Below are 63,009 nucleotides of genomic sequence, written 5' to 3' on the forward strand. Positions count from 1 at the left end.
TATCTTTTCTGTGTTTCATTCTGTATTTCAAAACAACAAATACTACAATAGGCTATAGTCATCAGTGTTCCTAAGCACCACAGATGGCTAGAATGAAGATATTCAAAGAGGCGCAAGATATTGCTGTATTAGTGGAAGATAGACTACAAACCATCTTGCTTGATCAACATAGATAGATTATGCAAAAAAGTTGCCTTTTTTTCCAAGTAGATCTGGTATAATGTTTTTATCAGGTCATGGTCCAGTCTAAATATTTTTCCACAGACGAGAAGGGAGCGTCATATCTAAAAAAAAAAAAAAAAAAAAAAAAAAAAAAATATATATATATATATATATATATATATATATATATATATATATATATATATATATATATATATATAAAAAAAACTTTATATATATATATATATGTGTGTGTGTGTGTGTGTGTGTGTGTGTGTATATGTCTATGGTTAAGGACTCCGGTCTGAAAACGTACAGTTTGAATGTTTCTGTATCCCTTGTCCCTTGTCACGTGACGAGGGCCACCACGGCCTCTCAGAGACCGGAAGTGCGGGTTGTGTTGTTGCACCAGAGTAGTTGTCATGTGATGGCTCGCCCGAGAAGCTGCTGTTGACAGTAGCTCTATAGCTGTAGATGCGGCTGAAATAACACCAAGAAGGAAATACGTTTTTATGTGTTTAAGAGAAGAGAGACACGGCTCGTTTGTGACGGAGAGCAGGGAAGTTTGGCCCCTCGGACGCTGCCATGGGTTGCTGTTACAGCAGCGAGAACGAGACCTCCAGTCAGGTAAAGTTAGCTGCTAGCTGGCTAAAAACGCTAAATACATCTGTGTTTTTTTCCCAGGAGTGAGGCAGGCTGTATTTATTAAGAAGGGATGGGGAACCGCGAATCTATTTGTGGCATGTTTGACACCGCCAGTGGTTGGTCGTTTTCCCCATTTAATAATCTGAAACTTTGAAACAGTGTTAGCCTTCTAGCCTCTGAGGCAGGCCTGGTAAAGTCAACACAAACAACCAGAACACCACACTCAACAGGAGCTGCACACATGTAAAGGCAGAATAGGCTATTTGTGCTGCCACGTTATCAGCCAGCAACAATAAGTGTAACTTTGTATCTCGCGCATTTAAAGGGAGGAAAGTATAGAAGCACAATCTGGAAAAAGAGAAGGCAAACGATACTCTGCAAAGTTGGTACAGTGAGGAAATGGTTGTCTTTTGTCTTGTGATCTACAAAGTCTTAACAAGAGTGAATCTTCTCGGGAAGGTTTCTTCAGGTGGCAAATTTAGGTTTTAACTTTTGAATACTCAAAAGAGACCGACTTAAAGTTACAGGTCGAAGTCTTTGCTATATCGTCGGCCATGCTTTACCCATGTGTGATTCATTTTATTTTATTTTTGTTCAGTCTTAAAGTCAATTTTGAAATGACAAAGTAAAGTGAGATACAACTTGAGTTATGTCGATTATCTGTACACTTGTAAATGTGTCATGTTTTGTTGACATGCTATCCATAAAAGATCTAATAAATCCCCCAAAGTATCGACAGATAAATCAGTAACTGTTCGGTTGTCTGTTGCAACTCTTCCAAAACAAAAGTGCCTCATCGTCTTGACAATATGGTGATGTGTTTTGTCCTGACTCCTCTAAGATTTCTATTTAAGGAACTTGTTCTTCCTCCTTGATGAGTATAGTTCCTCCTCCACTTCGTCTTAGCTTGACTCAAGGTCTTTCTTTGTAATGCTCCTAGTTTACAATGTTATCTTGTTTTGTCATTGTAGTTGAAACAGTGCTGCTGCACTCCTCACAACATTGTTACATAATCTGTTCAACTGATCATGTCCATGTGCTGAAAACATTGTTATATATTTGTATTCACTTGTCTGCCACAGGACCCTGATGAGATTAAGCCTCTGATCCCCCACCCCAACCCTGCCAGCAAACCCCCAAATGGGACTGATTGGATCACACCCAATGTACCCTCAGCACGCACAGACGAACAAGCCCTTCTCACATCCATCCTCACAAAGACAGCACAGTAAGACGCGCCTTCGTACAATCATAGACATATTTATCAGATTCCACATCCAGACAGTAAAGCTTCAATTAATATAGAATATAAATATTTTAGTAATCCCAGAGGAAAATGTCTTTCCGAAAACGATTTTTTTTTTTTTTCTCCTGTCTTTCTCAGGAACATCATTGATGTGTCGGCAGCTGACTCGGTCATGATGGAGCAGCATGAATATATGGACAAAGCTCGGCAATACAGGTATGCGGCTGAACAGTTGAGTGACATTTGTTGAGGAAAGGAGACTGTTTTTTTTTTTTTTTTTTTGTATTTGTATGATGACAGTCACTGTTTGGATAAGAGCTGGCTTTTTAAACAACTTTGCATATCCCCATTTTGAAGAGTATTGATGAGCAGAATCATGATAGTATAGGGAAAAAAAATTATGCTTTTATTTTCCTGGAGGTTTTTTTATAGCTTCAAATTGCTAAGGCTGAAACACAAAGATGGTGGATTGCCATGTTGAAAAGTTTTGGCTTAAACCAATAAAATTAAAATATACTAAATATATTCATAATCCTGCCATATATTTTCAGGTGTGATCTATTTTGCTGTTTAAATGATGGTCGTACATTTTGTACCAAGCAATTTCTTCACAATGCAAATTGTTGAAATATTGAGTGAACTGGTTTTAGCTAAGAACACGGCACCAATCTTTCTCTGTTTTAGTTTCGTGTGACGTTCACTCGTGAAATTGGAAGATGAGCCACTCATCCAAAGTGTGATTTGACCTTTGACTTGCGAAACAGCTGATTACAAGGGCAGAGTAACACTAATAAGCTTCTGATGTATTTTCTCATTCCAGTACCAAGCTTGCTGTGTTGAGCACCAGTGTGCCCCAAAAGAAACCCCTCGCTCTCCCCTCCCTCACCAGCCAACCCCACCAAGTGCTAGCAAGCGACCTGGTGCCATACTCAGACGTCCAACAGGTAAACATCAGCTTCCACAGATGGGACTATATGTCTCTATGTGTGACCTGCACCTCCAGTTTTCATGTTGTGTGTTAGTTAATTTAGTCAGTCAGTGGAATACACTTTTGTGTATCCCTCTGGTGTTTCATGGCATGTAGCCTTGGGCTGTGTGGTATTTCAGCTTGTGGCTAAAAATAGATTGGAGTGCCACCCAATGCTTTCCTGTTGTTACTGATTTGGACAGCCTAATGAAGAGATTGTCTTGGTTTTATACTTTAAAACAGTTTTGTATTTGTCAGCGCCATTATGATCTTGCCCTCTTTATTTTTGCATAATATGTTAAAATCCTTTTTTTTTTTCTTTGTGTTGCAGGTGTCCAAAATAGCAGCTTATGCTTACAGTGCAATCTCTCAAATCAAAGTGGATGCAAAAGAAGAACTAGTGGTCCAGTTTGCCATTCCCTGATTCTGCAAATCTGGCCTACGTATTTCTCCTCCCATCCCACCCTGTCTGCGTCACTCCTGCACCCTCAACCTCCAACTCGCCCTCTATTCAAGCATTTTGATCTATTTACATCATAGCTGTACTTCTAACTGCTACAAAGACCGTTTTGATGGAGGTGTCAACCCCATTGGCCTGTCCTTTAGTGTAATTAATTATGGGACAGTGACGGTGTCAGTTGTCTGATGGGCAATAGAAAATAGCTTACTGGAGATGGGTGTGATCTTATACTTATAACAAAGCCACCTCTGTCTGTAATGCATGGACTGCCATCTTTTTCACAACTGGCTTGGGGGGGGGGGAGTCTTTGGACATTTTTGATGAAATCTAAAGTTCATAAAGCTTTTTCCAGATTATCTCACTGTATTGACTTTGTTAAAATCCCTTGCTTATTTGCGAGCTATTTTAACTCTGGCAGGCTAAGTTAGTGTTGCTGCTTGTTGATATACAAAATAATAGATGAGTGTGTAGTGTTATCAATTGGTCCACAGTTTTATTCGACGAGGATTGGGTCTGTTTTGGTCTAATTTTCTGTGGAACAGGAAAAACGAGAACACCTTTGCAGTGGAATAATGAAAACTACCACACCGTCGTATGTTACAGTGCAATGGTTGAGTATTTTATCCATAAAATAGTCAAGCAAAATGTTTCCATGTTTTCATTTCACATTGTTTTATTCTCTGCGATCATATAATGACACTGCCAATTTTGTTAGCCTCCCTTGCTAAAAAGCAAAGAATATGTTGATTTGGACCTAATGGTTGAGAGATTTTTGTTTTAATTGGCTCTAATGTCGTAATATCAAAATGTGGCCCTATTAAGGTGGCACTCAGCTCTCAGAACCGTAAACCATCATATCGGTCTGGCTGAAGTCAATAAAATAGACGTCAAGTCATGGGTGACCCGTCCATGTCTGGTGTTGTCTGGCGGGTGAGGATGCAAACACAAGTTGCGGTGGGTTCGGGGGGGGGTTGCTAGATAGGCTTACAGATGGCACTAGGTGTGGGAAAGGACAGTGCTCTTTAGTTTTACCAATGACCTCTGCTTTTTTGCAGTACTTAAGGACGAGCTTCACGTTTTCAAATGCAGTCGAGGGTGTTGGCGTGTGTAGGACGTGAGGAACGACCACGCATTCTTGCTTTTGTACAGAATTTCTGATCAAATATAAACAGAGATGGTGGATTGTATGACGTTCGTCTTTTCTTTCAAGGACTTCATTGGTCCGATTTGTGGTGACACATTTTTTTTTTCTTCTGACACCCGAAAACCCTTTTACGCCTACGTTTGTTAGCTTTTAAACAGACCTTTTGTGCTGCAGATTGTAATACAATTGCGTTCACATTAATCAGAAACTAACCCTTGTAGCAGTGTTGGAGGTCCCAATGCAGACAAAGTGATTCAAGACTTTTTGTGATTATTTATTTTTAAGTGTAAATTTGCTCTTATTTGGTCAAGAGCGCGTGACAATGCGTGAGCAGTTGAGCACGGTGAGCTGCTCCTGAATCTCTAAAGGGATGATCTGCGAGACTGTGATTATTTAAACCACGCATCTGATTTGAGCTTCTTGCAATGGGTTCTTGGCATTGTTTGTTTCTGTTTTGTTTGTTACTCCAATATGTAATACTACCTGAAACATGTTTGTAATATCTTAGGCTAGTACCAAAAAGTTTCAGTTTGTCTTTCTTTTTTCTTTTTTTGGGGGGTTTGATTTAATTCATTAAAGACTTTCAACAAAACAACCATGTCTTATTGAATAAATATGGATGTTCATAATCTCAGTAATGGTCATGGTACTGAAGTCTGTTGATCTCAGCCAAGGTACAAAGAACAATCACAAGATTCCTGGACACACAAAAGGAGACACACTGATTTTTTTTTTTTTTATGTATCTATGAAGGGGGAAAAAAGGGATTGTTCTTAACAAGCGTTTTTAGTCATGTAATGGAAACTTACTGATTACTAATTGATGACAAATCAATTCACAATCAACAATGGGACTGAAATCAGCAATGTGTGTCCCCATTTGTATCCCCGTAATTCATTTAAAATCCCATTTTAGAATTGTGACGAATAAATGGAAATTATGAGAAGGAAAATATTTCAAAAATGTTCTTGAGCCACAGTGATAAGTCAATTATAAGTTTATGCATACATATACCAAAAGAAAAATATATTTTTATGTCCATTCCACTTACAATAGTTATTACATAATAAAAGATTAATAGTTTTTAAACTCTTCCTGTTGTGGTTTATTATTGCAACCTCACACTTCACCGTACCATTTCCCCTTTGATTCAGTTTAGTGTTTTCAAATGATTGATTATATTGTTTTGGTCGATTGAAAAAAAATATGTTGCTGCGAAAATGCAAGGTCGTATCATGTTCCATTGCTAAATGATAGACTGCACTGGAATGCATGTGACAACAAACCTGAATTTGAAAAACACTCCATACAGATAAGTGGCATAAGATTAATAACTCCCTCTTTAACGATACTCTGCCTTTATTTTCTGCTCAACCTCCAAGTTTATGATTCTCCAATAAAATGTAGATGAAATTATGGTGTGGCATTAAAATAAAAATGATAAGGGATAGAGATCAACATTTATTTTTCAGTTCAATAAAGAGTGAAAACATGATCAAAAGAGACAAAAACACAATTTGAACTGGCATTGTTTGTTTATTCAACCTTGGGTGTCAGTATTCAAACTTCACAGATGCAATGGATTCGCACACAGGTGTTAGACCCCCCCAAAAGTGGAGAAATTCGTATGCGTTGTTGTGTAAACGGAAAGAGACCATTTACAGCACATTAGGTTTCCTCTTAATTAAGCTTTTCTCCAAATACAGTAAAATGGCTCATGTTGATTTTGAAATGGGTGGGGGTTTTTTTTTCAGCTTGTAATAATTGAAGTACATAATATGCTGTTTGACAAAAAATATAAAATGAAAAAAATGGAGATGGAAAAGAAAAACCTAAAAAAACTGGAAAAAAAACTGTAAACAAAAGATGGAAAAGAAACAACAAAACAGAAACATAAATATATAAATAATATTGAAAACCAGATGGAAGAGAAACCACCCCCATGGAAAAAGAAAAAAAGGCAAGACAAGACGTAGAAAAGTTGGAGAGAAAAACAAAGTCCGTCCAAACAAGAGGTTCTTTTAAAACACTGCGTCATGACGTCAAAGATTTTTGAAACTCTCGTCGGACCAATCAGCTTCGCCTGTTCACAGACGCGTCGATACGTGAAAGCCGATTGGTTAGTCTGACTTTACTTCCTTGATTTGAAATCGGTTAATTTCACAGAACTGTTAGCTACTGTGGATATCAGCTTGGTGAGTGCTGACAGGACGTGGACTGTAGTTTTTCCCAGGAGAACGAATACATTATACCACGAGGAAAAGTGGCTGGAGTCGGTTTTGGACGGTAAGGTTATTCGCTGAAGTCACGCTTTCCTGCAAATGGCAATTCTGGCTAAACGACGAACACGAGCGTAGAGAAAATGTTTTCGCTGTAAAGTTCATTCAAGACCTTGACCCCACAAGCTGTCGTAAACTGAAGTAAACTGATTTGGATTTCAGGTTAAATCCCCTTTAACACCTAAAGTGTCATCCAAGATGACCACCAACTTGAGTGTTAAAGCCCTTCTCGAGTGGGTGAGTGGATCGTAGTGTCATTTGTTCAGTGTAAACATTTACACTAACCTTGGTCAGCTTGGCAGTTGTATGTACCTTACATTTTTATTAATATATATATTTTTTTTTTTTTGCAGGTCAACAATATAAATCTGTCCGACCGAGATATAAACATAAACGACTTGCAAGATGGGACAATTTTACAGAAACTTGTTTGTATGCTGTAAGTAGTAGCAATATGTTGACTTTTCTGTTTGTTTACAATAAGCAAATCCAAGGTTGGTGGCCTGTAACTGGGTATTGGGTTTTTACTGAAAGTCAATTTTCTTAACAATCACTGTTTGTGTTTTATTTTTTAGGAAAAAGGAACCCATTTCTTGCTTGAATAATTCCACTGATGATCGATATTTGCTTGTTGCAAACTTTATTGAAAGTAGGTATCTCTGGCTTATCGAATCATTCTGACAATATGTGATACGTTCTCCATCTGTATTTTAGATTGGACTTATTTGCCATTTTTAGAAATGTCCTGCACTTTGATCTCAGTTTTGTAACTAAAATGTCGTTTTGTTTGACATTTTCCTTGTATTTAAACTATGCTGACTAAATTGTCATCTGAATGTGTTCAGAACACCAAAATGCTATGTGTCCCTGAGGTTGTCAGTTTCTTTAAGTTTTTTTCCTTTTGATAACTTTCCAATTTGTTTCCCAATCATCAACCACACCCTGGATCAATCTTGGGTGCAGTTCATGAATGTGCTCTGTGTCCATTTTTATGCCAGGCACTGAATGCGATTTACTAACACACTTTCAGAACCACTTTTCCTCATGACTGTTAAAAATATCTTCCAGTCAGATGTTGAATATATAACCAAGTAATGGTTAACTTGTTCTTGTTTGGATTCCTCCTCTATCAGGGGACTGCAGATTCAGCGCAGCCAATGGCACATCCATATCTTGGAACGACATCAGAGATGGCAATAAACTATCGGTAGAGATTGCAAAGGTACAAAGCAACAGGAAAAGATAATGCAAAAACATTTAAATTCACATTGACTGAGTGCAATAATTGTGTAAAACTACCAGGTACTGTTGCTGCTCCTCTATTATGACATGATGAATGACCGCTGCACGCTGAAGACACTGGATTGCAATGTCGAGGTAAGCAGAGAGCTTATGGTCTATCTTAGTGTGGTACTTGTATTGCGCTGTCGTTGAATTCAATGCCCATGTGTCTTCTCATTCTCTTAGAAAGAACTCGCACATCTCACAAGCTCGTTTCTGATGGAGAATGAAGACTGTGTTTATCTCGGCAATGGACTCGATGCCTACTTGGCAAAGAAATGTAAGTTGTATTTGTTTAATTTAAACTTTATATAAAATATAAAGTGATTATTTACTGTACATATATAGAGCTACACGAATACAACGTTGGTTTTATAGTTTGGATTCAACATACAAACGGTATATTCCCTCTTAGATATTCCATGCTCCCGAGATGTATTTGAGCAAACAGAAACCAGCTCTTGCTCAAGTGTGTCGACTGTCTCCTCACTCTGGGAAGATTCTCCCGTTTTCCACCGGTCACAAAGAGTCACCTTTCTGGAAACGGAAACCGTGGCTTCTTCTTCAATCAGGTATTGGCAAAGAATTAATATGAATCTACTGCATGCATTTCATTATTTATGTAAAATATACCAAGACCGGCAGTGTTCAATCCAATGTTAGATGCTAAAAGTGATGCTTTGTTAACGTATATAAACTATTAGTCAATTGGTAAGAACATATTAGGTATTTTGGTATGTTAAAATAATTTAGTGAGCTATCATTTCTTCCTTAAACATGATCAGACCACAACGTGATACTTATAATGAAAAGTTGTCATTGAACATGAGCACAGATTTAAAAAAAAAAAAAAAAAAAACTTTTCTTCACTTGCATTCACAGACATGACTTGACCTTACATACTATCCATAAGTCCATAAAATCCACACTCATATAATAATCAAAAGATTTATATAAATGAGTTATTTTACCTTTTGTTGTTTTGTTTTTTTTCCTCCTTCTTGCAGCAAGTCCCCATTGGAGGATGTAATGAATACCCCAAAGTTTCAGATCAGGAAGATGAAACGACAGATAATCATGGAGCGAGACTACCGAGATGGTTTGGAGAGGGAATTGGCCAATAAGCTTGCGCTCATAACGCAGAGAGGTAGTGCCACGTTTTGGAGTGCTAGGCCTTCTTAAAAGAACTTTGTGTTGAATTCTGTTCAAGGAAAACAGTTTTTTACATTACACAACCCCTTCAGTTTGTACTGTTATCCAAAGCTGCACTGTTGGTGCATAGGAGATGTCTTTTGGGCTACAGATTCATTTCTGTTAGACTTGTGTAATTCCTGAAGGTCTGCAAGCAGAGTATGGGTTATTTGAGATGTTGCTTTACAGGAACAGCGGTAGTTGTTTTTTTTTTTTTTCCTTGGAAATGGATCTAAAAGAAATGTGGTTCTTTGCTATTTGGACAAATATAGTTTTGGTTTTTTTTCACAAGTGTGTAATGATATTATCTGCCATGTGAGTCACGTCTTTATGTTTTACTTGTGTCATGATTTTTCAAAGTTAACTTTGCTCCATCTGTGCTTTGACCCCCCCCCCCCCCCCCCAACGACCAGAGTCTATTATCAACCAGTTGCAGTACCGCCTTGATAAGATGAAAGAACAAGAGGGAGATCAGGAGCAAATGATCAGGCAACAAATCAATGAACTTGAGACCAAGAATGACACGTAAGTAACCTGACACTCAAAAAACTATGTGGCTTTAGAGGCATTTGCTGGCAAATAACTGCTGCCGCTCCTCTAGTGACAAATCTTGTGTTTTCCCTGCTGCATTGATGGGATGCTGTTGGTGTTTGTCTCAAACCTAACTGCAGCTCTTCTGACCTGTGGAGGTGACCACAAGTCTTAAAGTGCTTTCCCATGAGTAATTCTCCTCGTGAGTTATACCTCACTCAGGGGGGCTTTTCCACCAGAAAGAACCAGATGCTGGTTTGGGGTCAGGGCCAGATTAAGCACCAGTTCTTTGTCTTTCCACCGCCAAAGCCCCGGCCTATCAGGGTCTAAACGGGTGCTAAGCTGGCCCCACATCGTCGCTGGGCCAGAGCGGGGCCTGACACGTCATCAGCTGGGGGCGGAACAGACGCTGAACCGGCATTCTGAAGTCTACAGTGAACACGGAGACCCGGAGTGGTTATAGAGAAAATAATAATAACATGTGGGAATGAGAAAATACGTTGCTCCCTCAAGTTAATAATACGAGGGAACGAGATAATTTAATCCGCAATTGTGGAGCCGTGGCTCTCGAACTGTTCTGCTGCAGAGCTCCTGATCTGTCACACAAAGTCAACTGCGTCGGATATATAATTTAGAAGCAGTTTTCTGTTTTTTTTTCTTGCTTTTCATCGTAATATCATTGTAACTAACTTCACTTCCAGGTCTTGCACCGCGTTATGACCGCAGGCTGAGCTCTGCTTGAGGCTGCAGGGGGCGCTCTGCTATGAGACACCCACAGAACGTCTTTATAATGAAGCCATACTTTTGGTTCATCTGCAACTCCAAAATAGGCTACACGCTACTGTAAATGAAGGCTTGGATTTTTTTAGCCATAAAATGTGCCTTTTAATGGCGCTTCATGTGAAAGAGAACCTATGTTGTTGTTCAGCGTGTGTTTACGTAGGTTGCCATTGTAAAGTGCTTCAGAGCTGCATTCTATCATTCTACACCTCCATTCCTCCAAAATGTTGAAGCATTTGATTCAGACACGTCCAGAAATGAAGTGAAAGGAGCAGAAATTCACAATGTAATGACGAAACGTTGAGAAATAAGCCCAAACGTTAATATAATTTTTTTCAATGGCCACTCCAGTGCTCCGAACTAAAAGCAAGAATGACGTGAATAAACAACAATGGAGTGACAAGGCTGTTTGTTCTGTAACCACCACCAAAACTCTGATGTGGAATCTTTTTTTTCCACTTCCTGAAACACGGTTAATTGGCTCTTTCTTGCAGAGGTTGATAGTGCCACACTACAAGCAAACCTTTAAGTGCTTTAGTAATCTACAATATTTGCAATCATTCCTCACATTTTGTACTTGAACACACAATTTATACCCCAAATCGTATAAGAGTTTAAAGAGAACACTAAACCACGTGTTGTTGGTCTTGGGTTACAGATGCGTCTCAATGGGATATTGAAGGAAAATAAAGATCTGAAGAACACATCCTCACTCATGGAGCACAAGGTGGATGAGCTCACAGATGAAAATGGATCACTCTCCTCTAAGGTATTAACACAAGTCAACATTTCTCTTTGATTGAACTTTGCGTTTAAAAGAAATTGGTCTTGCCATATACCCATTATTTTCCTTTCATGTTAAAAATCCTTTTCATTTAGACATTTTTCCTTAAATCTGCCTCTTTATTGCTTTCTTAAACCTTCAACATCTCTTTTGTCTACTCCTCTTTTAGATATTGCTCCTTATTGCTGACAAGGATTCACGTAGAATATTGTTTGAAACCTTCAGCCCCAAAAATCTGACAAACACTTTTTTTTTTTTTCTCTCTTTCTCAGATGAAAGCAGTGTGTTCACAGCTGGTCGTTTTTGAGGCAGAAGTTGGAAGGCTGACAGAAACGCAAGCATCTGCACAGGAGGAGTGGCGTAACAAAACAAGCCACCTACAGTCAGAACTCAATCAAGCAACTGCTCAAAAGGTAGGTTATGGGATAGATTTTATAGAGTCTTTACTTTTTTATTTTGTCGTTCAACTTATTGTTTTCTGCTTGTATATTACACGTAAGCTTTTCAATAGTAAGAATGATCCTCTATTATCTCTCAGAAAGGTTGTGTTTTTGCACGGGATCAGAATAAGTGTGATTTGGTTCCATTTGCCTGCATAATCTCTGGCAATGTTGTTGAGTTTTTGTATGTTTGTTTTTACTTTGGGGTGTATTAAAATATCGGATCTGATTTTTCCAGACAAATATTCTCCATTTCTATGAGTGCATTGTAGATTTCTTCACTCAGCTCTCGCTCCCATTTCATTTTGACATATGCCGTTGAGTTATTGTTTGAGTCCATCAGGCTTCCATAAGAGCGGCAAAAAGTTTTATGGTATGGTGTATTTTGTCCTCTTCAGTCTTAATATTTCTGGGATGATAATCTCTAATTTGAAAATATCTAAAGACGTCCTGGTTATTGTTTTAATTCCTGAAAGCAATTCATTTCCCCTTTTTTGATAATTGTACATAATGCAGCTAAACGACTGTTTGTAGGAGGAGTCCAGTTGCCCAGGTTTAAATTGCTCATCATATGCAAACCATTTTAATGATTTGATTTCCTTCCCCAATTAAATTTTTACTTTCATATGCCATATTTGTAATGGGAATCAATCATAGGATTTAGATTGTTTTTAATTTATTGTGGCATTACTGGTTCCCCAATACTAGTTTGGATTGGGTATTTGGAAGTATGGATTTCTATTTATTTCCATCGAGCAGCATATTTATCATCGCACCAGCAAATGACTTGGCGTAGTTAGGCTGCATGGAAGTATTCTTTTAGGTTTGGCAGTGCCATCCCTCCTGTCTTTGTGCAATTGTAATGTTTTGTAGCGTATTCTGGGTCGTTTTCCTTCACATATGAATCTAGATATAAGCCTCTCCCATTTATCAAACTGAGTTTGTGGTATATTTTGGGGCAGAGACTGGAATAGCTATAGTATACATTTTTATTGCACTAATCCTGTCATTAAATGCTATTGGGTATGTAGGCAACTTGTGGATATCTTTACATTATATTCAATATCATGATAGTTTTCCTGGTACAGATTATATCGATCTTTAGTTATTTGTATACCCAAGTATATTATTGTGTTTGCCTCCCAGATTATTCCCTCTTCCTTGACATGTTAGTTTGGCTTGCAGTTGAACACGAGTGTTTGTGTTTTATGTATGTTTATTGTATCGCCGGAATATTTTGTAAATAATTCCATGGTTTGATTTGTTCAATGACTTTTATGTGTTCAGTCTCCAGATTGTTTTTTTTTTTTTTCTTCTTCCTGGAGTTTAAGTGAATCCTCATATAGACTGCACTGTGGTCAGATAAGTCAGCGGTTCCTATATGGCGGTTTTGGACATTATCTCCATTTTCTTTCTGCATTAAAAAAAGTCATCTATCCTGGAGTAGACAGAATGTGTCTTGGACTAGAGACTGCAGTGTCACTGTGAGGGGTGTAATCCCCTCCATACATCAAAGAAACCTATTTCTTGACATGCGTCTTTCACCAGTTTTCCAATAGTTTAAATTTCTCCTGTGACGAGTTGTGTCTAGGTTATAGTCCATGACTATATTAAGGTCTCCTCCACCTATGCACATTTCTTCAGTTTCTATAGCTATTGTGTTGAAAAAGGTTTTGTCATTTTCAAGAGGGGCATATATATATATATATATATATATATATATATATATATATAGGAGTGTTATCAGAGTTTGATTGAGTATTCCTGTCACTATAATGTATCGACCCTCTTTAGCTTTTATTTGTTTTTGACATTCAAATGTGCATATAATGTGCTCTTTCCCTCCCTTGTGCTTTCTCAGGAGCTCTTTGCTGAGCAAATTCAAATCCTACAAGGAAAGATTTCCTGTTTGGAGGATCAAATGAGCAAGGCCACTCAGGAGGAAACAGGAGAGAACATGGGCCCTGTAATGGAGGTATGGTCTCTTTTTTTATTTATTTTTTTTATTAACCAAAGCTAATTTTAATTCTGTCAGTTCAGAACTATTGATTTGATCTTTTTCTCACTTGATGGTTACTAATTATTTTTTCTTTCAATATTGCCAGAGAGCAGGTTTGGAGTCAGAAATCAGTTGTCTGAAGCTTGAGCTGGAGAGTACAAGACTCTCCCTCAAAAAGGCAGAGGGGGAGATCCAAGATAAAAGTCAGCAGTTATTGGAGTTCCAACAAGAAATTGCCGAGCATAAAGACCTCTTGAATAAAGAAAAATCCCAAACTCAGGAAATAATTCAAGCCAAGGATGAAATGTACAACAAGCTGCAAAAGGAGCTAACTGAAGAGCAAGTCGTTCTTCAGCAGGAGATCCGGCGCCTCACGTTGGAACTGGAGCAGGTTGAACAGCAGAAATCTGAGGAAATGGCCAGACTTCAACAGCATATTTCTCATTGTAACCAGGAAATTGAACAGCTGAAGGATATTAAGAAAGAAAAGGAGGACATGTTGCATCAAGCTGAAGAAAAGGTGAAAGAGCTTGAGACAAAGTTAGCTGTGGCCACTTCTGCGGCGGCTGACAAGGACCAACAAATTAGTAATCTCAAAGAAGAAGTGGACATGCTTGCAAATGAAAGTCTAAAAACCAAAAGTGAAATTCTGACCAAAGAACAAGCTCTCACCACTTTGCTCTTGGAGAAATCTCTTGAGCAAAAGAGCCTGGAAAACACAATTGGGACCCTAACTGCCCAACTGGACGATCTGAGCTCATCGTTGAAACAGGCTGAGCACCAAATCCAACTCAGGCAGGAGCTACTGGTGAAAAGCCAGCAAGAACATGGCAAACAAAGGGAGGTCCTTCAACAACAGGTTCTGACATATGAAAAGGAGATGGAAAAACTAGACTCAGAAATAAAGGACAAATATAATGAGCTTGCTATACTTAAGAGTGAGAGCTCTCAGCAAACTGAATCTTTGCACCGAGAGGTTGAAGGCCTTAAAAGCCAGCTAACAAGTCTAAATGACTCACTTAAACAGGCCAATGAGCACGTCATGGCTCAAGAGGGCATGCTTGCAACGCAGCAGCTGGAAAGTGCTCATCAGAGAGAGCTTCTGCAGCAACAGCTGGCAGCATCTGAAGAGCTGGTGAAGAACATGAAGGAGGAGATCCAGACTAAAGAACAACAAATGAAAAATCACAATTCAGAGCAGGCCAAACAACAATGTCAAGAGGTACAGGATTTAAAGCAACATGTTGAGTTTCTTACTACATCTTTGAGGTCCGCTGAAGAGAGTTTACAGTTAAATCAAAATCTGTTTGCCGACCAGCAACAAAAAAGCATTCAGCAAATCGAGGAACTTGAGAAGCAGAAGATGACCTCTCAAGATGAAGTGAAGCGGCTAAATGCAGAGATCCATGCCAAGGAGGAGCAGCTGAATCAGCTGAAGACCGAGACCTCCACTCACTCTGAACTGCTGCAGCAGGAGCTTCAAGGGCTGAATGAACAAATAAAAAGCATTAGCAGTTCCCTGGAGATGGCGAAGGAACAGGTTGAGGCCAAAGAGACTCTGATAGTCAAGCAGGAACAGGAAAGCACCTTGAGGTTTGAGGAACTCCAACAGCACAGTGCACTTCTCGAGGAGGAGGTGACTCGGCTGAAACAGGAGATCCAAAACAAACAAGGAGAGGTTGATACACTACAGCTTGAGAGCGTCAGAAAGTCGGAGGTCCTTCAGGAAGAGGTCCAGATGCTCAAGGATCAAGTAGAACAAGTGAATGTGTCACTGAAGACTGCGACAGAGCAGATCCACGCTAAAGATAACCTGCTGGCTGAAAAAGAAATGGAAATGACTCATGAAAAAGACACATTTCAAACCATGATGAAATCATCTGAAGAGCAGATCAGAGCTCTGAAGGAAAAAATGCAGGCGAAAGAAGAACAACTGGTCACACTACAAAAACATAGTGCCATACATTCAGATAAGCTACAGCATGACATCCAAGATCTAAAATCGCAACTGAATCATTTGCAGATCTCTCTCACACAAGCTGAGACGAACAATCAAATTCAGCTTGACATTCTTGACAAACAAGAGCGGGAATCTGCTTGTCAGAGAGAGCGTCTCGAGCAACAACTGTCTGTTTCAGAGGACAAGGTCAAGTGCATGCAAGAGGAGCTCCAGACTAAAGAGGAACAAATAATCGTCCATAAAAATCAAAGTTCCGTACAAGTAGAACAGCTACGTGAGCAGATCCAGAATTTTGAGCAAAATGTTGACTGCCTTAGCTCATCCTTGAAGACTGCGGAGGAGAAATTAAAATCTAAGGAAAGCCTGCTCACCGACCAGCAATTCAAAAACAATCTGCATGTTGAAGAACTCCAGAAGCAGGTGATAGGCTCTCGAGATGAAGTGAAGCGGCTAAATGCAGAGATCCATGCCAAGGAGGAGCAGCTGAATCAGCTGAAGACCGAGACCTCCACTCACTCTGAACTGCTGCAGCAGGAGCTTGAAGGGCTGAATGAACAAATAAAAAGCATGAGCAGTTCCCTGGAGATGGCGAAGGAACAGGTTAAGGCCAAAGAGACTCTGATAGCCAAGCAGGGACAGGAAAGCACCTTGAGGGTTGAGGAACTCCAACAGCACAGTGTACTTTTTGAGGAGGAGGTGACTCGGCTGAAACAGGAGATCCAAAACAAACAAGGAGAGGTTGATACACTACAGCTTGAGAGCGTCAGAAAGTCGGAGGTCCTTCAGGAAGAGGTCCAGATGCTCATGGATCAAGTAGAACAAGTGAATGTGTCACTGAAGACTGCGACAGAGCAGATCCACGCTAAAGATAACCTGCTGGCTGAAAAAGAAATGGAAATGACTCATGAAAAAGACACATTTCAAACCATGATTAAATCATCTGAAGAGGAGATCAGAGCTCTCAAGAAACAGATTGAGGATAAAGAAGAACAACTGATCACACTACAAAAAGATAGTGCCATACATTCAGATAAGCTACAGCATGACAGCCAAGATTTAAAATCGCAACTGAATCATTTGCAGATCTCTCTCACACAAGCTGAGAAGAACAATCAAATTCAGCTTGACATTCTTGACAAACAAGAGCGGGAATCTGTTTGTCAGAGAGAGCGTCTCGAGCAACAACTGTCTGTTTCAGAGGACAAGGTCAAGTGCATGCAAGAGGAGCTCCAGACTAAAGAGGAACAAATGATCGTCTCAAAAAATCAAAGTTCCGTACAAGTAGAACAGTTACGTGAACAGATCCAGAATTTTGAGCAAAATGTTGACTGCCTTAGCTCATCCTTGAAGACTGCGGAGGAGAAATTAAAATCCAAGGAAAGCCTGCTCACCGACCAGCAATTAAAAAACAATCTGCATGTTGAAGAACTCCAGAAGCAGGTGATAGGCTCTCGAGATGAAGTGAAGCGGCTAAATGCAGAGATCCATGCCAAGGAGGAGCAGCTGAATCAGCTGAAGACCGAGACCTCCACTCACTCTGAACTGCTGCAGCAGGAGCTTGAAGGGCTGAATGAACAAATAAAAAGCATGAGCAGTTCCCTGGAGATGGCGAAGGAACAGGTTGAGGCCAAAGAGACTCTGATAGCCAAGCAGGGACAGGAAAGCACCTTGAGGTTTGAGGAACTCCAACAGCACAGTGTACTTCTTGAAGAGGAGGTGACTCGGCTGAAACAGGAGATCCAAAACAAACAAGGAGAGGTTGATACACTACAGCTTGAGAGCGTCAGAAAGTCGGAGGTCCTTCAGGAAGAGGTCCAGATGCTCAAGGATCAAGTAGAACAAGTGAATGTGTCACTGAAGACTGCGACAGAGCAGATCCATGCTAAAGATAACCTGCTGGCTGAAAAAGAAATGGAAATGACTCATGAAAAAGACACATTTCAAACCATGATGAAATCATCTGAAGAGGAGATCAGAGCTCTGAAGGAAAAAATGCAGGCGAAAGAAGAACAACTGGTCACACTACAAAAAGACCGTAATGTACAGGAGCAGGAAATCAAAACCCTGAGAACTCAGTTAGACAATATGTGTGTCTCACTCCAGAAGGCTGAGGACGACGTACGGAATCAGTTGGAAAGGCTTAATGCACAGGGGCAGGAGAACACGCATCATAGAGAACATCTGCAGCAACAACTGTCTGCTTCTGAAGAGGAGGTGAAGAATATGAAAACTGCGGTCCAAGCTAAAGAGGAACAGATCGTTCTCCTGAAGACGGATACGTTGGAGCAGTGCGATTTACTAAATCAAGAGGTTCAACGTTTGAAGAAGGAGGTGGAGACGCTTGACTGCTGTCTAAGAGAGGCTCACTTGGATGTCCAATCAAAGGATGTTCTCTTGTCACAGGAACAACAAAAAAATACGCAACAGGCGGAGGTGCTCCAGCGCCTACACGAGGAAGTCCAACAAGTTAACATTCTGCAGAGCGAGATTTCCACACGTGACCAAGATCTCAATATATTAAGAGAGCAAGTCGCTGCCCAAGAGCACTTGTTGCAAAAAGCAAAAGAAGAGGCTGAAGCCAATGAGAAAATCCTAATGAGTGTAAAAGAGGAGAGTTCCAAACAGATTGATGATCTTCAAAATGAGGCACAGAATCTGAAACAGGAGTTGGAAAATCTTTCCCAGAACCACTCGGTTGAAGCGCAGCAGGCACTTCAGATTAAGCGGGAGTTTGAGCAGAAAATTAATCTACTGCAGGAACAACTTGTGACAGTTGACGCCGAGTTGAAGAAACACGAAGACACTCAAGCTGAAAACCTCAGACTGAAGGAGTCCGAGCGAGATTTGAAGGCCACTGCGCTGTGGGAGAAAGAGATTCTTGCTCAGGAAAAAGAAGCACTCGTGGTTAGGATTCAACATGCAGAGAAGGATTGTGATATTCTGGAGAGACAGCTTGAAACCATCCTCTCTGATAATGATGGACTTGCTCAAGCCAATCAAGCGATGGAGAGAGAGATTAGAGCCTCCCAAAGTTCAACGTCTGTGCTCCAACAGCAGCTGGAAAAACTCAAAATGGAGAAAGACAAAGTGCTGAAAGAAAAAAGTCAGCACAATAATAAAGAGCTGCAGGAACAGCTTGCATCTAAAACAGAGGCTGCAAACCACTACAAGACACAGGTGAGTTTGAACCCTCACTCTTCTCCAAAGACGACTTTTTTCCCCTTCATTTTAGTTGGTTTAGTGTTTGACTTGTCTGAACGATCAATGCTTATATATTGGTTTTCTTTTGTCCACAACATCACAGATGGAGAATGCTGTGAATTATTATAATGGGAAAAAGCAACTTCTCCAGAAAAGCCAAGAGGAGGTGGAACAACTCCGAACGTCTTTAGAGGTTAAGGAGAGCGAGGTGAAGGCTTTCGTGATGGAAAAACAGCTGCTGACGCATGAACTGGAAGAGGCAGAAACCAATAACAAGAGACTTTTGAACAAGGTTGCCAGTTTGGAAGCACAGGTTAGTCTTTGAAATATGAAAACGGCACAGTCACCAGGAAAGCCCCTTGCTGATCCAAGGTCTTTTAAGTCACCGTTAAAACAAACACGCTCCTAATTTCTTGCTATATTTCTACTTCTAGCTGGCGTTTGCCGACCGAGCCCTACGAGCAAAGAATAGGATCCTTTCCACCGGTGACGTCGCGACTGAGTTCTGTAATTCTGAATTGCCCAGTAAAAATGTGGCCGTTGGCACTGCAGCACTGGAGAAGAGGAGCATAAGTTCTGACAGTCTGGACCAAAACTCTCTGGAATTCGATCCAAACATAAAGTGAGGACCGATTTGTTGTTAGAAAAGCAAAGGGAGTTTGTTGATAATAAAGAAGAAAAACATTTCTCGATTGAACAACTGTTCACATTTAGTCTTCAGATGGACAACAATGTCTTTGTGGGTCAAACACCATAATAGTACACATACTGATGCATGTCTAGCCATCCACAATGTAAAGTTTGATTGTCAGATTATCTATTGCAAATGTTAACTGTAGACTTACTGAAGTTTTGTATTTTATTTTATTTTTTTTTTACATTTTTCAGTAGGAAACTGTCTGCACCGGATGAGTCGAGCACACCGCTCGTTCGCAGCTCCGAGCGCCTGGCAGCAAAACGCAGGACTCAACTGACTGAATCACTGGAAACTCTGTACTTCACACCCATAGACACCAGAAAGACCAACAGGTACTGAAAGAATCAATTGTCCTGAATTTATTGCAAAACGTTGACTGAAACGTGTCGTTCATATTACAACGATGATGTCCTTTTTGCTGAAAAGTTGTCTTGGTTTCTTGTCGTTTACTTGTGAGATTTGAGTTTTTTTATTTGGATGAATTGACTCATTTCTAAAATTGACCCCACCAGGACTTGGATATGTGTAAAGCTTTTCAAACTATCTAAAGATCATCTATTGAAATATACCTATTTACTGCTAATAGCTGGTTAAATGTGCATTTTTTTTTTCTATATGCATTCAACAACACCAGTTCTACAACTGAAGTTAAATTAGACTGTAACAATTTAGAATAGTTTATTAGAAAATTGAGACTAAAGTTGGACAATTGTCCTGTGATTTCTGCACCCTGCTCTGCTTTATTGTAACCATCATTGGCAGCTTTTTTTAAAAAAAAAATGTTGGTTTGTTTTATCAGGCTGTTATTGCCGTCCTTTTAATTTCACTTTTCTTTACGCAGGACCAGTGCAGAGCAGGACAGTGAGCTGGATTCAGTTCGGAGAAATCCAACTTCATCTGTCAAACGACGCAGGACCACACAAGTGATAAACATCACTTTGACCAAGGCGAGGAGAATCTGCTTTGTTCACCATGACTCACAATCGAACGAAATTTAAAAAGCGACCGCGGCATATGTCGGTTCTGACTTGAGTGTTCTGATCTACAGAAAACCCCGGGCGGCAGTGAAGACGAGGAGAGTTTCCACAGCCTGGCTCCAGCCCGCTCGCAGCCAAGCCTCCCCACTGCTCACTCTTCGCAGTTTATAACGAAGCAACTGTTTGAAACCCCCGCCAAAAAGACCAGCACTGCTAGCGACCAGCTCATTGGTTTTCCAGGGTACAGACGGAGCACCGTCCATTGCCAGAGTAAGGCCATATCTCTCGCCTGCTTAGAATGGAAGTATTGACATGCTTGGCTCTTACACAAAGCCGTCGTCATGAAGAAAAATCTGAATGGAACCTGTCTGGGATTTGAACATAACATCTCGACTGTTGTTCAACAACCTTTTAGCTTGTCGCCATTTTGAGGTCGGCCACACTCACACAGCCGGGCTTGTGTCCGAAAACCAGTTAGAATCACTCGCTTTATTTGATTTTCGTTACAACTCCATCACCTTTAACCAAAATCAATGACGGTGACATAAAATCTCCCTGTACAGGAGACCATAACATTTTCACAAACATGACGCAGCAAAATTCAGGAGCTTTTAATATTTCTAGAGTGCTATGTATTCACCAGTCGAGGTGAAAGTGTGATTTTATCTTTTTTTATTTTTTTCTACTTTTGTTGCGTCAGGTGCCAGTACATTCTGTGCTGTGGGAGAGGGCGAGGATGACAGTGCACCTGATGACTGGCTGAGGATTGCTGAGCTCCAATCGAGGAACAAGGCCTGTCTTCCTCATCTGAAGAGCAGCTATCCTGTGGAGTGCGAGGTAAACAAACACAAACGTTTGGTCGCCTATATCCACTTTGACATACATTTATTCACATCAAACAAGTAACTAATACAATGATTGATAGAAGATGGTGTAGAAGTCAACATTTAACCGAGGACTGCAGTGTTCAAAGATGATTTGTATATTCCTTGATGCTTCATGACGTAAAAGTTTCTTTTTCATAGTAGTTTGTCTCTCTGCTCCTTCAGCCCAGCCGAAACAGAGCCTTCGTATTCACGGACGAAGAGCTGCGTACGGGTGACCCGTCTGAGACGATCCGTCGGGCGTCTATGATGCCGGGCCAGCTGCAGGACTCCCTTGTTTCTCATCGCCAGTCCCTGATGCTCGGACCGGCGGGCGTTTCAGCCGGGACTCGGTCCCACCGTCTGTCCTTGATGCCGGGACAGCTGCCAACAAAAGACTGGAAGTTCACCTCATCCACGCTGTCTGTTCCTCAAACTTCACCTGAGGTTGGTTTGCAGTTGTATCCATGGGAATATAATCTTTAAGGTTCAGAATTGATCTTTAATCCACCAAACATTATTCTGAGCACTTTTGATACAGTACAATGCAGAACAATGTGCTTTGAATGTTTAAAAGAAGCCCTCCCTTCACCCACATAATCCAACAGTTGAGGAATATTTCATAGGATATTCAATTGCCTCTTCGATTTAAAAAAAAAAAAAAAAGAACATTTTGAAAAGTTCAATTATGTCAGGAATATTTACCTTCATAACATTCAAGACTTCAAAAGTTTTGCAATTATAATAACTGCCATAAAATGTGGTATTTAAGGTCTCTGAAACAAGTGCACTAACTGAAGATGATCAGAGTGAATTGAATTCTAGAAAGAATAAACTTTTCCATTGTATTGAAATCATTTGAGGTGCACCTGTAGTAGCGTTATGTCACGGACTCTTGACTTGAATGTTTCGTTCTCTCTCTCTATTCTTGCCTGAAGAGAAAGATGAGAGCCAGCTGCTTTCCTCGTCCGCTCACTCCCAAAAACAAGAACGTGAGCAGTGGACGGTCCAACGCTCACCTTCACACTGAAGACAGTCCAGTGAGTAATATACACTCCAATATCTCAGATAGTTAAATCATATTGACGTAGACCAGCTCACAGATGTGTTTGGAATACCTCGCGAACTGTCATACTTGTTTTCATCTTCAGGCCGAAAAGAAGCCGGCAACGACGTTCTTGATCGAAAACACGCCCAAACAAAAAGGCTCCCTACAAAAAAGGCTGGCCAAAATCCGTGGCTCCACCCGCAAATCCCCGGGCCAAAAGGCCAAGATGTCGTCCGCACAGTCCAGTACGCACAAGAGCCAGGAGAACAAGCCTGCGGGAAATCTCCGTGCTGGAGTGGCTCGAACTGGCAGAGGAGACGGATTCAAGTCACCGCAGGTAGCGAGCAGAGGCCAGAGGAAGTCTCCTCAAACTTCCAGCAGGTCTGCGAAGTCTCCTGGACTGACAGCCAGCGCTCGCAAGGTATAAACAAACACACACACAAACACACACACACACACACACACACACACACACACACACACACACACACACACACACACACACACACACACACACACACACACACACACACACACACACACACACACACACGCGGTTTCATGTGATGATCAAAATGATAAAGTAACTCTAATAATGGTTATACTCATAGCAAAACAGCATCTTTAAAAATAATGTAATACAGCATAAGATATTTTTCACATGATCTCAAACAAGAAAAACGCCATGGTTTTGATTGAGCACAATAATATTTCAAGCCTTTTTTTTTAATTCAAAACTTTTAACTAGACTCCTAATGAAAGGAACATAATGTTAGAGGCCACCTAAACTAGTGAAGACGGGTTATGTTTTGTGTGTAGGGTGCAACAAAACTGTCCGGTGGTGAATTAATTCATGCAAGTTATTCCTTCTGTCATTGCGTTCAAGTAACTGCTGAATTTATTCAGTTTTCAGATGCAAACGTCTGTAAGTGACCATGTCTGAGAATTTTACTTTAAAAGAGCCCTCTTCAGGTAACGTGTGGGTTTTATATTCCTCAAAGGCTGGTTGGTGGCTCACCTTATAGCATGACGACACACGGTGTTATCTTTCTAAATAACTTGGAGGGTGTTCACGTTTCTCTCAGATTCGGCACCAACGACGCTTCAGCTGTCAAAGTACTGTCTTCATGTGGGAAGTATGTTCCTCTGAGCACTAAATCCATCCGGTTGTTTCTGTTCTTTCTTACAGATGATGCGCCGGATGAAAGTTTGAGGATGACTTGATTTGAGCAATAATTACAGTTCTGTTTCTTTTAATCAGTTTTACAATCACCTTGTGATGTTGATTTCCAATCTTTTCTTGTATTATATTTTTTTGTCTGTAAATAAAGACTTTTTTCTGTTTTAATACCATTTTGGCTAAGCCCATTGGATTGATTCCTCTTCCTGCCAGAAGACTTCCTGAGCCAATCAGATGGTGGAATCTGTGTGAGTGGTGTGTTGCCGACAGGTTTCATCCATTAAATAAGAGCGTTTCACATTTGAGGTGGTTTTGATGAAACTCAAGTGGATATATGTTTTAAGATGTGGAGGCTCAGTCTTTCAGATGACGACTCATCGTCCGGACGGCTTTATCCAATTCTGAGTCGCTGCAGCCAAGAGCCGAAACCAGCTAACTGTGGGTGAAGGCTGTGTATATCCTGGACTGTTTGCCAGTCCATCACAGGACATGGAAAGGCACAAACCACCATATGCACTTACACTTACCTGCAATTTTAGAGTGAATGGTTAACCTGATTTGCATGGTTTTGTACTGTGGGAGGCAACAAGAGGACCTGGGGAAAACAGAAGATGCAGCTTCTGCACAAAAATCCCATAAAGGAAAAGATTTCTCACTGTCATTCTTCACTTTGTTCTTTTCTGTTTTGTTTGTACGCCAGTATGTAATAGTCCCTGAAACATTGTTGTAATATTATTTTATGGTAGTACCAATAAAAGCTTACGCTTTTTTAAAACTTATTTAATACTTCAAAGACATTTCAACAAAAATCCATGTTTGAGATGAGACGAGGTCACTGGAGACTCTCTTTGCTCTTCCTGTGCTTGTTGCTCTGATGCCAGATCTTTGCCAGCGCTCGCTCATTTCGTGTCACGGCACTGAAGTCCATCGACTTGAGCTGAGGCAAAACTGAAATCACATGACTCCTAGGCACACAGAGGCAGAATAGTAGTTTAGGTATGTGTGTGTGAGAGAGAGCGAGAGAGAGAGAGAGGGCAAAAGCATGTGTGAAGTTGATGTGTCTACCGGTAACTCTTGTTGGTTTCAATCACATTTCCATGTAAAGTGATTGAGTGTAAGTGTGGCAGTGTGCCCAGCATGTCCACCTCTGACAAAATGCAAATGTTGTTGCCATGAAGATATAGCAAACGAAGTTCTTGCAGCTGGCACAAAACCTGAAACACATGTGCTTACATTACATACACAATGTGGTACACATCTGACAAACTTTCCTGTAGAAGTAAAACAACATATGCTCATACACATGAAGAGCGATTCTGAGCCAGTTGGTTCATGTACGGCAGTCAAAAAGGAAAGATGAGCACCTGTGCACAAAAACAAACAACCAATCAGTGAAAACATACTTCAGCTATATGTGTGATTTTGTTGAAGGAAAGATCCAGCCAGGCGAGGTGCGATGGTTCTGCCAGGAAGATCTTTATAGTTGTCGGCAAGTCACAAAGGTCAGTAATGTCATTGTTATTGAGACGCAGGGCGCAACTGAGATATTTCATCTCTGAGTTTCTTTTTAATGGCCGCAGACCGCTGTTTGGTTCCAGTGCATGTGTGTCTGAAACCACAATCAAATGGATAAAAGTCAGTATCGGGTGGATTTTAGCCCTGGAAATGTAGTTTGAGTTTGTATAAGGCTCTATATATGACACTGTTTTAAAAGTATCCATTTGGCATTTCACTAATGCCTTTTATGCGTTACCTGGTCTCTTAGCTCATGTTTATGATACATTATTAGACATTATTTTCATGCATCAAATGCTGAGCTTAGCTCCAAAAATAGTCTCAGACAATCTTGAGACAAACCAATGTTAATTTCAGGTACAGTATATTGTGATATACAGTCACTAGTAATAATGACACTAGTGAGCACATGGATTGAATACGGCATTGTGTTGCAATATGAAGCCCTGGTAATAGTACTCTGAAAAGTACAGAGAGCAGTACCTTTCAAACTGATGATGTTTTTGAAGGATAAATCCACTGGAGCGCCATGCATACTCTCATCTTTAGCAGAGTCATCCATCTCTGGGACATTTGGATGATTACTTTAACACACGAAACATCACACCATTGGCAAATGCAGTATAAATATTAATGGATGTAACTACTTTAATTGCATTTTAACTACTCATTTTTATTTAATTAATTAATTTTAAACTTAAAACATCAAATTAATATTCTTTAATCTTCCTTTATTAAATCTTAAGAACTGTAGAAGTGGTTTTAATTAAGTAAAATTTCACAAACTCTTTGCAACAATGAATAAACTACGCTGCAGCAATTTCAGTATTTTCAGACTTTAAGTACCAAAAATATCACAAATTTCACACACTTACCTAAATTGTAGGTAGTTTATGTTGATTAACTTCGGGAAAAGCCCAAAAAATAATAAGAAAATGAAACGGCCACCTGGGATAGTAACATTTGCGCCATACCAATAAGACAGGCACAAGAATTAAACTGCTGGAGGCGTCCACAACAACACGGTGTCTTTGGAGACGAACAAGTGCATTGTGGGATTTGTAGTCGGACGAGCTGCTGCTTAAAAAAGTACGTGTTTTATTTGTATAAATTGATATTACAATAGACTGGACTTCATAGGCTTCTGCTTGAATGTTAATCATCCTTCAATATACAACGAAAAACAGATCAAAAAGACAAAAGTGGATAGAGAAAAAAAGTAATAACGAAATGTCATGACGTAACAACGTTCTAGATGTCTGTGAAACTTCCGCCTTTTAAACCAATCAGTGTCGCCTGTTTGGAGAGGCGTTGATACGTAAAACCTGATTGGTTTGTCTCAATAAAAGATATAATCAACTTCATACCTTTTCTTTCTTTCTTTCTTTCTTTCTTTCTTTCTTTCTTTCTTTCTTTCTTTCTTTCTTTCTTTCTTTCTTTCTTTCTTTCTTTCTTTCTTTCTTTCTTTCTTTCTTTCTTTCTTTGAGCGGTGGGAATGGTATGTACAAGCTGGAACCAACAGATGGCGGTAGTGCAAAGTCGCTGATGCCAAGTGTAGAAGAAGAAGGGCAACAGTTATCAGGGACAAAGAAGCTGCTGATGAGAGAGAGAAGTGTCATCACGGACACTGAGAGCAGTGGGAAACAATGTAGATAGATGAAACCAGCAAGGTTTGGTAATGGTTTGGCGGTAATGGAACGAACTATGTGGATGCAAACTTCTGTTCAACCCTCAGTTTGAAGTGAGCTTGGCTTTAAACTGTTAGTCGTTTTTACATATCCAAGTTCCACCACTTTCATTTTATTTCAAAATTGACAAGAGTTTTCGGTATTTTCCAGTCTGGTTTTGACTTGACAGGTCTTGACAGCATATGCACACTTATTTCTTCTTTACTCAAATATTTATTTTGAACAAACAACTGTGAAATAAACGGTCAATCCTCACTTCACACATATGGCACACATTTGCACTCACTCTCTTAATCTATGATATCTTTTTATAAAATGTTCTTTTTTTTTTAAATTCTTTTTCTTATTCCTGTACATTGAGTGGTGGAGTGGCATAGACATATACATGCATATGTCTATGGTGGAGTGTAACCTACATTTCCTTGTCAACAACTGGCTCAGGTGTATTTTTCCCAATGAGTTGCGGGACATTCTCTAATTTCTGGCATCACATTAAAAACTGATCAAAACATTAAAGACGAGACATTTTCTAAAATATCTATTATACATTTTAAACTAGAAAAGTATATGGTTTTGTCCGTTGAAGTATGTTTGTGTGGATTTCAGTGCGTCGCGTCTGTGTGTTTATTGTGAAGAAATGGGAGGAACCTGCACTTTGTACCGCACAACTTTACTGGCGGAAGAAGGCGAGACGAAACCGAAAGTCTCACAGATTATGACAGAGAAGACGAGTTCTGACGGAGAGACGCACGTTTCTATCATCAAAAAAACAAACAACAACAAGCTTTTCTAGTTGTATTTTTCTGCGAACTGCGTCCGCGCGACCGAATGCGTAGCGACGTTAGAAAATGTTTACGTAAGAGACGCAGCGACCGGCGTATAGTTCTGTTTATCGAGCGCGTTGAGGTTTGGTGGATTAACAATCTTACAGCTGCTGGAGTGTGGCTGTAACGTTTGAAGACATGGAGTGGGACAGTGAGGTAGAAAGGTGAGTGTTTCCGAGCGCTTCTGTCACAGCAGGTCTTTAAAAGTCACTGTGACGTTCCACACGTACGCTCCAATATTAATGTTGACACTTACGGAGAAGCAGCCATTTTTTGTGGTTGCATGTATTTGTCCCATTGAATATACACCTTTTACATTTTTATATTTACATCATGCACACGCCACTTTGTTTGTATTCATTTCATTACTTCACCAAGAGGCAGCAATGACACAACAAATTTAATGAAAATAGAACGACAAAAAATAAACATCGAAAGTAGAACAGAAATACTTTATTAATCCCAGAGGGATAAGGAATTAATAGAACAGGATTAATTCAGCTAATATGTGAAAAAAAATTACATGAATCACTGAAAAATGTGAAGCAGCTAAACTTGATAAAACTGCACAAAGTTTAGTGCTTAAATTTCTTAGATTCTACAAAAGCTCCAGTTACAGAGTTTTAAGGTGTGTCGTTTTCATTTTGAAGTTCTAACATGTCTTGCTGTTCCAGGTGACGGTTCAAGGGTTGAGAAAAACATCTCTTTTAGACACCCTCCGTTCACATGGAGACAAAAATGTGTTTGTTTACAAAAAGATTTCCATGCACACAAAACTGCATCAGGAAATCTTTCTGTTCACGCAAATCTATTGGAAGCACTGAGGTATGTATGCCAGGCGTCAGAAATACACCAAGAACAGTTTTGTTCTCAGGCCCTCTTTATTGGTATTATTTGCACTTTAGTCGTCATCATATAGTCTTTCCTATGTGTGTGTATTGGGTGGATGGGATGTTGTTTCACTGCCTTTACAGTGTGTCGCCCTTTTCGTGAGCAACCTGATAAATAAAGTTGAGTCACCTCACCTGTCCGGTCTGTACCACTTTTGTTCCGCCTCCCTCAGGATCAGTGGGAGTAATGGCGAGGAGGACAACGCAAAGTGGAAACGGCCTCCTTCCAGCTACGGTTCGATGAAGAGTGACAGTGAAGAGATGGACGAGTCGGAGGAGGAGACGAAGGAGGAACGTGAAGAACCGGCAGCTGTGCCGCCTGATCCACCTGCTAAAGAGGGGACAAGGTCCTTCAACTTATGTCTTTATATATCTTATAGCTGATAGTGTCCAGTGCTTTTGATCCTACTGTCGTTCACCTTCACGTTGTTGCTGATGTAATTTTTTTGCTCTGATCTGAATGATAGTCAGTGTCATCCTGCACCTTTTTAAAAACAGTGGACAGCAATCTGAATTAGGTTTTGAATGATGTATTTCCACCTATTTAGCTGGAGAAGAGCATGCACACACAGCGAAAACATGCAAATGCCACACGGAAAGGCTCCCAAACACAAACTGGAACCGGTGACATACATATGCAACGTTTCAGTATATTATTCTTCCCCACACGGTGTCGGTTTAAGTTCAACTTGCTCCAAGTTGAGTATTGTACACATTGGTTGCTGTTCAGAATGGCTGTGATGTTATTGAAAGAGTTCACACTCACAAAGTATCGCCAGCTTTCGCTGAACAGGAAGATTTGGACACTTTAGATAAAACTATTCAGAGACTTCTTGTTGCTACTGATACAGAAAGCCGGTTTGGTTTGATGCAGTGTATCACAATCTAACATAGTGTAAAGAATAAAAAGAATATACTAGAACTTGGACTGATGATATTATCAAATGTTTATTATTTTGAAATATTTTCTGATTTCATCAACAGTTAAATCAACTATCAAATGTGATAATTCTGTCTCAGGAAAGTTTTTTCTTTTTATATTTAAGGATTTAAAACGATTTCAGTGTTATTTGTACTTAATTGTAGCAAATGTCTGTCTGCAGTTGTGTTTTGATTTGGTTCATAAAGTGGTGTAATGGTTGATATTAATCTTGTAGTTAAAAAAATTCAGTCTGTTTAGAGAAAATGGTACAAAATTTGGATGTATAGTGTGGAGACTGACTTCTCTTTCTGGGTGTCCGTCTTTCTTTAATACCGACCAGGGTGCAGCTGATTCGCTCAGAGTCTCCAGAGACCATCTATACCATGACGACGATGCACACCAAACCCCCTGAAGCTCATGTCCTGGAAACAAGGTCACACACACACACACACACACACACACACACACACACACACACACACACACACACACACACACACACACACACACACACACACACACACACACACACACACACACACACATTTTGTCATTTTGTCACTGCCTTAAAGTTGTTAAGTTAAAGCTTTAATTCACCTATATATTTTTTTCATTTTCATATTTAATTTTATTTTACTGCCTTATGTTTTCTCCCATGTTCAATGGAAAAGCTTTAATCGTTATTGCTATTTGTTGTGAGAGGCTGAAATTGGGATGATTGCGCAGCCGACTCGTTCCACCGAAACCTCAACTCCACCTGCGTTCTTTCCACGAGTGTCCAGGTTTATTTTCAACTATTGGTGAACATCAGACACACAAGCAGCATAAAGCAGGATGGAGGACAAAATTTCCAATTAAGATCTAAATTATGTTTTATACGGTCTAAATGACGGTCAACAAAAATACATGATCCCTAACTCAACCCCTCTCCTCATCCGCCGCTGCTGCACCGGCCAATATAAGCCCATTCAATCAATCTGCACCGTCACCACCCAGGTGACAACCCATAAGTGACGTAGGCACAAAACAGAAACAGAAACATTGCAGAATATGGCTCTTACGTTATTAATAATGCATTTTAATACAAAAAAGGTATAGGTGTAGGTAGTTTTGTTTGATGGTAAACAAAATGCTTGGTAATAAGGGATGCAACGGTACCCTTTTTTTTTAAAGGATGAGTACTAACCTTTAGTTACTTGGTGATTGCATGTTGGCGTCACATAATATTACCGTAGTTGCTAGAACTGCTCTGATTTGTCTTACTTACTTGTGTTTCCTGTTGCCCCTCAGGCCTAATGCCCCGGGGGGGTTGCCAGAAGACGATGAGGACGAAGATGACGATGACGACTTGATAACCAATTCTCCGGAGCCACCAGAGTTTATCGAACCAGATTATTCGATGCACACTGATGAGACTGGCCAGCCAGGGAGACTCCACCCAGAAAATGACATGCCCCACATCTTTAAGGTGGGTGTGTGACAGCCACAGGGCAGCATACATAATCACAGGCAGTCAAACATTTTGCTTGATGACAAACTTTCTTCAGAATTTCACAACAACATGTTTTGATCCAACGTTTCGTTACTTGTAATCCACGGTTCTGTTTCTCTACTCTGTCTGAAGAGTATGCAGAGCGTGCTGTCGGGACTCTCCGTGGAAGAATTTCACCATTTTAAGGTGACGTTTCACCAATGGGAACCAAAGATCACACTGACGCAGGCGATGGATGAAGACGTTCTTAACTTTGTGGACAAGGCCATGGAGGTTGTCGGTAAGAAACTGTGCCGTTGATGCAGGTTGGCTTCGAGGGTCAGTACAGGCTCATGAACACCAAATGTTCAAAGGACGCCATTTTTAGCTCCGATAAATTTGGCGTTTGTTTCACTTTACAAATATAATAGTGAGCAATTGCGTCGATCTCTTACGTAACAGCTGAAATTCTTTCGCCTGTAACTTTTATTTTGTATTTCAACTCTTGTATGCAGGCCGGGATCAGGCCTTACTGCTAACCCTACGTTGTCTACAATTCTGCAAGAACCACGTAAATGCAGAGGAGCTACAAAATCTTTGCAAGAGGGGTGAGTGAGCGTTTGGCTATATGAGAACAAAACCCAAAACCTGCTTTTCTGTTGTTGAAGAATTGATTTCTCGATCGTCCTCAGCATTTTTGTACCATCCACTCTTGTGTTTTTGTGTTTTATATTTGAAGAAATGTTTGGAACGCTCATATTTCTCTACTCACAGAGGCCTCCTGCTCATTTTAGGCAGTGGACCACATACAGCTAAATGTGATCTCAATTCAGCCAGTGAGATATGAGCAACAACATACTATATTATTTTAGTGGAAACAGGTTAAACAACAGACTTTAAATAATCTTTTTTGAAACATTGCTGCTTTTCCCCCAATTGCTATTGTTTGTAGCTCAATTCTTCCCTCAGTTTATCTGAAAACTGTTGCACATGTTTTTGTCATTGTGCTTTCTTAATTTGCAAAGGTTGTTTTACAGGCCTGAACAAAAACCCTCTTGAGGGCTGATTCTAGCCCACAAAGCCGTATGTTTCACGGTTCGAAGTTCATTCACACACCCTCGGAGCACAGTTGAAAGCTGTTTGTCTCCTTCATCAGCAACACCTGTGCTCACTGGGAGGAGGCTTAGGCCACGTTACATGTACCTGGATACTTGAAAAAAAAACAAAAAACTGTGATATTTCTCTGCGTTTGAGCCGCGCATTTACACACAGTCTGTGTTTTTGGGGATATTTACGTCGCAATTCGTGACTTGGTGTTTTTTCCCAGGATTCTGATTGGCTATCGTGGCTTCATGCTTCTCGATACACTGCCCCCTACAGGTTTAGCGTGCTCATAGCAGCTCTGAACCCGTGTTTATGCCGGTCCATGGAAATGAAGATTTATTTTTTTATCGGCAGAGGGGGAAATGTCAGTTTTTGTAAAATCCCAGATACATCTAAACATGGCCTTAAACACCATCACCTGCCACAGCTTGTGATATAAGCCCCCAAGTGGTGCTGTGAGGTATTACATCCAATACTAAACAACAGATATGGCTCCAACATGCATGCGCTGGTTTCAATATTCTTTATTTTCCCATTAAGATGGGAAAGTAGGAGTAAAGCTGGTGATGGCAAAATATAATTTTAGTAGTCCAGACTATGTAGATACATATATGTGTGTGTTTTAGCAAATTGTTGATGTGATTCATGCCACTGCTTCACTGTCATCTGTGTCTTTCTCTCTCACCAGTGTTGTGTCGTCACTCTCTGAGGACGTATTTGATTAGAAAACATGAGCTAATCCGTGAGGGGGTTGTTAAAGCTGGATGTCACAACTGCCTACAAAACGTCTACGTGGAACCGGAGATTTCTACAAGTGGTTGTGGAGGAGTCGACCCCTCCCACGAGCTGCGGCATCCTCCTCCGTCACCTTTCCCCCTGCCCAGCGCTGACACATTCGTTGGCGTGAACAACCTCTTTAGATTGCAGAAGGACGGCGGCACGGCGGTCAGGACAGTGGTCACCACGGGGCTTCCAGGGAGTGGCATGTCTGTGTCTGTGGCAAAGTTCTCTCTGGACTGGGCACAAGAGCGAACAAACAGGGTGAGGAAAACATTTCACTGAGAAATAACCTAAACCATCGGACTGAAACATAGACGTAGAAAGTTTCCCGCTCAATTAAAAAGACACTTGAGTTAATTCAATGGCGTTTGATGTCAGGTTTATGTGAAGTGTAAACTACACTGAGATGTCCAGTATCTTCATCAGCATGTGTACGTGTGTTTATTTTGCCTTTACGGATCTCCTGTTTGTCCTTATTATTTCTCAGGACCTGCAGTTTGTCATCAAACTGTCCTTCAGGAAGTTGTGGAGTGTTCGTACCAGAAAGATGCTTGATTCTGAGAAGGTGTCCATCATGGACCTGATCCAATATTTGTACCCTCAATGTAAAGACATGCCTTACCTGGAGGAAGAAGGCTGCAAGTTTCTCATCATAATGGACTCGTTCGATTGTTACCGTGCTCCTCTGGACTTTGAGGTATTTACCCGGTGCTCACTCACACTAGAGTCACATCAATGATTGTAAAAAAAAAAAAAAAAATCTCCAGAACTATGTGATATATAATAATATAAAAGCCTTCATGGGACATACTTATTGGTCAGCATGTAATGCTGTTTACTGTCAACAAATGACATGTGGTGTTAGTGCAGTTAATAACACTTGAATACACACACTAGTTAATTTAGTTTGTTCAAGTTAATCAATCATTAATATAGTTTGATATTTTTTACTGTTACCAAGAGAAACTCATTTTGAAATAATGACAACAAAGTGCTAATCTACCAAGATTTAGACAAGAAATAGACTCGTATATGTAATCTAATGTTAATCCAGAGGCTGTGAATTAATCTTCAACAGTTCAAAGTTGACTGAGCGATAGCCCCTATCAAGACTTAACACATAAACCTTTATTAAATATTTCCAAATGTCAAAAGAACAATAATGACGATCAAAATAGTGTTTAGAGGAATCCGACTCTTTATTTTTTTCTTCTTTTTTCTTGATTCTCTCACAAGAATGCTCCTGTGATAAAAGGCAATCACACCAAAGCACATCCTGATCACCTGATTGTGAACATCATTCGAGGCAATGTGCTTTGTGGCGCCCAAGTCTGGATCCTGGGCAGACGGGCGGCGGTCTCTCAAATACCGTCCAACTTAATCGACGCTTTCACAGAAATCCAAGGATTTAGGTATGTGAGATGATCGACAGCGAGTGTGCATGTATAAGAAGGTGTTTGCACCTTCATTACTTTTGGTGTGTTTGTGGTAAACTAACATTTATTTTTTGTTGTTGATTTGTTTCCAGTGACGAGATGAAAGAGGCTTTCTTCTCTCAACGGACCGAACGTCCGGAGCTTAATCAGCAGATCGTGACGTACTTAAAGCGCCTGCCGGCCTTGGTCAGTCTTGCTCGGCACCCCTTCGTCTGCTGGATGGTGTTCACCGTGTTCAAGCGGGCCTTCCAGTTCCGGGACTTTGGGGAACATCGTCCCAGACTAACACCTTTTCATATCAACCTCATGATCGTCCAGATGAACCGGAGGCTGCAGTTCTATTATGGACAGAGCCAGAACCAGTTGGTATGTAAACCCGAGTTACGAGGAGAGTTCTTGCTTTCTTTATGTGGAATTAACATCTGCATAGAGTGTTTCTATTTTCTTATTCAATATGAAATATAAGAGCACACTAAATTAAACCTTAAGGATATTTTGATGCACATTTCAGTGCTCTCAAAATCACTTTACATTAAAGCAGCTCATAAATACAGTAAAAACAGTCAGGATACAATCAAGTACAATAACATGATCATGCCAGCTTCACATGTCTTCGCCTTGCAGCTGCATCTCTCGCGCCCTTTGTCCACATGTCCAAACAAACTCAACCTCTTAACCCTAAAAATGTCAACTGCTCAGTCTTAGCCAAGTGAATATTTCATAGCTTATTATTTTCAAGACACTCTGGGCGTGTTTGTGTTTCTCCCCCACTTTGCACTCGTCGACACGTCGGTATTAAAGAAGACAGCTCCGTGTGAAGTAGACTTGTCCTGGTCAAGTAAAGACAAATCATTGACGTCCGTCCACATGGTGACGCCACTGTTTTTATTTGCTGCTGTGTTTCCTCTCAGGACTGGTCAGCCGAGGACAAGAATCTGCTCCTGCAGATGGGGAAGCTGGCTCTAAAGATGCTGGAGGGAAACACTACTGTGTTCTCTGAAGATGAAGTGAAGCAGTACGGGTTGATTCCCAGTGAGGTGGCCGTGCTGTCTGGGATGTGTACCGAGCTGCCTGCTGCAGCGTCGGATGGACGGAGACAGTTCTGCTTTCTTAACGTCGCATTTCAGGTAAAACGCCTCCTATTTGTCAACATCTTTATTGTCATTCTCCTGTTTTAGTATTTTTTTTTTTACACTGCTACACTAACAAAGCTGAGTTGTAATATTATGATTAGAAGAAACAAACTGTTTCTGTTTTATTATTGTACTTAAGTACATTTTCAGCTATTTATACTGTACTTGCGTTTGTACTGTACTTGCAAATCATCTACCTTATAGTTAAGATAGATGATTTAGTTCCTGACGATGATAAGAGTCGAATCATGATCTCTGCCATTCCTGATGATTAAGCTGCTGTATCCACAGATGTAGTACAGCCGTAGAGGCCTCATAAAAAACTATTTAGTATTAAAAAGGATAGTAATTAATTTTCGATTTGTAGTTTTGTATTTGAGTACATTTAAGAACTTAAAAGTTGTATTACTTTTATTCATGTAAAGAAGGGAAATTGGTCCGTATATTTTACAGTTTGGCAATTCATATTTTCTGTTCATGAGCCAGTGATATAAAAGAAACACTTTAGTGATTAAAGCAGATAAATGCGCACACACACAAATATGTCTTGTCTCCTCTGCTGCAGGAGTTCCTGGCTGCTCTGTATGTCTTCACCGTGTTTCGCACAGGGTCCAAGTACGTTGTGGACTCAGGAATTGGGCCGGTGCCCAACGTGTTCAAAAACCTACCCAAATCAGCAGAAGGTCTACTCCAGTGTGCTCTAACGCAAACCCTGAACTCCCCTCTGGGCCAGTACGACATCTTCCTGCGCTTCCTGTGCGGATTGCTCAACGCGGACTGCCACAATCGCCATCTCTGCGGCTTCCTGTTCCCCCACAGTATCCCAAAGGTGAACGGACTAGACAAGGCAGAGCAGCTGCTGAGGAAGACTATCCAGACTGCTCCACAGGAGCGGCTGGAAAATCTGAAGGAGTGTCTTAGAGAGATGACTCAGGAAGATCTATGAATGGAAGTCAGACTCTTATCATTTCAAGAAAAAAAGAAATATCTCTTTGTGATGGAAAAACAAAAGAGGAGGGCTTTACTTTAATTTCTTTCTTTTTGTTCATCTCACTCTTTAGGGACTAAAAAGAGAAGGTGGTTATGTGAATTTATTAAAGTTGTGTGCTTCAGTTATTTCAGTGCAATGGACAATACAACGTTTTAGCTCTTCATTCATGACAACCCTTTGGGCTGTGTGTGTGTGTGCGTGTGTGTATGTGTATGTGTGTGTGTGCGCGCGTGCGTGTGCGTGTGCGTGCGTGCCTTCAGCCATATTGGAATTGACTGCAGGCCCCTGCAGCTCTAAGTTCAACAATGTCATACTAAAAACATGCATCCCTACTACATAATTAACTGCATTAAGTTGCCTTTTTCATTTTGTTTCATCTGCTTTCACTTCCTGAACTGTATGCAGTTGCAATAAGCATCAATTCGGGTGTAAACTGATGTGTGTAAGCAGTGTTGGTGACAAACACAGATATGGTGAGTATGATTCATTATGATACAGGAAAATGTGTGTATTGATTTAACACATTTGCACCTTTGTAATCTTATTGACCCCGCTGCGTGCCCACCCAGTTGATTACTTTTATGTGATGTCCATTGTTGTGGGAAGTTGCTGTCTTTGTATTCTAAAAAAACAACAACCTAAAACTCAACGCTGGCGGTAGTTTGAACAAAAAGTGTTAAGACTACACTTATTGTGGCACTGATTTCACTTTGAGGATATTCTTTAGATTGTTTCATTTCACCATGAAAAACTGAATAAATGTGACACTGATGATTCAGAATGTTAAAATGATTCCTGTTGTGCACAACTGAATCTGTTGACAATCTCACTGACTGCACTGATGAACCAGATGTTGAAGGAGACATGTTGGACATGATGATAATAATGTTGGCGTGACTTAAAAAATGATGAACTGAACAATTAAAAAGTTTTATAGCCCCCCCCCCCATCTTTCCAATAACACCCAAAAATCTTCCCTCCATGTCTGTTTCTTGAGAGGTGTACCATTTGCTTCACTGTAAATCTGTTTAAGAAGAGCCCACAATCTCTCAATAGGTTTAGGTCTTCATTTCTGCCTACATGTTTAACAGTGATTTGATTCATTTGTGGGTTTTGTACCGTTTATTACAAAGTCCAACACAACAACACTTAAAAACCATATTTACATTGGTCACGGTACGTGTGCTGCAGGCAGCCTCAAACTGTTCCCTGAACAGTGTTTTCGTACGGAGGATCATGCAGGTGGTTTCAGGGTCATGGCGGCAGCGTGGACTGTGAACGCCGCTATGCTGATTTGCCGCTTCACTTCTTCCCAGGCCTTCTGTGGGTCGGCCGAGTTCTCAATGTTAAACAACGCATCGTAGATCCCAGGGAAAGACTCTCCAGCGTATTTATTATGGCTGCTGGGAGCAAAAATCACATGCCTGCAACAGAGGAGAGACGAGAAGAACGGGGAATGTTATGGAAAGGAATGTACTGGAGGTTTTTCAGATCAAATATTTGTAGGTGATTCTTAAAACAAGCTCTGTCCACATAAAAAGGTCTCTTCAATTGTTTTAGCTGCTCAATTAATTTGTTGAGGTTTTATTATGAAGCATGTATATGATAACCATTGTTTATTTATTATTTATAAATGTATTATTTATTAATGATAATTTATTATTTAGTATTTATCCAGATCTGAATTTTTTTTTCCTCCGTTTTAATACCTATATAATACCTGATTTATACATAAACTGCTGTGAAAACAATACGCATGAATGTGTGTGATTTAGATTTGAGAATTCTGACTGTGCTGTGCAAATGTGTGTAACTGACCTGTAGAAGGGCCTGCCAGGTAGGCCCAGATGGTCTATGAAGGCTCTCTCTAAATACATGAGCTGATCGTTCATGACGCGAACCTGCAGAGGGCTGATGCACGCACATCAATACATAAATTCACGCTCACACGACTCATTTCAGCTGTTTTTTTTTAGACGTTACGTTGCCTTGAAATCGCTTACTTTGCTCTGTTGAGTGACTGAAGGCGATCGTGAAAATCTCTGGCCGCACCTGTGAAATTCTGCACTGCAGAAAACAGGGAGTCTGTAAAGAAAAAACAAATAGAATTGAGTCATGTGTAACGTGCACACTGGATGGTTTCTCATGCTCCCTGATGGGTCATTGTCAACTCACCGAACGACACGCCGTACGTCTCCATCTCCTCTGGGTTGCTCTGTGCCCGCTGCGAGATGCTCTGCGTGTATTTGCTCAGCGAATTTGCATACTGGTTAGCGTCAAGAGGGAGCAGCTGGGAATCGGCCAATAGGAAGACGAGCCCCCCTCTCACCTGGGCCACCGCGCGAAGCCTCCTGAAGGAAGGGTCGTAGAACTTCTCCACGACCTCGAACGTCTCGTACACACTGTGATACACTGGGTAGCTGCTGTACCGCTCCAATTTCTGAATGGAAAACACACACATTTAGAGAGGCTCACTTCCTGATAATTTCACTCAATCAAACTGCAAACATATAAAGTGATTTTTCAATTTCATTAACATATGCGACACTGCAAGAGGACATATTGAAAGATAAAGACGTGGGACACAATAGCTTGTGATACAGAGAAATAGAGAGCGAGAAACATCGGAAATGAACATTTCTATTATCCAGGCACCCACTAAATATAGTGCAATGAAATTACGCAGAGAAACAATTTAATATTGATCATATTGAGATCGATACACACGAGTCTTGTCTCACCTTATTCTTGGTGTATCTGGCTCTGCCTGCAGCTATTCCTAAACGGATGAAATAGGCCTCGAAATCACTGCCTGAGCCAAGTTTACTGATCCTGCAGTCAACCAAGCAAGGAAGAGAGATCCATTTTCAGATGTTTTAAAATAACTTGTTTGCTGTTTCATTCATTTGCTATTAAAAAGATAAATAAACATACAAACAACAAACGACTCCACAAAGACAAGATAGAAGAACTGAGGCACAAGGCAGGCTTATAGTTTTGCTTGTACTTTGAATTTGCTCGTCTTTAATGCACGTTTTGTAATTCTTAAGGTCAGTTTGGGGCTGTGTGGCCTTGTACCTGGGGGCGTCGCGGTCGTTTGTCCAGTTGTCCCTTTTATGCCAACTCTCGTAAAGAGAAACTCCCTCTTCCCCCTCTTCTGGGCTGGCTATCTATGTGAAAACGTTCACGGTGAAAGGGGAGAGAAGTACAAGTTAAGAGAACCAATGAAATACCGGTTTTCTTCTAATCAGTGTATGATTCATGTTGCGTGCATATATCCATCTCACCTGCTTAGTGAGGTCATACACCAGCGTGTGCAGAGACGGAGTGCAGTCCACTCTCAGAGTATACATCCCTGAAATTGAAAAACACTCCATTTATTTATTAATTTTAAAATTTTTCTTTTCATATTGAAAATCCCATGACCCCATTGTAACCAAAGCAGATATAAAAGACAATAAATTCAAAAACATGCTCACCTTCGATGGCAGAGTCTGCATTAATGTAGGCCACAGCTCTCTCCTGCAGCACTTTGGCATTGTCCTGTTGAGGAGGATCATGGAGGGTGGAATTAAAGTGTGTGTGTGTGTGTGTGCGCTCGTGTGTGTATGCGTGTGCGCCCATATGAGTGTGTGTGTGTGTGTACACTATATATTTGTTGTGGTACCTCTGCCCACTCTGTAGATCCCAGAAGTCCAAACTCCTCTGCATCCCAGCTCGCAAAGATTATAGTCCTCCTGGGTCTCCAGCCTACACACACACACACACACACACACACACACACACACACACACACACACACACACACACACACACCCACACACACGCACACACACGCACACACACACATTATAGCATGGAAAAATGGACTGTTTTACTCAAAATAAAAGCCTTTAAAGATTTAAAACGTTTTTTTGATCCTATGATTTAATAAAAAGAAAATGGAAAAAATTAAATCCTCAACTTATCAAACATTCTAATATTTTCCGATTACTTTTTTTGAAAGGTGTATCCAAGTAAAATCACAAAATCACTTACCAAAAAAGGCTTAAAGTATTTCCAATTATGTGTAATAAATCTTTAGGTTCACGTTGATGAATTGTATTTTTTTCAGATGCACCTCTATAATGAGTCGTGGAAAAGAATTTCATGCATAACTAACATATGAGCCAATATTTATTACTGTATGTAGATCTCGAGGAAAACTAAGTTAGTCACAGAGACAGCGGTCAAATCAGACAATAAACTAACATTGAAGAAATATTCCCACAGTACTCCCTTAGTATAAATTCAATCACATACACCTGCTATTGTGATCATATAATTAACCAGTTCATTGACTCACCCAGCATTATTCCAGTGGTTACAGTAACTTTAAAATCCCTCTTTTGATGGGTTGTATAATCAATCACCATCCTTTCTCATGACAATCACAGACTTATAACATTGTTTATAATGACAGAGGTTCAGTACTTTATGTAAAATCTTACCTTTACTCAGTAGCCTGCCTGCACTCCTGACAGTCTCGTGGACCACTGCAGCCCCGGACATGGGATCAATGCCTCCAAACACCCAGGCGTCACGATGCCCTCCCAGAATCACATACCTGTCTGTACAAAACCATCAACAAAATCATAATGAATAAAGTTGGTAAATAAAGAGAGATGATTCAAGTATTTGTTTTTTTTCATTTCGAGGAGATTCGGAGAGGCTGAAATATCAGTGACTTTTGGTCCAAGATGTGAGACAAACCCCACAAACACAACATTTGTCTAGATCGATTATCTGGAATCAGGCATTCAGCTCTTCAGCCAGGGTCTCTCGAGAGCTTAAACAACAACTTCTTTCTACATTGGTGCTCAGCTGATTATATGTTGTTTTAAACCCAGCTCTCGCACAAAGACAGACTCCTTTCCTGTCAACGGCAACAATCCTGGTTTACATGTGTGGAGAAAATACAGCTAAAAGTGCTAAAAAAAAAGAAAAGAAAAAGTTACAAAAGCTAAAACAGTTATCCTCAGAAATAGACAAAAGAGCAAAAACTGGCAATGTGGTTAAAACACACAGAACCCGCTGAAACAGTGGAATTGGCTGAAGGACAGAAACATGTTTAAGTTCTACCGGAATTCTATTTGGTGGTAATTTGGGACAAAAATGGTTTCATATCATTCTTGGTTTTTGTAAATTTCTTTCTTCCGAATGAACATTTGTGTTCATAGTGAGTCGTTTTTCTTCTTCTACCTGGCTCCAGAGCTCCATTGATCCTTCCAATGACGTTATAGATCCTGGTGACTTGGTTGTTTGTGTGGATGTTCATACGCACCTTCCTGAAATATATAAGTCAGGGAATAAGTGATCGTCTCAGGGAAGGGAAAGAAATGCAAACACGTACAAATACTTTAACAGATGAGCAGCATTGTATTCAAGGAAAGTTAGAATTTTGGGGGATAGGAGATGAAAAAGTGGGAAAAGTAGAGGCAAGGCTTTCAAACTGAAGCAATTACAGGTTGTTTATAAAGGTTAACCACAATTAAATTCCAGCAAAAAGGCATTGCTCATGAGTTCCTTTCCAGAAACGTTCACAAAACTTGCAGCAGTTCGAGCGCAAAAAAAAGATCGGCATCATTGTTACATATGAGTCCACAACATGCCTTGATTGTGTATGTATGTCTGACGCACACAGGAGGCACAAGGGCCTCCTTTGTGCTTCAGTTGGCTACTTGCCACTGGGTCATATCCTCTGAACCAGGGCAACAAAAGCAGGATGACAATGTAAAGACTAAAAACAAGCAATGACAGAGGAGAGACCATTGAGAGAAGAGAGGGGACATCACAACACTGCGCCGTGAATGTGCACAACCTACAGAAGGATGTCTGGAGAAAAGCACTTACAGGTTTTTAGAGAAGCCGTCCAGAAAGCCCGGACCAATATTGTAAGAGACGCTCAGACCCCCTTTCCAAGTGTTGGGTGGAGTCCGGCCCCCCATGTGCCTGTTAAAGTGTAAATAATTCACCTGTTACAATAATTGCACATTTGATATAATGGCTCCAATAAAATATTAATTAAACATTAATATAGTATAGTGCTCATCATAAAAATACACATGTTGCCCATAATTTTAAGGAGATGCCGAACTGGGGCGTCTTCAATAGATCAAGTGTTTAAAAAAACAAATAAACAAAATAAACAGTTGTACTTCAGCAGGTTTACAGCATCGTCGGCTCCAATTGGATGCACAGGAATCTTAGGAAGTCCGACTCCGTCCTCCATGCTGAGCCTGTAGGTGTATTCTGTGAGCGATGAGACAGGACGGTGTTAGGAACACAGAGTCACACTTTATTTTCCACATTACAGACACATGAAGAGGACAAACCTTTAGCGGGGTAGCCTGGTGTCAGTGGGTCTCCGGCTCCATTCAGATTGAGAACATTTCCTCTCTGCACTCCTCCACCGGGCAAGTTCCAACCATCCGGGTAAGCCTGTGGACAAATACATTTTACTTTCAGTACATAGGTTTGTGTACAGGAGATCGAATAGATTGTTGAATCATGTACTTTTGTTGGTCAGCACTGGTTTGAAAAAAGAAAGTCTGAGTTCCTACCTTGGTTCCATTAGCAGAATAATCGGCCGGGTCAGAGAACATAATGATCCCGATTGCTCCCGCTAACTCGGCATTCTTCACCTGGTGGACAGAGACAACGTGAGTGATTTGGATGGTGTGTGAGACGATAATCATCATTATCCGCATCAGAGCGAATCTTCACAGGGGTGCAAAGACTAAACTGACAATCCCTAAGGGCATGTTTAGGGACAGCGACAAAGCAGACAAAAGACAATTGTGTTCACTGGTGCTGAAAATGTAAATACGATATTGTGAATAGAAGGTGCCTCTCGTACCTTATTGCCTCTGAAGATTTTCCCATATCTCACGATAACAATCTTCCCAGTCACATCGATGCCCATCTCCTTCTTCAGCTGGGAGAAGTCCTCTGTCCGACCATAGTTCACGTACACCAAATCCCCCTGTGGGAGACAACATACGAAGGAGATGTGTCGGGGTGCGTGCTTTACCGTTGTGATTGTGTTTGTGTACGTGCGTGTGTCGGGGGAACCTCGGGATGTCCTCTGGCAGAGAAGGCGTTGTACGGCGGCACAATGTCTGGAACATCCTCGTAACCCTCGGGAACCGGCTCGGCCACGGAAGTGTTAAAAACCTAGAACGTAAAGAATCAGATAAAAATCAATATCACATTTTCCTTTCTTCTGTATAACTTCCTCACTCAGTTACGTGTTTTTATCTTATTGATTATGATTAATTATGTTGTTTATTGACGCCCTCCCTGCTAAAACCTTAATAGTATTAATCCAGCAGGTCGACATATGGCTGTGTGAACGCTGCACTGGCTTGTCTTGTTTTGTCTTGTTTGGGTTTATCTATCTGAGTGAGGGTGCCGTCCCTGAAGGCTGAAAGAAACTTGTCTTCTTCTGACCTTTCTCGGTAGTTAGTTTCAAAACTTGTTTTTTCCACCACTGGACAGTTTCACTTTACAAGCTTAATTTCCTTTTTCCTTTTTTGTTGTTGTTGCTTATTGTCGAATCCTTGACACAGATCACAGACACAGAGAGACCACTTCTCCCAAGGAAATCAAAGTAAAATCACGCTCACATTCATTACTTCAGTCAATTCACAGACAAAAATGCACTTCCTGCACATTTGGGATTTTTATTTTCACTCAGAAGTGATAGTAATACCCACTATACTGCGATACAGTGATTCCATACAGCCATGTTTAGCTGATATTCATCAGGAAATTATTCATTTCTTCAAGGAGCTGCTCCTGGTTGTTAGTGTGACTGACTGCAAAGGCGGGAACAGATCCAAACCCACTGAGGATACCACATTCAAAATAATTGATATTGCTATCATATTTTTTAATGATACCAGAAAAAGTGGACAAATCTCTTCATTTTACTTGTAAACCTAATTAATCTTTTTCAGTAACACAATCCAGTTGCTTTTAATGATTCGAGAGTTTTCTCATGATGCAGAGAGTTTACACTTAAACTGTAAAACAAAAAGGTTTCATTAATTTCACTGAATATAACACTCCTGTGCAATAGTTTGCAAACCATCATTTTTATCATCATTATTGTTTGTTGTTGTAAAACATACAAGCAATTTTGAGTAAACAGCAATAAAATAAATCCCTTGTAAAGACGTGAAAAGTTCTCATTATGTTTCTATTCATCAGATTTCAGCCTGTTGGGATGTGCTTCACATCATGTTTTCCCTGCCAGTGGGCAAGTGTGTCATGTTCACTGCATCCTTGCTGCTGTTGGTCCTCACTTATTAACTAATCGATACACAGACGCTTCCATGAAGTGCACTGCAGAATATTAAAATATTAAAAACATGTATTTTTCATTCAACAAAATGAATGGTGGTCTGGAGGTCCTTGGGTCAGTGGCCATGGTGTGGACTCTATTTTCCCTGATTAGTCATGATATACTTTGAGGCCTCTGAATATGGTATAATAATGTTTACTATGGTTTAGACCATGTTACTAATGCCTTATAGTTAAAGGAATTGATCTTTTATTTTTATCTCAATGCCCTCAGGCTGCTATTGTTTTTAGTACCACCCACGAGGACAAATCATTTCAAGTCCTTCATTCATTCAGCCATCTTTAGAGCTGTCTGCAGGAGGGATGAGGTATCTCGTCCCCACGTGGCCTCGTAATGTCAGTATTTTGTATGCACTGTAATCTTGAACTCCAGTGTGTGTCACTCGTATAATCAGGTGCTCACCCCATTTGTTGACACTGCAAGATAACACAAGATGAAAATACTTTCTTTTTTTTTCAATGCATCTTTGGGATCTACACCTGAATTCTAAAAAAAATTGTTTTGAGCAGTCGTTATGAGTTTGAACTGAATTAATGTTGTTGTAGAGAATGTACTATCAGTCAGTGTTTGTCAGCCTCCAGGCTGAAAATACCTCCAAACTAGGTTTGCATTCGGAGGACAAGACATAGAAACTGATATTTCAGACATTGGTTTGAGCAGGGGTGTTGAGTTACTTCAACGTCTCTTTACTTTACTCCTCTTTGGTTCTTCTTTCTCCATGGTGTAAACTGGGCAAACTGTAGCTAAACGTGTTCATCAAGAAGACTTCAGAGCTTTTCTGCCTCTTTGAGTGACTCAGTCCAGCGTCATGAGTTACAAACTTGTTTTGCGAGATGAACTGAGACTAGTTTGGAAAACTTGCTGACACCAGTAGATAAAACAGAACCACACAACAACTTCTTCTTTATCTCCAATAAGAGGTGGCTGGAGTGTAATCTGTCCTGCCACAGGCTATGACTCCCTTCATTGTGCTCTAACGTGTTGTTTTTCAGTTCAAGGCCGTGAACCTTCTTTGTTCTTTTACTTGGATGATCCCCACTTATTCTTTGATTTTTTTCAATCATGTCAACATGTTTATTTGTAGAAGTGTTGAATCCACGTCCTTCTTGTGTACTGTACCTCACTGCCAAGATTGTCCACTATGGAGATGTAATTTGGCTGTGATTTGTTGGGATAGGACAACAGCACATCGTAGGGCACCATCTCCACCGAGTCCAGTCCAAACTGCAGCCACTCGGTCCGGATCTGCTCTGCGTACTTCAGGTTCTGCTCTGTGCCGGCCAGGTGGGGGAGGCGTGTGAATTTCCTGTGGAGAGGATGCGATGCAAGTAGCAGAACCACAATCTGGTCAATATGGGTGTGGAACACAGTTTGGAAGTCTGGAATAGCAGGAGAAATTCAATAAGTAATGCAAACACAATTTCCCACGGACTGAACCATAAGTATGTCAGAGTGTTTCCAGTTTTCCAGTTTTGGACGAAACAACAAGAGATGTGGAAATAAGTCAGATTTTCCAATACATTTTTGGTCCTGAAGGAGAAGTTCAACTTGACTTTGAGGTAAAAGTTTTGCAGAGTTTCTGGCTGCCGGCACAGCTCCAGTGACTCATTGGGATTTCTAAGGGTAAGCATGATCTTCGGTGGTATTTCAGCACCCCAAACAGGATTGCTGTGAAAATGATGAATTAGAGCTGCTTGTGTTTGACAAAAAGTGTTTGCACCACTACAGCCTCTGAATCCTCCGTCCTGCCGATATGATCGCCTTCACAGAATTGATCCAACGCAAACAGTGGCCACATGAAAAGTCACTTCAAAGGAACGAGAGCTAATCGGGCAAACAAATCTTTTTGTCTTAAAATACTTGAGAGTGACTGTCTTAATGTGGACGAGTTACCTGAGATGCTCTCTGATGTGGTCCGTCTGCATTTCATCCAGAAACTCCTTCAAGTACCGACTGGAGGCTTTGTGGTTTTCACTTTTTCCTCGTGTGCACTTTGCGAACCAGCCTGCAACAAACACACAGTTAGTTGGTTTTTTCTTTCTTCCCTTTGTTGCATTAGTGTCTGACGGGTGGATTTTTACCAGTTATTGCTCACTCTATTGAAAGAAAGAAACAAACAAACAACAAAAACAAAACAACTGTGTGATGCGAAGAGAGTTTTGCCCAGTTCTGTCTTCTTTTAACGGCTACATTACATCTTACGAGTCGTTGTATTTATGGAAGGCAAGTGTCAACCTGCTGTGAGCACAAACCTGTGAAATATGTCAGAGCAGTGACAAACTACACCTCGCACACGGCGCCGGACTACTCCACACAAATATTTGTCGCTTGCAGAATGAAAATGTTCTTTCATGCTTGTCCAGATAAAAAGATTTAGAAACACTTTAAAATAGTGATATACAAAACCATTATTTTTTATTAAGTTACACAGATGTCTGCTTGACAAAATATAACTGGGTACAACTACTCACATTAATATTATGAATTATTATGTTTTGGGTACTTGTATGAGTCTTTTATTTGTATATATTAATTCATTTTACAATGGGCACTGTGTAAATTTAGCTGCAAATTTTCAATGCTGTTTCTAATTCTGCACAATTCACATTTGCTTGAAGTGGTTTACTTCACCGCCACCTCGTGGTCTAGAGAACTTGGGTATTTATTGTCATTTTCAACTTACTCCATCCACCCAACTTCTATTCAGCTTTTCTTTGCGGTACTTGCTTGTGGGGAACCAAAGCACAAACCAGCAGACAAATCTGCAAAGTTCTCAAGTCAAATCTCAGATTCGGTTATTTGTTCACAATACATCTTCTCTACAGTTCCGTCTAATCCGGGGTGCATACGCAATGATCATTCCACATAGTGACAGACACTCACACTCACTCACACTCATATTCACAGCGACAGAGACACCTCCAATACACATTTTGTTACTGCGGGAGGAAACCTGAGGAAGACCCAGGGAGAATTTGCAACAACGCCTTGCAGAAAGACCCAGCCAGGACTAGAACCCACAACACCACAGTGGATGTGCTCACCCACCAGGAGCTGTCTTTACCTTCACGGCAAGTTCTGGTGCAATAACTGTCTTTTTCACACAGGTGATGAAAACATACACACATAATGAGACCATTTCTTGGAATAAACACGCTGTTGTAAACAATAAAGGAGGCTGTCTACTCTGCAGTTGGAGGCACAGATAAAGAAATTTATGTGGAAGAAGTGACAAACTGCTGCAAGTTCAGATAAAAAAAGGCCAGTGGTGCTTGAGGCCTAATTAATTTCCCATGTTGAATTAAACACTGGAGGACAAGGCTGGTCCCAAGTCTCAAGTGAAGAGACATAACAAATCAGAAAATCTATCATTATAAAACACTAAGTACGTTTTGCGCTCATGAAATGTTTTTTCTATCAGTTTCTGGGAACACATACAGCCGTGCTCTGTTAGTTCAGTGGATATATTCATCAACTATCCCTTTGTCTTAGGGGCATGCAGGGGGACTTTCAAAAACAAACAACAGAGCCAGCATTAACTTCCAGTTCAGGTTTCTCTCGCGTTCCCATTCCTTACCTACGATGAAACCCAGAAAGAACAAGGCCGTCACGATCACGATCCACCAGATCCACTGAAGTAACTTTCTCTCCCTCTTCATTTTCGAAGCTGCACGGCCCAGACCTTCTCCAAACAGCAACTGACTCTGGAGAGCAAGCCTCACAGAATCAGAGTAATCTGTGCACAGAGGAGGGAATGGTTGAGTAAGAAGTGGGAGAGATAGAGAGAAAGAGAGGGAGAGAGGGAGGGGGGGGTAGGTGTTTGGCCAAAAGTTGGAGAAGAATACAAAGAGGGAGCCAGTCATTAGCATAGAGTATAGTCTGTGGTCATTAGTGCAGCGCTTTTGTCAGAGGACTGATTGCTATCCTGGTGCACCTTGGCCGTCCTCCTGCTGACTAAGTGTTGCTTAATGTGAGACTAGGTGGACACTCTCAGCACTGTTTGTACTAAAGCATGCACATGCTGGATTGACGATGGAACATACACAGGAGATCCAGGAGTTTAAAAGCTTGTCTGGGCCGAACTCCAATGTTCAGCAGATGCTTCAGGAGAAAACGCCAATGCTTTATGTGCTACTTGCTACCTCAGCTCAATTACAATGGCATCGACCAGAGAAATGGCATTTCCTTAAGATGTACTCCGCATTGAACAGATTTGATCGGGATACAAGTGAAGCACACCGATCAACCAATAAGCTAGAATTGGTGGGGGGGGGGGGGGGGGGGGGGGGTCTGTCTGCATAAGACTTTAGCCTGCAGCAGAGGTTCACCTTCCAACAATAAACATACAGCCAGAGCGACAATGGAAGGCTCAGATCAAAGTATATTCAAGTGTTAGAACAGACAAGTCAAAGTCCAGAACTTCATCCAACTGAAACTCTCTAGCATGACTTGAACCTCTGTGTTCACAGACGCTCTCCATCCAATCTGACTGAGTTTGAGCTGTTTTGCAAAGAAAAATAGGCAAAAAATAAATAAATAAAAAATCAGTCTCTCGACTCCAAAAGACTTGTGGCTGTGATTGCAGGTAAAGCTGGTTCTGCAAAGTAGTACTTTTGTAATCCACTGTCGGTATGTATATATTGGTTTTACTGTTACAACATTGAAAAATGGCCATTGTCTTGATACAGATACAATACAGAGTGTCAGTAGACTGAACCCACATGTCTCTGAACTGTGGGAGGAAGCACAGGGAAAACATGCATCTTCATCCTCCTCAATCATTATTACTTCGAAAGCTTTAGTCTGTCATAGAAAAACTCTTGACATCGATTGTTGCCTCATTTGCATTTATCATTTGAGAACACGTGACTAAGCAAAACGTGCGACACCACGATCAAATTATTTCAAAGTTTTATGGTTTCTTCAGCTCATACATGTGGTGGTCTGGGTTTAGTGAGAGAGGAATTCCCCAGGAGCAGTAGATGAAGCGTGTCATGAGAGGTTAATACCCTCAGAGAGTGTACACACTGCCAAGAAATGGATATTTCATTTTACAGACAGTTGACTTCATTTCCCAAAACAGCCATAAAAAGAGTTTTTCCTCAATCTTTTTATACAACACACTGAAATGACTGCATCTGGAGTGCAAATTTTTGTTTTGTTTCGTTTTGATCAAAACAGTTTTCTTTCTGATGCCTTTCAGTAACATGATGTTTATCAAGAACAAAAAATGTGGTTTCTTGAGGTGAATAAAATTGTGTTTGAGGGTTTTTTGTTTATGATTCCGTCATAAAAATACAGTATACACGCAAACTGTCTGGCCTGAGGTCCCCTGGCAGCTCTGTTATTGGACCTTTTATGTAATAGTAACTTTGTTTGGGAAAACAAAATTCAAGCAAATCATTATATTAATTTCCTAATAACTATTTTTTGTATTGCTTGATTAGACTGTGAGTACAGTAGTTGTAAATGTTGGTAAAGGGTTTCTTCTGAAATTCAGCAGGCATTCAGTGACTGAGTTACTAAAGTTGCTAATAATTTCTTTTTTAATTGACCTAAGGCAAAGTATGAGTGCTTCAGTGTTAAGAAACACCTTAAAAACCTCTCACATCATCTCTCTCATGCTCTCATTCTTTTCATAGGATCAACTTTACTTTGTGCTTTTCTATTTTGGTATTTGATGTCCCAAATCATTTAAATGATGAAAAACAATTCTTTGTAAATTTTTTATGTAATTTTGTTTTTATTTCCTTTGTAAACCTTTCATTTATTTCTCCATAAAGCTTTAATATATTTCTTTTATTTCTTTATGAAGCTTTAATGTAATTATTTTATTCCTTCATAAAGCTTTAATATAATTCCTTTGTAAAGCCTTGTGTCTGAATGGTGCTCTATAAAGAATTTGTCTTGCCTTGCCTTTGGATTGTAAAACAATTGCAATTATTTGCAAATTAGTTGGCAATAATATTGAGGTTATAAATGCATATATTAGTGTGTACTAATTGAAATAATTTGTACACTTATAATATAAACGCACATTTCAAATGGACATATAGGTCTACAGCGCCCTCTAGTGTCAGAAAGTGTCAGAAGGACTTTATTGTTCTCCCCTCGTCTCTCTGAACTTCAGTCAACCCCGTCTGGTTGTTTCAGTTGTTTGACTTGATGAAGCCTCGTCGTCGCTGCTGGTGTGACGTTCAGCGTTATATGGCGGAATGAGAGCACGGAGGGGATGCGGGCCGGATTCTGTCGGGGAGGTATTGGTGTAGGGGGATGAGAAGTGAAAAGGCGCACAGAGAGGAGGAGGAGGAGGAGGAGGAGGAGGAGGAGGAGGAGGAGGAGTGAGGAGGAGTGAGGAGAGTGAGTGCAGGACGCAGCAGACACCGGCCGGTCTGTGGACTCCAGAGAGAGAGAGAGAGAGAGAGAGAGCGAGAGCGAGAGAGAGAGAGAGAGAGAGAGAGAGAGAGAGAGAGAGAGAGAGAGAGAGAAAGAGAGAGAGAGCGAGAGAGCGAGCTGCGGAGCTGCGGGCAGGACGGATCCCTCCTGAGCCCGGACACAGCGACACTTTGGCGGAGAGTTTTGCGGCACCATGGTGCTGTCGGTGCGGAGCTGGGTCGCCAACGAAGGAGGGAAACACTTGGTCCTGGTGGGGAAGAGTTCACTCACACATCTGCATCTGTGCAGCACTATGTTGGGATCTCTTGGAGGATACCACACTTCAGTGTTATGACTGTTTTAAAAAGGCTGCCTTTTTTGTTCTCCCAGAAAGACAACGAAATTGGCTGTATTGTATTTTATTACTGCGTAATAGAGGTTTTTGTGTATTTTGTAAGTTTCCTTTGTAAGATGTAAATTCAAAAACAAAATGTAAAGAAGTTGGGTTTTTTTTCAAGGACAAGTAAATCAAATCAACTAAGTAAATCTTGGTTAAGTTCGAGTTGTATTTTGATTGTCATTTTGCTTCCTGACATTGAACATGTTCAGACTTTACTGTACATCCTGTACTGTTAGTGGATGAAGTGTGTGTGTGTGTGTGTGTGTGTGTGTGTGTGTGTGTGTGTGTGTGTGTGTGTGTGTGTGTGTGTGTGTGTGTGTGTGTGTAGATGCTGTGGCTGGGAGCTAACACCTGGCTGTTCCTCAAAACCTTCCTGCTGTACTCCACTGGCCAGCAGTACCACTACCTCTACAAGATGCTCGGGGTGAGACACGCACTTTGTTCAAGCGTACTTTACAAACATTGTGTGTCGTGGTTGAATGATTGAGGTGCCATGTGAATCTGTGGCAGGATTTGTTACAGGAAGCTCTGTAAACCTGTTATTTGACAGTGTCCATGCATAGCTGGAAAGCTGGAAAGGTCCCACTTCCCAATCCTGTCTAACTGGGAACTTCCCAGTGGGAATCAAAACAATCAATACAATGACGGTCGTTCATTTATCTGAGAAAAAGTGGTTCCAACTTGTGTAGTCTGTAATGAACGAACTAATTCAGAGTACAAAAAACAAACAAAGCCAGCAGTATATCTTACGGGCTGCATGATGTTAACTGATGACACATTGTGTGATAATATTACCATGGTATTACATATAGGATGTTAATTGCTTTGTCCTTTGAAATTTGTTCTTCCAATAGATTACTATTCTTTTTAATGAATCATACTATTTTGTGAATAATGGGGATTGATCACACTTTTCTTTTATATTGAAAATTCAGTCCCTTTGAATTCACAGTGCAGGAAACTGAATTTATCACACGTCGGTTTGATATCGCGATAATATCAATGAACTTGCGTTATATTGTGTATTCCTCTTCCTATGTGTGGAAGCTACATGTCTGAATAATAGTGACTTCATAGGATTAAATGAAGGGATTAAATTGATGAATAAAATGGTCTGGTGATGGTGATGTCTGGCCAGACTGATATACTGTACATAAGCCAGGTGTTTTGACAAAAAATTAAATAAATGTAAAAAATCGATGGTCAATTTTTAACATTAATAATGAATAATGTCCAATTTCTGCTTACCATTCTGTAAAGCATTACAGGCTTTGCCTCCTGAAATTATCCAGTTGTCTGTTTTGGATAAACGCCTTCATGTTTTTGACGCATTACTCCCGGCATTTAAGTTTATTTCTCTTTAAAGTTGAAAGCAACATGTCGTGACGATTCTCCATGTAAACCTCTGTCGGTCCTGATGTCTTTTCATAAATCATAAAACCTTATTCAGATTTCTTGGCGGTCTGAAGAGAGAGTTGCACACCTGTTGCTGCGAGTCTTTAATGGGCTCATTCTTTAGCACTGGTGTCGCCCCCTCCACTCGCCTGCTGTCCCCTCACAGGTGTCAGGTGCTTGTCTTTCCACAGTGGTCTGTGTGTCTGGACACAGCAGGTCTGCATTGCTTCCTTTGCTTTTTTTGCAAGTTTTGATTGTGTCCTACATAACCGCTAAAAAAAACAAACTTCTTCAGAGCAGGTTTATGTGATGAATGTCTTACTGTCACATGCTGGTTTCACGAGTCTGATTTCTGGCTTGAACCTTGATGATAGCCTTGAACTCTGTGCTTGTGTGTGTGTGTGTGTGTGTGTGTGTGTGTGTGTGTGTGTGTGTGTGTGTGTGTGTGTGTGTGTCTGTGTACGTGACCATGTGTTTCATACTGAAGAACTGACCAGCAGTAGCAGAGCCAAGGCTCCACACGCACATACAGTCGGGATTAGACTTGGATGCTTGCTGCTTGTTGCAGACTAATTTCCGTCACGTGTTTTCCTGGATGTTTCTTGATGCTTGTTTCAGTAAACCGTCTCGTCTTTGCTAAACATCAGTGAAACCCTACTCAGGCTTTTGTTCGTCTAAACCTGAATTCACATTTACTATAATCCCTTGTTGCGCATGGAGGCATGTCAGTTTAACTGTTTGGGAAGTTTGTGGTGAGGTTGCATTATATTCATTTTTTGCTCTTTCTGCCTTTTTATGTGTATACTGTGGTATATGCATCTCACTCACCAGGGTACTTGCACTTAAAACAATATATATTTTTGCATATTCAAGTGTTTTTATTCCTAATCACTTCAACTTTGCTGTTCACCATATAAATGCAATAACTCAGCCGTTAATAAGGGACAGTTTACCTCACAGTGACAGCTTGGACATGTTGAAGAAGAGAGTTTAAAGATGATACCTTAAAAAAACAAACTGTGGAAATAAATGCGTGTAGTTAGGACTGAACGGAAACGCAGATGAAATGTAGTGGCGAGCAGCGTGTCTGAGACACTTCACTGCCTGTACAGTGGGAGGCAAAGGGGAGAGAGGGGCAAGTGTGGGCACGCCACTGGTTTGAATGAATGCCTCGCCAGAGGGCTTAAGTTTGTGTGTGTGGGTGTGGGTGTGTGTGTGTGTGTGTGTGTGTGTGTGTGTGTGTGTGTGTGTGTGTGTGTGTGTGTGTGTGTGTGTGTGTGTGTGTGTGTGTGTGTGTGTGTCAGCGTGAGACGTAGAGATATATGTATATAAAAGCATTAATCCTGCTTCACTTTTGAGGATTTAGATTTACCTTCAGAAAGCATCTCATCTCATTCACCTGCATGCCTCACTGTGTGTGTGTGTGTGTGTGTGTGTGTGTGTGTGTGTGTGTGTGTGTGTGTGTGTGTGTGTGTGTGTGTGTGTGTGTGTGTGTGTGTGTGTGTGTGTTAGGATCTTCTGTGGTGTCGGGGATGTACAGAAAGCAGGATATCAGATCTCCTGCTTGTGGTTTTGCCGTCAGCTGCTTTCCTTTGAGAAGCTCTGCTGAGTTGACGTGTGTCAAGCTTTAAGAGGGCAAAGAACTTTCTGACCTGCTAAACGTAGAGTTGATCTTTGGCCTGTCGTATGTAACACCCCGAAAACGTTGCTTGTCTTACCAATGTCATAGTTATTTTTTACGAAAAATGTCCAGAATTAAATTCTTTGTTGTGACACCATTAAACTCCAGTATCTCCTCAGAGGCGAGTCTCCGGCGTTACACATGCTCTCCTCCATCCACACACCTTAACGTCTCGCACTGGTGGTTTCATTTTCTCGGGTATAATCAGGAGAGACGGCACCCGCGGAGCACACTGAGGCTGCCAAGAAAGTGTTTGAATGTGCTGAGTTTAGGAGACCCCAAAGCACATCCAGTTTTTCCACCTGAAAAGAGCTGTGGTTATTGAGCTGGAGCTGGAGATTTGCACAACCAGATTACACAGCTCACATCCTTCCGTGTCACTTCAGGTGAACTGCCTCTTTTTTTTTGTTTTTTTTTCCTCCCGGGGCGTCTCGTGTTGCATGAGGATGTTGTGAGAATGAAACTTCACCTGCGACGCGAACACGTGACTCAGTGTGAATTCTGCATGTTTGCCAGAGTTTGTGTGCCTCGTGAAGATCTCCAAGTACACAAACAAAACAATGTGAAGGGAAGCGTTGTTTTGGATTCTTCCTGTCATTATTCTGAGTAGACGTTCTAATTGAGACCTTAGTTGTAGGAATGTTGTATTTATAACATATGATGACAAACATGGAACTATTCTCTAAAAATACATGTTGCATTAAACTATTCCTGCCAGATTAGAGCTCAGTGTTGCCGCAGTTTTAGTTTTTCCATCAGGCCATGGATTTGTAAGACGTTGGCATCGTGTGTAAATTTCTCCCAATAAGTTATTTCAGATTATGATGATCTCTTAAAGTATCTGTCATCACTTCTCCATTTAGAGAAAGACAAAGATACACCAGTCATTGCTGAGTGGTGGAGACGTGATGCGTCAAGTTCTCAGCTGGTCTTGATTACCCCAATGTGACCTGGAACAGCTCAAATATGTGTGTGTGTGTGTGTGTGTGTGTGTGTGTGTGTGTGTGTGTGTGTGTGTGTGTGTGTGTGTGTGTGTGTGTGTGTGTGTGTGTGTGTGTGTGTGTGTGTGTGTGTGTGTGTGTGTGTGTGTGTGTGTGTGTGTGTGTGTGTGTGATCCCCAGCTCGGCTTGTGCATCAGCAGGGCAGCTGCTTCAGTGCTGAACCTGAACTGCAGCTTGGTGTTGCTGCCCATGTGTCGCTCCCTGCTGACTTTTGTACGAGGAACACACGTGGTAAGAAACACCCAGAGAGTATAATAGAGGGGAGGTGGTGGTGGTGGGGGGGGGGGGTAAGGTTGATTTGTGGGTGGGTGTTTTTAGGCAAGTGGCAACCTGGTTTGGGCTTTGTAAGAGACCACATGCGACGATTGTTGTGAGAAACACAAGACGCGTTGATAACATTTCTGCCTAATCACATCCACTGTCATGATACGGTTGTCTGCGTTCCACTCAGGTGTCAAGCAGGAAAACACGCAGACTGCTGGACAAGAGCAAGACCTTTCATGTGGTGTGCGGCGTCGCCATCTGCATCTTCTCCGGTAAAAAGGCATCATCTCACCACACTTTCATCCATGTATCACAGGGGCTGTGTTGACGTGTGTGTCTGTGAAATGTGGATAAATGAATCCAGGCTCTCCCGGCATTCCTCTTGTGCCAGCTGTGATGTGCTCCGTGTGATTTTTGCTGTCCTGTGCGTGCGTGTTGTTATTCTGGTGAGTCTCCACTCATGACATCATGGGAGCCGCTTACAGCTGTGAATCCGCAGGGTCTCTATTTTCTCTCAGAGGATCCCAGTTTGTGTGTCAACAGTTAATTGCACGTCTCACAAAAGGTGAACAAGTGAAGCCAGTCCTTCTAACCCCATTGAACCGCATGCTGTGACCTTTTCCTCTGCAGACATCCATCTATTGTGTAAAGGCCATGCTTTCACCTTTTGGTCTAATGACTAACTTGACTAATAACTGCAATGGTTGCGGATGAATAATGGAGAATAGTATAGCACTGTCAACTGGGGCCATTTTGGCTTATTAGAAAATCTCTGAAAAACAGATTTACGTTGCTTTTGCAGAGCACGGATACATGTTTTCTAAGCTGACTTGAAAACACGTTTCCTTTAACAAGAACCCGATTCCATTATTTTGTGTAGAATCAACACACGACGTCAAATGTTGTTGATATGACTTGTTTTCTTCAGCAACACAAAGTAAACAACGAAACATAGATATTTGATGCATCCCACCAGAAGCTAAAGGCTAATGTTTGACTAAATCAACAGTGTGTTTTTTATTTATATGACTTGAGTGTTATTCCGTGGGCGCTCAACTTTTCTGACAAAGCCTTCTCCTTCAGCATGAATAAAATGACAAAGTCACGGAAAGTCTGAGTAAGAACCATGTGCATGTGCAGCCATGTGAAGACAGTAATGTCACGATGTACCAGTTCATGTTTAGACACAATGACGCAACATACAACTGCTGTTTTTGAGGCACTGAAAAGCTTGAAACTCAATTAGTGGGGTGTTCTCTCCTGTGACTCCAGTGTTTGATTTAGTTTTTGACTTTGCTTTGGACAAAAAGGCTAATATCAGCACGCCAAAATTCTAAAAACCGGCCGACAACCTGCCTGGGGTTATGTTCTCACGTTCCAAGAAAACCCTGAGGCAGCAAATGACAATGAAGACGGAGCGGAAGCAGCGACGGGAGAGAGACACCCACTAAGAGAAGAAAGAGAGGAGAGGAAGGAGGGAGACGTGTGGGAGGCTCTGGGAGTGGGAAAGGATGTGGCCGAGAAAAAAAGGACCCTTGTGTCTCATGATTACGCCCTCTAATACCATCAGCTGTTGAATGGCTGCATGGTTAGCCTATGATGTCAGCGAGAACTGTGTGTGTGTGTGCGTGCGCGTGTGTGCATGTGTGTGCATGTGTGTGTGCCAGGAAGTCAGGAGGATTTTTGCTGACTGTTTTGCTGCATAGACAAAGAAATGTTTGTACTTTTAAGTATCCACTGGCAGTTCATTTTCCTTCTTTTCAAAGAATCGCAGAGGTCTTAGACATTGTCTGTGCACAAAATGTGTGTTTGAGATCAGTGTGGGGGGGGGGCTAACGCTGTTTCTTCTTCTCCAGTCGTGCACGTTTCTGCCCACCTGGTGAACGTCGTCAACTTCAGTGCAAGCTACTCGGATGACTTTCCCTCTCTCAATCTGGCTCGCCACAGAGGAGAGGTAAACACATTTGTGCTTTCATGCTTTCACAAGCCTCCGTCATTGAAAATCCATCACGTCTACGCTTACATACACCGCCTCACTACATCTGAGTGAGGCAATTTCAAACATGGTTAAAAACATTCTGCAACTTTGCAAAATAGTCTCTTAGAAATTAACCTTCAGCATGAAAAAGCTGGTCTTCATCGACGTTGGCGTCATCACCAGCTCTATTTGGGCTTGATGTTTAATGACAAAGCCATTGTCATCCTGGGGAAAGACCCATAATTATCCATATTTATAAGGTTAATTGTTGTTTTTTTTGTGTGATTATCACATGACTGTTACAAGACATTCATGTATTGGTCGTAAAACTGTCTCAGGAGCCAAAAAGTCCTAATTCTTCTCTGTCAAATGCTATTTGAATCAAGATCCAGTGCTCATTGGCACCCATATTTCACCAGAAGTTTTAAGATATTTTTGCAACATTTTGTTGTTAATAACATATTTTTCATCCTTTTTTTGTAGTCAAAGGTAATCCTAGTGAGACAGAGGCTTTTAAGGTCAGAACAAAAATGAATTCTGGAAAGTTGAGGTGTTTAATCGTTTGTCATTTTGCATGTTCTGGACAATCTGCTCTAAAGCACTGGGTTTTGTCCGATGTTGATTCTCCACTTCACATTCGCACACTATTTTCTGTAAAAAAAAAAAACATCCTTGAACAAAATAGTCCTCCAGTATATGGTGACATGGGTGAGACTTCAGCTGTTCTCAGATCATCTGACAAGCTCTTAGTGTGACTCACACTGACTAAATCCTTAAACCTGAAAGCAATAACCCGATTCAGGAAGTGTGGACACTGCCTACACATTTCAAAAGTGTCCAGAGTAGCAAGCCATGTGTCTCCTAACACTGAGCAGATTTCTGCTTCATCCAGTGACGTGTTGTTATGAATGTATGTTTTCTATTTAAAACATATGATTAGTCGAAAACTCAACTCAGACCTCATAAACACTCATATATTTCTCTTCTTCCTGCTTAGGACCCCAAGCTGATCATTTTAACTACAAGTAAGTAAGAATTACTGATTCTTTTTGACTAATATTTTGTGGAGTGATTGAAATATTAAATGTAGTGTAGAGTAGCGATTCAAGGTGGAAAGCAAGAATTCATTCTATTGTGATATAGTGATCACTTCTCGCATTGTTCAAATTAATTTCCTTTATTTAAAATGTGTATTGCTGAAGTCGGGGACATAAGTGTCTTCTTTTGTATGAGCGAAGACTAAAATCTCGCTTTGTGATTTTTACATGTTATTTGCTTGTTGTCTTTGTGTATTTGTGTTAAGTCCCAGGAATCACTGGCGTCCTGTTGGTTCTTATCCTCTTCTTGATGTCCATGTCCTCCTCCTATTGTGTACGGTAAGCTAAACCAAATCCATCATCGTTATCCTCGTAGCTCATGTGTATCTGTTGTGGATGTATTAATAGAGGCGGACGCAGTCTGTCTCTTTATATAAATATATATTATCATTTAGAGTGACAGGCCAGTGGAGCTGTTTGCATGACAAGGCAGAATTGCTTATGCTGTGTATCACAGTTGTTTTCAGCGCGTAATAAAGAAAATAATATGAATTTTTTTTTATAAGGAAGAAAGGGTGTGGTGAAGGAAAACAGATTTCGGTTGCTGACTGGAAAAGGAACTTTGATTTGAATGTATAAGAGCAATATTCAAGTCTTGCATCTACTTCTGTCAAAAAATGCCATGACACACATGGACCGTGTGTGTGTGTGTGTGTGTGTGTGTGTGTGTGTGTGTGTGTGTGTGTGTGTGTGTGTGTGTGTGTGTGCATGTGTGTGTGCGTGCGTGCGTGCGTGCGTGCGTGTCTCTTTGTGTCATGTCTGTTCAACTTTGTCTGGATTTTTGACTCATCTTGTGAACAGAAGATGCAGACCATGATGAGACCCACTAACAGAGGGGCTTTTACAGCAAATCACTGCTCTCAGGTCATGTGGGGTCAGCCGTGGTGCCTGTGTGTGTGTGTGTGTGTGTGTGTGTGTGTGTGTGTGTGTGTGTGTGTGTGTGTGTGGTTTCAGCAGTAATTGAACAGAGGATAAGAGGCTTTTCCAGACCACTTAAGGTTTTAGATAAGAGTTTGGCTCAATGGCTGGAGAGGTGGGACGGTGGCTGCTCCGTAGTGGAAGAATATTTGCATAATGAGTCACAGGAATCCAGTGATATTATCACTACTAACGCTCACAAGGTCATTAACAGTCTGTAGCCGGCAGTACTGTAACTGCATCAGGGTATCGGTGACAGTCACCAGAAGCTAGGAAATGTCTCCCATGGGCAGTTTGTGTAGTGTGATAAACATTACATGGGACCTATTTTTGGAGAAGGTTTAAGGATGTTTCTTTTTATTCTTTTTTTAAATTAGTTTTATTTGTTTTTGCACTGTTATTAGAATTCTTTTACTGAAGCACGAGACACACCTATGCACAAAATGTACCGAGACCAATGGTCTAATAGAAAACAAACTACAAACAAAACAAATGAAGAAAATTACACATATCGAACAGGGAGGGACCAAAACAAAAATCATCAAATAAATTGCAAAAGAAAGAAAAACAAATGTTTTGTTCCTTACTAAGCACCGTATTTGTAGCTCAATATGTTATTTTCCTGGTTGTTCCAAAGAAACATCTCATTGGTTCATTGTTGAATGAATGTGATGTAGCATCAGAGGCTATCTACACCTATATAATTACTTTTTAATACAGTAGCAGTGTGTCTGTTATTTTAGCAGGGGAATAAGTGTTACTGGGGGGCCTATTTGAGAGAAATTGATTGTTCCTAGTACCACTTCATTCCTGTGACAGCATTGACATCAGCAGGTTAATAATGGGTCTTTAAACAATTTCTTTCAGCTGATATTCTTTAGTTTTCCATGTAGAGATGTGGTCATAGATTCCCCTAAGGTGAAACAGAAAGACAATAGAAAGTAGAGATTATGATCAAATTGTGAAACATCATATGAGGCTGTTTTTAAGATGTACATTTCATTCTATTCTAAAGCTTTATGTTGACCAAATATTTTTTTCTCGTCCGAGAACTGAAGTCAATACACGTATTGTCTCTCCTATTTATCTGGTGTGTTTCTAGTTATGAACGTTTAAATGACCATGATAAGAAACCATGAAAATCTGCAGATCAATGACAAATACCTTTGGTCATCACCTATAAGCCAAAAAAGGGATTAAGAAATATTTGAGGTACATATAGATGCATATATTTGAATGCACCAAGTCGGAACCTTTCTACTTCCAACTTCAACCATTGAAGATAATGTCACCACCGTATGGAAAGAAAAGAAAGAAACCAAACATTTAGCCTTTTCTAATCCTGAAAGAAGGTGCATTTAAAGAGGAAGACTATAGTGTTTTTTGATCATGTTCATTGTTTGTTCATTGTTTACGGTGGGTTGTTGAGTGTAATGACCCCTTTATAATTGACCTCTGATGTCCTGCTTGCTCAGGCTTTGAGCAGGGAGTCTGTGTGTCTGGTCCTGAACAAACATCGTCCTTTCTTTCTTCTTTTGTGTCTGTTTTCCTATTGGAATCACTCATGTCCCCTTGTTACCAAGTGAGTGCTCCTCGTTTTACAAAAACATTTCTTCTTCTGACTCAAGTTCACTTGTGTGTTTTTTTTTTTGTAGGATGTCCAACTACGAGATCTTCTGGTACACGCACAACCTCTTCATAATATTTTACATAGTCCTGATGGTGCACATGGTTGGGTAAGTTGCATTCAAATTGTCCGTGAGGTTCTGTGCAGGAGTCATTTCTACTTTTTTAGCACTGTTTGTGCAGTTTGTCTGTACAAGATAATAATCTGCCTCACTTGAAATCTCAGCAAATATTAGAGACGCCAGTTCAGAACGGAAGGACTTGACATCATTAGGGATCCTCCTGTATGGTTTTATACTCGTAAAAATGTTTTGGTATTGCTTCATTCCTTTCCAGATATCAGGGATCTAATGTTTTCTTCAACAGAAATATTTTATATAATTGTCTGGCCTTGATCCTAATGCAGCTCTATTTGCAATATTAAAGCAATATTTGTGTTTATTATTACATTCATGACAACTTTTAGAAAGTGTTCTTGGTTATCCTCTCCGAACGATGCAGTGAAAGTCTTTTGATGAGGCTTTTCGTCATTTTCTTACAGACCTTAACAATGAGCAGAGACGATTCAAAGAAGTTAAAACTCATTTGAGATCAGGGGTCTTACACAGGCCAACTTGATCTTCAGTTGGCTGGACCATTATGACATTCAGCTTATGACAACTCCAAAGTTTTATCGCTTTCGAGTGAATGCAACGAACGCTTAGGAAAGAAAATCCTGCTTTGTGCGGTGATTCCCGTCAGCGTGTCGCATGATGTTCTGCAGCCTTTAGCAAGCATGTTTTATATAAACTCAACATTGTTGAATGTCTTTGATGCTATTTTAGTTGCAACGTTGGATTTTGACCTCCACTATTACTGAACAGTGAGAACAGTTTTATTGAAAACTTGCTGTAAACGTTCATCCATCTTTTATACTGTCCAACACAGAGACTCTATTGTTCATTCCAGGTTGCGTACCTCGAGGAAATACCTACACATTCACAACGTGCATGATCACATGATCACATGATCACAGGTAGCATGTTTAACGCCCTGGGTCCGGATCACCAAAGTAACATCGCGGTGATTCTCGTCTTTCTTTCCATCAGCGGAGCTCTGAAGTATCAAACCAACATCGAGGCCCACCCCCCCGGCTGCCTCAGAGCCAACCAGAGCAGCACAGAGCAGCAGGGCCTGGAGGACCTGGATCAGGCTGAAGATGAGGAGAGCAGATGCAGAGAGGAAGCTCGCTTCCAGCCACACTATCCCCAGGTCTGTGTGGGTGTGTGCACGGCTGGA

At 40.8% G+C, this 63,009-nt stretch overlaps 6 protein-coding genes across 6 annotated transcripts in view; 4 read left to right on the forward strand and 2 right to left on the reverse strand.

Annotated features, from left to right (window-relative positions):
- The first annotated feature begins 547 nt into the window (after positions 1-547).
- Positions 548-5,257, forward strand: lamtor1 (late endosomal/lysosomal adaptor, MAPK and MTOR activator 1). Its single transcript, XM_080460419.1, has 5 exons — positions 548-789; positions 1,890-2,035; positions 2,192-2,269; positions 2,874-2,997; positions 3,352-5,257. The coding sequence occupies exons 1-5, from the start codon at positions 748-750 to the stop codon at positions 3,442-3,444; spliced, it is 483 nt and encodes a 160-aa protein (XP_080316545.1). The 5' UTR covers positions 548-747; the 3' UTR covers positions 3,445-5,257.
- A 1,529-nt stretch (positions 5,258-6,786) lies between these two features.
- LOC308107420 (uncharacterized protein) lies at positions 6,787-24,613 on the forward strand. The gene is made up of 24 exons (XM_080459741.1): positions 6,787-6,910; positions 7,066-7,140; positions 7,257-7,342; positions 7,479-7,552; positions 8,037-8,125; positions 8,206-8,280; positions 8,371-8,464; positions 8,600-8,756; positions 9,192-9,331; positions 9,789-9,900; positions 11,338-11,455; positions 11,743-11,883; positions 13,772-13,885; positions 14,016-19,046; positions 19,174-19,383; positions 19,505-19,692; positions 19,959-20,099; positions 20,609-20,714; positions 20,816-21,014; positions 21,445-21,581; positions 21,794-22,054; positions 22,546-22,647; positions 22,759-23,076; positions 23,845-24,613. The coding sequence occupies exons 2-24, from the start codon at positions 7,102-7,104 to the stop codon at positions 23,866-23,868; spliced, it is 7,956 nt and encodes a 2,651-aa protein (XP_080315867.1). The 5' UTR covers positions 6,787-6,910; positions 7,066-7,101; the 3' UTR covers positions 23,869-24,613.
- A 54-nt stretch (positions 24,614-24,667) lies between these two features.
- Positions 24,668-26,296, reverse strand: lrrc51 (leucine rich repeat containing 51; the record flags this gene model as incomplete). The annotated part of the gene is made up of 5 exons (XM_080459742.1): positions 26,226-26,296; positions 25,834-25,934; positions 25,239-25,444; positions 24,901-25,049; positions 24,668-24,800 (listed from the first exon to the last, which is right to left on the reverse strand). Exons 2-5 carry the CDS (start codon positions 25,910-25,912, stop codon positions 24,668-24,670), a joined length of 567 nt encoding a protein of 188 aa, XP_080315868.1. The 5' UTR covers positions 25,913-25,934; positions 26,226-26,296.
- A 1,414-nt stretch (positions 26,297-27,710) lies between these two features.
- Positions 27,711-37,566, forward strand: LOC308107073 (NLR family CARD domain-containing protein 3-like). The gene is made up of 12 exons (XM_080459189.1): positions 27,711-28,026; positions 28,926-29,099; positions 30,015-30,107; positions 30,965-31,142; positions 31,299-31,446; positions 31,661-31,753; positions 32,938-33,290; positions 33,517-33,726; positions 34,266-34,441; positions 34,558-34,831; positions 35,377-35,592; positions 36,164-37,566. The coding sequence occupies exons 1-12, from the start codon at positions 28,001-28,003 to the stop codon at positions 36,542-36,544; spliced, it is 2,322 nt and encodes a 773-aa protein (XP_080315315.1). The 5' UTR covers positions 27,711-28,000; the 3' UTR covers positions 36,545-37,566.
- Positions 37,567-37,643: 77 nt separating this feature from the next.
- On the reverse strand, positions 37,644-48,723 carry naalad2 (N-acetylated alpha-linked acidic dipeptidase 2). The gene is made up of 20 exons (XM_080459838.1): positions 48,574-48,723; positions 46,890-47,001; positions 46,116-46,302; positions 43,703-43,804; positions 43,488-43,613; positions 43,192-43,272; positions 42,964-43,069; positions 42,787-42,880; positions 42,482-42,580; positions 41,831-41,916; positions 41,080-41,199; positions 40,257-40,339; positions 40,069-40,132; positions 39,877-39,944; positions 39,668-39,759; positions 39,331-39,421; positions 38,765-39,029; positions 38,593-38,674; positions 38,408-38,500; positions 37,644-38,013 (listed from the first exon to the last, which is right to left on the reverse strand). The coding sequence occupies exons 1-20, from the start codon at positions 48,653-48,655 to the stop codon at positions 37,824-37,826; spliced, it is 2,223 nt and encodes a 740-aa protein (XP_080315964.1). The 5' UTR covers positions 48,656-48,723; the 3' UTR covers positions 37,644-37,823.
- Positions 48,724-51,519: 2,796 nt separating this feature from the next.
- Positions 51,520-63,009, forward strand: part of nox4 (NADPH oxidase 4) — a gene marked incomplete at its 3' end in the record, with an annotated part of 18,919 nt that continues 7,429 nt past the window's right edge. Inside the window, exons 1-9 of the mRNA XM_080459825.1 lie at positions 51,520-51,642; positions 52,100-52,195; positions 55,969-56,079; positions 56,300-56,384; positions 57,969-58,066; positions 59,088-59,115; positions 59,394-59,466; positions 61,761-61,841; positions 62,820-62,982. Coding sequence (XP_080315951.1) covers positions 51,586-51,642; positions 52,100-52,195; positions 55,969-56,079; positions 56,300-56,384; positions 57,969-58,066; positions 59,088-59,115; positions 59,394-59,466; positions 61,761-61,841; positions 62,820-62,982 — 792 coding nt within the window. The 5' untranslated portion in view covers positions 51,520-51,585. The remainder of the gene's footprint in view (positions 51,643-52,099; positions 52,196-55,968; positions 56,080-56,299; positions 56,385-57,968; positions 58,067-59,087; positions 59,116-59,393; positions 59,467-61,760; positions 61,842-62,819; positions 62,983-63,009) is intronic.

This window comes from Lipophrys pholis (assembly GCF_963383615.2).
Source record: "Lipophrys pholis genome assembly, chromosome: 3".
NCBI lineage: Eukaryota > Metazoa > Chordata > Actinopteri > Blenniiformes > Blenniidae > Lipophrys > Lipophrys pholis.

Coding starts and splice junctions, on each gene's coding strand:
- lamtor1 (XM_080460419.1), top strand. CDS start 748: ATGGGTTGCTGTTACAGCAGCGAGAACGAGACCTCCAGTCAG. Junction 2,036..2,191: donor ATCCTCACAAAGACAGCACA/GTAAGACGCGCC, acceptor TGTCTTTCTCAG/GAACATCATTGATGTGTCGG. Junction 2,998..3,351: donor CATACTCAGACGTCCAACAG/GTAAACATCAGC, acceptor TTTGTGTTGCAG/GTGTCCAAAATAGCAGCTTA.
- LOC308107420 (XM_080459741.1), top strand. CDS start 7,102: ATGACCACCAACTTGAGTGTTAAAGCCCTTCTCGAGTGG. Junction 20,715..20,815: donor TAAACATCACTTTGACCAAG/GCGAGGAGAATC, acceptor TCTGATCTACAG/AAAACCCCGGGCGGCAGTGA. Junction 21,015..21,444: donor GAGCACCGTCCATTGCCAGA/GTAAGGCCATAT, acceptor TTGTTGCGTCAG/GTGCCAGTACATTCTGTGCT.
- LOC308107073 (XM_080459189.1), top strand. CDS start 28,001: ATGGAGTGGGACAGTGAGGTAGAAAG. Junction 28,027..28,925: donor TGGGACAGTGAGGTAGAAAG/GTGAGTGTTTCC, acceptor CGCCTCCCTCAG/GATCAGTGGGAGTAATGGCG. Junction 35,593..36,163: donor TTCTTAACGTCGCATTTCAG/GTAAAACGCCTC, acceptor CCTCTGCTGCAG/GAGTTCCTGGCTGCTCTGTA.
- naalad2 (XM_080459838.1), bottom strand. CDS start 48,655: ATGAAGAGGGAGAGAAAGTTACTTCAGTGGATCTGGTGGATCGTGATC. Junction 47,002..48,573: donor CTTTCTGGGTTTCATCGTAG/GTAAGGAATGGG, acceptor TGTTTGTTGCAG/GCTGGTTCGCAAAGTGCACA. Junction 38,501..38,592: donor CAGTCACTCAACAGAGCAAA/GTAAGCGATTTC, acceptor TGCGTGCATCAG/CCCTCTGCAGGTTCGCGTCA.